Genomic DNA, 60611 nt, shown 5'->3' with positions numbered 1-60611 from the left:
CGCCACTTGTCAGGCAAATGTCTTGAGCTGCTTTGGAGCTGCTGCTGCTGCTGATGCTGCTGATGCTGTCAAGAGTAATCGGATCTGTTCAGGATTAGTGTCGCTCACTACTCAATGTTGTAAGCCGCACGCATTTGGAGACATGCGATATGCAAAGTCGCAGAGTCGAACTTGAAATCGAAATCGAAGTGTATCACTCGATGTCCACACCACCCAAGCAGAGTAATGAAAAGCGAAGAGTAAGAGATGGGAGCAGGAGACAAGGGACAAGAAGAAGAAAGATTACAACCATTCTGACCATACTTTATATTCAAATCAGAGTTCAGTTTCAGGTTCAGCTAAATTAAAACACGTTTCCGCACACAGACGCAGAGCAGTTAATGAACCGCCTTCTGTGGAAATGCAGCTACTAGTAAACCGAAAGCCAAACTCGAGCACAACTAACATAGTAGCTGCTATTCTAATGTCGCAGCTATCATCAATTGCTACTTTGTTTTGCATTTAACTGCAGAGTTTATGAAGCTGCGTAACGAAACTCAAAGTCGACTAATTAAGAAATGATAGCAAAGTTATCTCAATTGCATCAGCAATAATTAGTGCAAACATTTCTCTAGCTGCAGTCAACATCGATTCATCTTTGATTTGGCAATAAAATTTGAATAATTATCATGAATATTTTGAATGAAATAGTACATCGATCTACCAAATGTAGCATTCAGTATAATTTCTGTATATTTTAGTATATCAATTTGGTATATTTCAAGCACAATAACGAAAACTGTAAGTAAATAAATAACAAGTAAGAAAAAAAGAAAGAAATTGATATACCAAACATAGCACTCAGTATATTTTTAGTATTTTTCAGTTGATAAATTTGGTATATTTTAAGATCAATCTGTAAATAAAAATAAACACATAAGAAAGCCAAAGTCGACAGCGCTCTGCATTCATTAAAATATACCAACTTCATAAATATTTGGTATATTTGCAGTATATTTTAGTATATTAATTTTTATATATTTTAAGAAGACTCTGCAAATGGCAAATAAATGAAAACCTAATAAGGAATTTAAAGTCGACAGTTCTCGCATTCGTTTAAAATATACCAAATTCATATATATTCGGTATATTTGAAGTATTTTGCAGTATATTTAAGGAATAATACCACAAATTATATATAATTACATAGCAAGGTTAAAATTAACTAATTGTATATACCGAAAACTACTGAAATATACCAAACTGTATGCTTGGTATATCGATATACTAATATACTTTCGAAATATTATATAACCTAGACTATGAAAATGATTTCAAACGTAGTCACAGACATCTTGTTAATAAATACATAGCAAAGTTAAGGTATACCAATTTCATATACCGAAAACTACTGAAATATACCAAACTGTATGCTTGGTATATCGATATACTAAAATACTTTCGAAATATAACATAGACTATGAAAATGATTTCAAACGTAGTCACAGACATCTTGTTAATAAATACATAGCAAAGTTAAAGTGTACCAATTTCATATACCGAAAACTACTGAAATATACCAAACTGTATGCTTGGTATATCGATATACTAATATACTTTCGAAATATAACATAGACTATGAAAATGATTTCAAGCGCAGTCTCAGACATCGTTTTCAGCATATGATCGCGAATAGAGTCATCATCAGTCCTCAACTTTAGCATCCATAACACTTTTTCAACATTCTTATTACTTTATCGACCTTTTCAAGTCGAGGTAGAAGCAACAGTTAGCAAACAGCAAACAGTGGCAGTCTGTGGGCAAAGCACTTGATCACGATCACTTGAGGTTTTTGCTGCGCTCATTTCGAAGGCTTGAGGATTTGTGTTTCGTTTTTTTTGTTTTTTGTTTCTTATGTGTTTTCGCCGAGTCAGCGAGTCAGCGAGTCAGTGAGGTGCGAGAACGTTTAACGCCCCGGCAATCGAGAGTTTTTCCAGTGCAGTTTTTCGTAGTTTCGATTTCAGTTTGCGCACACTGCGACTTCGCGTTAATTGGGCAATGTTTGTGCATGGCGACCGACGACCGACGACCGACGATCGACGGCTGCAAGATTCGTTAGCACATTTGTGCGGTTGCGTGGCGCGGCGCGGCAAGGATAACAAGGATATCGGCGGCACGCTACAAAGTGGCCGCGCGGCTCATTTGTTGAACAAGCAAGAACTCTTGGAAAAGCAAAATGTGGAAAATGCAATATAATTGCGCTGATTATGGTGGCCATTAACAAGCCAAGTTAGCCCCCGTCGAAGGACCTTCCGAGAAACGCGTCGCGGCCAAAAAAAAAAATAAGAAACCCTTTCTCGCTCGAAAAAGAAATGGAAAATGGAAAACAACGTTTACACCCCGTTTTTCGGTTTTTCGTGTCGGATCGAGAGAAAGTCAAACCGCGAAGAAGCAAACTCACAGCGGGCTACGTTGATCCTTTCGAAAATATTTACTAAATGTTTTGCCTTTTTCAGCTCGCTATCAGCGCCCGAAAATCTCACAACTTAAATGTGGGCGTGTGACTATTTTTATTGTGATTTGATTGAAGAACTCGCGATCACTTTCACCTTGTGATCACCACAAAATAGAGCAATAAATTCTTCGTGTTGACATTGATTTAGCTACGCCTCGAACTCGCTCTCGACACAGAAATTTATGATTTAATTATTGTTTTCATACGCTGTGTCCCGCTGTGTGTTCACGTTTTATCAGACATTTGATCAGACTTTGACAAAACATTCGAGCCGAGCGGATGCATAAATCGATATGAAAATCACCAATTATCTTATGCAATGCGAGTGTGAGAGAGTGAGCAACAGAATGCAAGAGAGAGACACGCATATTTCATAAGCATTGGCAAACTTGTTAAGCGCCTCGAAAGAGATCTTTGACGTTGCCGTGGAGCAGCGAGGAGACACACAGCATTGCATAGCATAGCATGATGATATACAATAATCGAGCACTGCTCGCGATCAGAACACAAGCTAAATATTCCCGTTCTCTGCTGCCAAAAACAGAACGAACAATGAATGTTCTAATGAGTGAATATAGTTGAGGGAGAAAACTATTCAATTTAATAAAGTTACACTGTAGCTAGTTCAAAAGTTGAACTTAAATCAAAATAATTTATCAAGAATTCAATAAAGTCGATTTGTAGTAATAATAATTGTAGAAGAATTTAATAAAGAAAATTTGTTGGAAATTTGTTGTGTTCATAATTTGAAGCACAGAAACGCTAAATTAAGAGAGATATGTTTAAGCATGAGGAAAAAGAATAGAAATACACTTATCCATGATTTATGCATTAAAAATTGTCGTAAAATAATCATGGCACAATAATATAAAACTGTTTAAACTGCTATTCTTCTAAGTATATCAAATAATATGAGATCCCACAAAGTATTTAAATGCAGTATAATAATATTCAACTTACACGCAGCAAAAGCAAAAGTTAGCTCCAAGAAATTATCGCAAATGCTGAAATTAAAAAGAAGAAAAAATTATATCAATATTTATTTTATTTACTTAATTAAATGGTAAACATAATTTTAGGTAAACTACATAAATAAGCTGCTTAATAATATAAATATTATTATCAAAGTGTTCTATACTATATTTCTCTATGCAAACATTTCAATCTATAGTCTAAAAAAGTTTGTTAAGTTAAGATATAGCATTACTAAGCACAAAACTCAGTTGTATTTGGCTGCCTTGATTGAGTTATTTCCTCATTTATTTACGCGTAGTTTTAGTTGCTTCCCCGTCTATAAATTTCTAATTAATTTTTGCGTACAACACTTGTTACTCTTAATTCTGATGCTTCAGTTGTGCAGTGGACTCGCAGCGGAAGCGCAAAGCAAAATGATGACGATGATCAGATGAGCTTCGGCGATGCAAATGCTGCGCAGAGATGACGACGACGACGACGACGACGACGACAAAACAGCCAACAAAAGTCGGAAGATGATGACGATGCTAACGATCCGACGACTCCTACAAGAAGAGCCCGTTAGTGTGCGAATGTCTGTATCTGTTTATGTGTGTGTGTGTGTTTGTCTGGTCAGCGCCCTTTTGTTGCGCTGTGGCAGAAGACAGCAACAAATGCGTTCATTTCCCTCTCAAGTCAAATATACAATGATATAATAAATTGAATGACATTCATAAATAAACAATATAAGAGCAAAAGCAAAGACGACGACGACGACAACGTTGGACTTGGACTTGGACTTGGACTTGAGATTGGGAATCGCAATCGGAATCGGGCGTAGGCTGTAGCCCGACTTTTTCTCAGTCTGTTTTGTGGGGAGAAGAAGCGTAATGAAGACATTAAATGTGCTGAGCGTTGCTGCGTCTGCAACGATTCGCTTTCTCACACACACAGAGAGAGAGAGAGAGAGAGAGAGAGAGAGAGAGAGAGTGAAAGAGAGGAGGGAGTGAGTTGTAAGGGGCATTACATGCAAAAACAACAACTTAACATCATTATTAACAATAACAACAACAAGTGGCAAGTGGCAAGTGCAGAGCAAGAGCGAGAGCGAGAGAGATGCCCAAGATCAGCGACAGCTACCGCGGTAGCCAACTCTATGGAAATCAAAATGGGATGCGATGTGATTCCAATTGGATTTGAGACTCCGCTTTTTTCTTCTTTTTTGCTTTTTCTTTTCTTGATGTCTCATTTAACTAAGCTGCGGGGTAGCAGCAACAGCAGCAACAACAACAACAAATATTTGCCCGAAAATGCAATCATAATAAATGCGATCGCTGCCTGGGTGGTTGGCCCTGACGATCAACGACAACAGCAACAACAGCAGCAACAACAACAACGAAGACGACAACAACGACGACGATCAAGTTGATCATTATTATGAACATCATGATGCTGGATGCAGACAACGATGCGACGATGGACCTGCATAGAGCGATCCATTTGACTACTCGGGCGGCCGCATTAACATACACTTGGGGAAGCAAAACGTTGAAACGTTCGAAATCTCGTATGTGGATCATGCGATTCGGAATTGTGGGTTCTGAATATTATGCGCGCTTTTTGATGAACCTAATTGACAACTTTTGTCAGCACTGTGTGGGGATTATGATTGCTTTTATGCTAAAAAAAAAAAAAAAAAAAAACAAGGAAAGAGCAAAAAAAAACTCGAGACGGGTTCTTCCCGCAACTTTTGTTCCCCCATTCACTTTGCTGCTGCTTTGTTAGTTAAATATATTTCGCATGCTCTCGATTTGGGTGCATTCGTTTATATGATATGTCGAATCAAAGCGCATCATTTTGATTGATTTGCGGCAGACGCTGGAGCGCGGGGCAGTGAAGTGAGGGGGAAGGGGAGGGTAGAGGATGCTAGTAAAAAAAACTGGCGAAAAAACAAAAGAAATCGATGAAAATTGCTAACAAAAACAAATGACTTAGGCAACGAACTTGATTTGCAAAATGACTTAGGCAACAAACTTGATTGGGCAAGTGACTCAAGCAAAAAACTTGGCTTCCAAAGACTTTGGCAACGAACTTGACGAGTGAAAAGACTTGAACAGCGAACTTGTTGTGGTAAATGACTGAGGCGACGAACTTGGCTGCACAAATGACTTAGGCAACGAACTCGACTTAAGCAACATACTAGACTACACAAATGACTTAGGCAACAAACTAGACTACACAAATGACTTAGGCGACGAACTTGGCTTAAGCAATGGACTAGACTAAGCAAATGACTTAGGCAATGAACCAGATTGATTAGATGACTTAGGCAACGAACTAGACTGCGAAGATGACTTAGACAACGAACTTGACTTAAGCAACGAACTAGACTACACCAAATGACTGAGACAACGAACTAGACTACACCAAATGACTTAGACAACGAACTAGACTGATCAGATGACTTAGACAACGAACTAGACTGATCAGATGACTTAGGCAACGAACTAGACTACACAAATGACTTTGGCAAGGAACTCGACTGCACAGATGACTTAGACAACAAACTTGACTTGGGCAGCGCTCCAGACTGCACAAATGACTTAGGCAGCAAACTTGCGTGACCAAAGAAATTGCGATTATTTTAACACTCACACTTCACGCATCTGGAACAACAATGTGGACTCTCAATAGGATGTGGACATGTGACAAAAGTCAAGCCTCTTTGGCTTTGCCGTCGAACTAGATCAGCGGATTTTGGTAAATCTGTAAACCGTGAAATACTGGCGACAAAGTCAAGCCTCTAAAGCAGAACTAGATCATCCGATTTGTTGAGTTTTCAAAGATTTCCACATGTGACAATGGGTGATGTTGGTAAACCTGCGAAACCGCTGAACAAAGAGCCAAGTGTATGACATAAATTGGCTCAATTGCAGTGACTAAACTAGAGCACTGCGATATACATATACGTGTGATCTACATATATCTGGTGTTATCCGAAGATCTTTAAAACCGCTTTGCACGCCCCGTGAAACAAAAGGCAACTTAATTGCCATTGACAAACTAGACTCGGGATGGGAATTTGGCTAAGACCTAAGACGATTTGCTCGCACTGCGCCCACATTATGTACACACACATATGTGACATTGTCTCGAGTGCTGCGATCGCCTTCTCCTTCTCCTTCCCCTTCCCCTCTCTCCTCGTCTCTTTCAACTCGCACAATGGCCGGAACAATGACAATTGCCGCTCGGCACGCACCAACTGAAAGACAACAGCGAACAGCAATGACATTCTCAACTACCGCTGACCACCGCTCGAGGGAGAGAGACAGAGAAAGAGACAGAGAGAGGGAGAAAGAACGAGAGCCTGGACAGCTCCTGGAATTTGCGGCCAACAACAACAGCGGACAAAAAAATAAAATGTAATTATGCGCGCGCCCCTAAAAAGTGGGCGTTGCACAGTAGTCTCTGGCTGCCAACGCCGTCGTCAACGACAGCGACAGGCACACGGACGGACGGACAGACGGACAGACAGAGAGATGAACTTGCCACTGGCGGCAGTGAAAGCCACAGCCACAACTACAGCGCCTGCTCTACGCACCCAGTACAGTGGTGCAGAACTATAGAAAAAGGCTATGCAAATCTGAATAATAAAGTAACAACTGATGAAACACAGCAAATGAAAGGAATGGAAAGGGAAAGGAAAGCAAAATTGAGTGTATTAGGAATTTTCTGCTACAGAAATAAATGCTTGAAGTAATATAACTAAATAAAATAAACATATAAGCAATACCAAAAAAAAATATATATATTAAAAGTCAATATCAAATATATTTAATTATTATACCCGCTACCTATCATAACGTTGTACTTCCAGGATACATACATACATACATATGGTATGTTTTGAATGTATCATTATACCAAATATAGTCCTTGGTATATCTGTAGTATTTTTACGGTATATTAATTCAGGTATATTATGAATGTAGTTCCATATCATTACACAAAATATATCATTTGGTATATGTTAGTATTTTTTTGGTATTTTAATTCGGTATATTTTAAAAAATACCATACTGATTTGCCTTTATTTAAAATGAGTAGCGTTTATTTCAAAGTCGGGCACACTTAACAATGCTGTTGTTAAATGCATATTAAAATCTAACTTGGAAATATAATCAAATATTTTTCTTTTTAAAAATTCAATATGGAATTTTCATAAAAATATAGTATGTAAAGTTTTAAGTATTGACAGAGTTAAACATATATTTAAATAGCAAATACCAAACCGAAGATCTTAAGCAGCCTTTAGTGCTTTAGAAATAAGTTGGTGCCTATTTTAATTTTATTTACCCTTTCAAAATAAATAAATAGCAAATACAAGCTTGTGTAATTCAAGTTTGACAAACAATAATTTCCAATTTTCACCAAGTAATGTTAAAATTAATTTTGCAAGGCTATTTATTCGCATTCAAACCTCAATTTTTAGTGCATTTTAAAATTATATTTCAAATTTATATTTACTAAAATAAAGCCTTGAGTGTCAGTGTGCGCGGCATGGGATGATGAATGTCCACGATCGAGGCAGTGGGACAATGCTTTGGGCTTTTCTCACGCTGTGTGTTGAGGCGTCGTCTCGTATGTTAAACTGTCGCTTGCAGCCAGAAGCGCAATTAAACAAATTGCGAGCCAAACACAAAAACAACAAAGAAAACGAAAAGCGTTTCGAAATAAGAACTTTATTTCATGTCGTTCTCGTTTTCTTCGTTTAATTCTCGTTTGGGCAAAGAATTTTATTTAATTGTTGCACAAACGACTTAATTATTTTGGCAGCCAGCCCAAAAAAAAAAAACAAAAACAAAAAAAAAAACAAAAAGACTGAAGGAATTGAAATGAAAAGAAGAGAGACAGACTGCTGAGGAGGCTCACCATATAATATATGTCTATAGCCAACTGACATGAAAGGATTCTAAAGCTGATTCCCAACATCTCGTACTCGGTATCTGATGACGGCCAAGAGATGATTTCAGGATGTGTTTTGCCTCGGGCTGAACTGACTTTTCGTATTTCTTTGACTTTTTTCGCTGCTGCAAGCTGATGATAAACATCAGCCGAGTTTGAAGAGAGACTTGAGACTCGTGTCGACGGCTCAGGTTACACACACTAGTCACACACACACGCACACACACGCACGAAGATGTGTAAACAAATCCTAACATATGCATAGATATGTAAACTATATCCTGACCAACAACAACAACAGGAACAACTCTTGTCATTGTGTCTATTGATATTTTGGCCTGCATTCCAAGCATTTTCTTTCTTTCTTCTTTTGGCATTTTCCCGGAAAATGCGTATTTGAAATTTCGCCGACGCAAAATGAAAACGAAAATGAGACCACAAAACACAAATCTCACGCCTAACAAGACACATAAGCCGCATTTAGTTGCGGCTAAGCCAACAGCCAACTAGAGTGAGGAAACAGAGCAGAGCAGAGCAGAGAGAGAAAAATAGAGAATCTTCTACTTCTCGATCTCTCTAATCTATGCGGCAATCTTTAAGGGAATTTTGCATAATTTGCGGCTGCATTCGTAATGCAAATCCCATTTGCAAAAATCCACCAAAGACCACCAAAGCAAATGCAAATGCAGGCCCACAATTATGACATAAACAAAACAATCGCGATCAGCAAAGATTTGAAACCATTTACAAGCATCAAAAATAACATTGCAACTTGCTCTGAAAATATGCTGTAAATCAAATAACAAAGTAATTAGCTGAATGCTGAACAAGAACGAAATATTTGCGATTTGAAGAGCTTCAAAAATTAGAAAATATGTAAACGTAAATAATTCACAAATTTCAGCAAACAACTGACTTAGAAATATATTTAAAATCAAATTTATGTAGTATGATAAAAGTATCCCTTTATATCTGATAGCTAACTAATAAAGTTATTCCTTGTTTTTGAAATATTTGTTGCCTACTTTAACAACTGTAACCTTAAAAGTAGAAATGAATATTTAATAATAGAAACTTGCAAATTAGCTAAGACATATTTTATATGCTTTGCGTATATTAATAATAAAATAAAATTATTGTTATTGTATTTAAATTTAAATTTTAAACTCAGTTGCTTAGCAGCATTTTTGTGAGAACGAGAATAATAATAGATAAAAGGTTTAAAGCATTAAGACATACATTAAATCAAAGTTTTTTATAGATATTAAATAAATCTAACGAGTACTTAACTTTTTCATTTACAGTATATTTTAAATTAGAAAGATATCAAATATTTGATGTGCCAATTGAAATTTTGTTAATTTGCCAATTGTCTTAAAATAAAACATATTTATAAACATAATTGTTTAATGCATTTTGGAATTAAGCAAAGAGTAAAAGTAACTTCAATTACTACTGACATTATTCATTTAACGCTGTTGTGGAAAGTAAGTTTACATGTTAAAAATATGTCAGAATTTAGTTCTCTTGATGCTGAAAGTCCAACTAAAAATTGAGAGTAAATATAATAATGAAAATAATTTCAAATAATTTGCTTATTCGAATTTCTGTAAGCAACAGCAAAAATCGGAATAATTTATAGTTCATCATTAATAAATCTTGTAGTTTAGAATTAGTTATCTTAAATCATCAAATTACTTAAATAAATAAAATGTTTTCCAAGTTATTTGATTCAAACAATTTTCTAATCGTTTTCCAAGAATTCATCGTTTTTAATTGCTAGTTAAAGCGAGTTCATAACTCCTCTTCATTCCTACTTTTCGCTACTCTTTTCTCCTCATTCCTCATTCCGCATTCCATGTTTCCCTTTGCAACTTGCAACTTGCAGCTTTCCACTCATTAGTCCAGCCTGATTAGATCTAAGTGATGTCGCAGCAGCCGCCCGAGGTGGCAAAGCGTTTGTAGTTACGAGTACAAACAAGTTGAGCGACGCCCCAGCCGAAGTTGCTCTAGTTGCAAGTAGAAGCCGAAGCCCTTTGGCAACATGTTGCAAGTAAACACAAGTGTGCAACGTACGAGTGTGTGTGTGTGTGTGTGTGGCTTAATCATAGCCATCAGCGTAGACAAGCTGCAACGCAATGTTGCACATGTCGGGGGCGTCGCCTGTCAACTGCTGTTTAATGTCTTTGATTTCGTGCTTGATTCCAATGCAACAACAACAACAACGACGAGGTGTATTCAAAGGTGTGTGTGTGTGTGATGGGGTTAGCAACGTGTCGCGCTTGGGTTTCTCTTATATTTGCTTGGCGCGTCGCATGCCACAACATGCCACATTGAGGACGTGCTGCTGTTGCACAGTTGCACCTTGACTGCAACCCTCTCTCTCTCTCGCTCTCTCGCTCACTCTTCGTAGCCCTTTCGAGGCCAGCTTGCTTTGCCTTGACAGCTGACAACAAAAAATCGTGTAAATTAATATTTTCCTGGCGTCGTCGAGAGTCCTTTTACTCCTTCTCATTCCCATTCCCATTCCCATTTCGATTCTCCCTCTTATCACTTGAGACGCAAAGTGGCATCGGGGCACGCGTTTGCACATTTCTTCCTGTTCAGCCCCCTCCACTCCACTCCATTCCGCTGCCACCGAATCAGTGTCTTCTTCCTCTTCGTCCTCGTCCTCTTAACGGTGTTTGTGTCTCCTTCTGCACATTTTGCAGCTTGCCTATTTTCTTTGCTGTTGTTTGTCTATTTTGCCTTGCTGACGCGTGTCTCAGTATATGTGTGTGTGTCTCTGTGTGTGTGTCTGTCTGTGTGTGTGTGTGTGTCCTTCGCGTCTTGAGTTCCTTCGTCGCTGTCGTCGTCGACGCTCTTCCTCATAAATATTTATTTATTTGTTTGCATATCCTTCGACTTCGACTTCGGCGCACTGTTTGCACAGCTTTCAATTGACATTCGGCTTCACGCATTCCCCCCCTCCATCCATCCATCTAGCAACATTCATAACATTTACATACTGTATCGAAGCAGTCGACAAAATGCCATCGAACAGTCTTCGGCAATTTGTTTATAATTGTCGTAGAAATAATTGAGCATGAATCGAGTGCAACGTTAACTAACAAGTTTGGCATATTTATGTCCATAAACCGACCTTATAAAGTATACTCTTGATTAACTTTAAAAAACGATACGATAAAGTCAAATCCGTCTGTCTCTCTGTCTGTCTGTCTGTCTGTCTGTCTGTCTGTCTGTCTGTCTGTCTGTCTGTCTGTCTGTCTGTCTGTCTGTCTGTCTGTCTGTCTGTCTGTCTGTCTGTCTGTCTGTCTGTCAGTCAGTCTGTCTGTCTGTCTGTCTGTCTGTCTGTCTGTCTGTCTGTCTGTCTGTCTGTCTGTCTGTCTGTCTGTCTGTCTGTCTGTCTGTCTGTCTGTCTGTCTGTCTGTCTGTCTGTCTGTCTGTCTGTCTGTCTGTCTGTCTGTCTGTCTGTCCGTCTGTCTGTCTGTCTGTCTGTCCGTCCGTATGAACACCTAGATCTCAGATAGTATAAGAGATAGAGATATTGAATTGATCAACCTTTTTGGGTATTTATTAAGATACATTATTATTAAATACTTAGTAAATATCTAATTTGCGAATAACAAGTAGAAGGCTACAGTTAATTGTGATCGATTGTGTGATATCCACTTTCCATTTCCTAAACTATACTAAATAACATAACGCAAATATAAAACAAAAATATTGAAGCCTATTTTTGGTATATCGATAAAGTATTTCTTAACTAGCTTTATAATATTTATTTGATCGCAACCAAATTCGACGAGAAATCGCGACTCTGAGATATATGTGATCACACTAACAGATAGACAGATATGGGAAGTGGGATAAGAATATGAATAAAATGTTGAGAAGTTAGTTGCTACTGTTTCTCTGCTCTCAACAGTTTGCGATCCAATTGTGATTGCAAGTGCAGCTACACATTAAATACAACGATCACCATAAACGACACCAACCAAAGAGAGCGACAAGTGCTGTGACCTGAGACCTGTAATTAAGCGTATGGATATCAACGATGACCTTGTTGCTTAATGATGATGATGATGATGATGATGATGACGAAACTGATGCCATCGAAGAGCTTGATTGATATACATATTGTTGAAACATTTTTATACTGCGCATACACGGTACTTATTTAACAAAATTTGCAAAATCTTTACCAAGATATGATTATAATTCATTTCCATTTTATTTCCAATTCATTTCCATTTCATTCCCATTTCATTTCTCTTTCATTTTCATTTCCATTTCATTTCCATTTCGTTTCCATTTCATTCCCATTTCGTTTCCATTTCATTTCCCTTTCATTTCCATTTCATTCCCATTTCATTTCCGTTTCATTTCCATTTTATTTCCCTTTCCATTTCATTTCTATTTCGTTTCCATTTCATTCCCATTTTATTTCCCTTTCATTTCCATTTCCATTTTATTTCTATTTCAATTTTATTTCCATTTCATTGTCATTTTATTTTATTTTATTCCATTTCATTTTCATATCATTCCATTTCGTTCTATTTCATATCATTCCATTTCATTTGTTCTTAATTTCCATTTATATTTTATTCCCATTTCATTTCCATTTCCATTTAATTTCCGTTTCATTTCCCTTTCCATTTCATTTCCTTTCGTTTCCATTTCATTCCCATTTCATTTCCGTTTCATTTCCATTTTATTTCCCTTTAATTTCCATTTCCATTTTATTTCTATTTCTATTTTATTTCCATTTCATTGTCATTTTATTTTATTCCATTTCATTTCTATGTCATTCCATTTCGTTCCATTTCATACCATTCCATTTCATTTCCATTTTATTTGTTCTTAATTTTCATTTATTTTCCATTTCAATTCCATTTTATTTCCATTTTTTTTTGTTTTATTACTTTTCATTCCATTTCATTCGATTTCAATCCATTTAATTTCTTTTGATTCTAGTTCATTCTATTTCAACTCATTTCACTTCACTTCATTTCATTTTTTCTTTTCTTTAAACAGTTGAGCAACATCTGATGCTATTTTCCAACGCCGTCACATTTGCAGGGTATTTGCTAGTCTATCACATCGATTGTGATCTTTGCTGGTTAAGTTGGTTTTTTGTTGTTCGTGTTCTCGTAGTTTAATATTGCAAATTGATAACGTTCATTAAAATCAATAAATTGAGTATTTACATGTATCGCTCTCCCTTTCTCTCTCTCTCTCTGTCTTTGTCTCTATATATGTCTATCTATCTCTATCTGTCGCTGTGTAAGAGAGAGAGCAATTACATGGTAATCAAACAAGGCTGACAACAATTGCCATTGGGAGTCGAGGCTCCTCCTAATTGCCGGCAACAATGTGTCCTTGCGCTTGACAAATTCCAGCCACAGAGAACTCAGAGAACACAGAGAACACAGAGAATGGATACAAGGAGGCATAGCACAATGTGCCTCATAAAATAGCTAAATAGAGCTGCAGAAAGAGAGAAGCGAAGCTCGTTGCAAGAATCCGACAATGTCGGCAAAATGCTTTTGTAGCTTTTGTTGAAGCAGCAGAAGCAGCAGCTTTGGGTGGGACAAGTGTTTAATCGTTGCTAATTATACCGCGCAACTTGCAACTTGCAACTTGCAACTGCGCGTGTCACTGTCAGACCTTGCAACTGTGCAACTTGCAACTTGGCTGCATTGGAATGCCAAGCGTCAATTTAATTATGCGAACAATACAAATTGCGGCGCACAAAAGAAATGATTATGTGTCTGTCTGTCTGCGATGTCTGGGCAATGCAAGAAATTGGAGGCATCAGCAGTGAACTTGCAACAACAACAAAAACAGGAGACCAAGTCAGCAGTACAACTTGTGGCTGCCCCACAAAAATAATTACAAATAAATCAACAGTTGGCGGCGAGACAAATTAACACATAAATTCTAGCGCATTTATGAGAGTGTGCTTCTCTCTCCCTCTCACCCTCTCTTTCCCCACTCTCCCTCTCTCTTTTTCCGTCTCTCTCTCTCTTTCCAGCTTTTACTAGCTGCCACTTCTATGGAGCAGCCAATTAATAATATGCGAGGTGAACTGACACGATGACAACACGAGATACGCGTAATGCATGGCGCATTACATGCCGCTTATGCTTCGCTCTCCTCTCCTCTCTCCATCTCCCTCTCCTCCTCTCTCTCTCTCTCTGTCATTGCTGTGATCTTGATCACGTGTTGCGTTCGCTGCGGCGCTGCAATCATTGATCATCGTCTCAGCACTGGGGGAACCCAAAGCTTTTGACTTTGGCGGCGGCATTGCAACCACTCAGTTGCTCCCCTCCCTCCCCCCCCCCCCGTTCCCCTCTCTACCCACCTTCTAAGTGGTATCTTGAGCACATCGCTGTTGCATTTCCAGTCCTTGTTGTTGCTTCTTCTGTGATTCGAAAATTTCATTTTAATTAAATTGTTGAATGCGCAAGTGCAACGCTAAGTTGCCATTTAGCTGCATCAACTCTCTTCCCTCTCCTTCTCTTCCCCCTCCTCCCTCCACACACTATCTCTCTCTCTCTCAGTCTCTTGATAACATCGCTGCAACGGTTTATAACTTTTGCCGCAAAGCGCAAAACATTTCGCGCCTCAAATTACATTTTAATGAGCTGTGAAAAAATATTTGGAGCAACACTTTACAAGATAAGCCAAAGGCACGTTTGCTTTTGCTCTCAGCTCAGCTCTCGAGATTATCCCCAACAAACAACAACAACAACCACAAAAATAAAGGAGAAGGATCAGCAAACCCAAAAATATCCCAAAATGGAAATCTCGACAAATATTTCGCTGCTAAGTGGGAGCAAATTACGCGAAAGAGCTTTAACGGCTTTCGAACAAATTTTTGGCGTTTTATAAAATGTAAAAAAAGGTTTCTAAAGAACTCAGTTAGGAGCTAAGTTGCTAAAACAGCAAAAATACATTTTTATTTAAAATGTTCAAGCTATTTTTACAAAAGGAGTGAGAACTTTTGATAAAATTGATACCAAATGAATTGTTTCATAAACATTTCGTAATTTAGAAGAGATTTTTTGATTTTTATAAAGAGAAAAAAATAAGGATAAGGATAAGGATAAGACAATAAGTACAACACCACAATTATGAAACATCTCGCAAAATATTTCGAGCTAAGTGGGAGCAAATTACGTGAAAGTGCTTTGACTGCTGTCGAGCAACATTTTTTTTGTTTTATACATAAAAAAAAGGTTCCTAAAGCACTCAACTAGGAGCAGTTGCTAAAGCTAACTTTAATACTGAAAATGACATTTCTATTTAAGTTGAAGATTTTTTTTTTATCAATGGGAGCGAGAACTTTAGAAAATATAATTATTATTATTTTATTGAAATAATGAATACAATTCCTTATTGGAATGAGCTGAACCAGAGGAACTAAGGACTTCAGGCGGAAAATATATTCAGTGAGCAAATAAAGAAGGAAGAGTAAGAAATAATAAATCACAAATATTTACTAAAAGATTATGCGATAGTAACAAAATAGCCTTAAAAATTGTAGTTACAGATATAGAAAACTATTTTCGAATGCTTTCATACTTGAAGATTCATGTGCATAAAATTTTTAGCTCTAATTCTGACAGTATTTGAGCTGCAGCTGCTTGAAGTGACAGACGGACAGACAGATGTATAGTTAAAAACTACTTAAGAGAGTCAACAAATTGTTGTTGAATGGAAAAATATGCAAAGTGGAAAATATTACTATGTTAAATATCTCGGTTTAAGTATGCGCAAATTACTAGAAAGGACATTTCAGCGCTTTTATTTTATACAATAGCAAAAAAGTCTTAGAGTATAAGAGAAAACTATTCTCGGATGCTTTTGTACTTAAATAATCTTGTGCACAAATTATTTGGCGATCACTCTGACAGTCTCTGTGCTGCAGCTGCTTAAAGTGATGGACGGACAGACAGATGTATAGTTGAAAGTGACAAAATAGAAGCAGCTATTGGGCTCTCAAATATCTAAATCATTTTGTTAAAAGAGTCTGGAAAATAAATAAATATTTAATGAGAATTTAAAAAATAATAAAGTAATCTTTATTTTTGGTAAATTTGTTGACTTATGAAAAAGTTGTTTTGCAAACATTTTGAATGGTTGCCAAGTTAAGTTATTGTTCAGTTTGCATGTTTAACACACTTATTTTTATGCATCAGACGTGGATCAATCAATTCGGTTTATAGACACTGTAAAGTGTTTAATGAATGCGATGCGATGCGATTCGATTCGATTCGATTGGTGTTTCCCATGGAACTCTGGCTCTGTTGCACTTGCTGCATGCTGCATGTCATGCAAATCGAAGGATCGTCAAAAGGATGCCCAAAGGATCAAACAATAAGAAGCTTGAGAAGCAAGCAGCCAAGAACAAAAGCGGAACCCAAGACAACTTGAAGCCAAGCACGAAATTTAGCACAAACAATGCCACAAGCAGCAGCAGCAACACTCGAACTTGCCACTTGCCACTTGGCATGATTGACTTATCAAAAGGAGTAGTTGACTGAACAGCGGCAGCCGCAGCAACAGCAACAACTGCAATGAAGTGTTGACAAGTGGCAAGCAAAAGGAATGTGTGTGTGCACGCCGTGAATCAATGAGCCTAAAACTCTCTGCCTCCGCCTGTTGCATGAATGAATGAGCTTGCGCTTGCGCCTGCGCTTCCAGCATGCACCATACAGCATGCAGCATGCATGGGGCGGCATGGTGTTGCATGCAACACGATGCGTTGTTGCTGTTCCTGTGGCTGCCGTGGCAACAGCAACTGAATTATGCGCACGCATTGTGCGCACGTCATGTGGCAACAAAAAAAAAAAAGAAATAAGAAAGCGACAGTCGAGTGTGCTCGACTTTGAGATACCCGCTACACATTATTAATAAAACTATATGCTACAAATATACCAAAAATATTTCGCAAGATGCTAAAATTAAATTTTTTTTTAAAAATAAAACCTAATTCTACAAATATACCAAAAATATACCATGATAATACTAGTATTCACATTATTAATAAAACTATATGCTACAAATATACCAAAAATATATCGCAAGATACTAAAATTAAATTTTTTTTAAAATAAAACCTAATTCTACATATATACCAAAAATATCCCGTGATAATACTAGTATATACCAAGTGTGCTCGACTGTTATATATACGCTAACCATTTTTAATAAAAACCATATACTACAAATACTAAAATATACTGAGTATGTCCGTTATAAATATACTAAAATATACAGACTGTTAAATACTCGCTACCCATGCTCACTAAAAATATATTCTACATTTATACTTAGAATATACCACAAAAATACTAAAAATATACCGCCTGTGAGATATCTACAAGACATTTTGAATAAACGCAACCCAGTTCGGTATAATGCTTTGAATATACCAAATTAATATACCGCAAATATACTAAAAATATACCAAGTGTGCTTGAGCGCTACCCATTTTCAATAAAAATGTATTTCACAATCATACCAAAAATATACCATAAAATACTGAAAATATACCAAAGGCTATATTTGATATATTGATATAGTACCACATACAAAAGGCGTTTTTAGCAATACATAAGTATTTCCTAAATAACATTAACTTAAAAAACTTCTACAAATGGATCTGCGTGCTGGCGACAAAGAAAGATAGCTTTATTTCTTATAGCTTCTGAGATGTAGGTGTTCATACTGACGGACAGACAGGCAGACGGACAGACAGACGCTGATCAAGAATATAGTTTATGTGGATGGAGATGCCTCTTTCTCTCTGCACAAAGTTATAATACCCTTCTATCCTCTGGCTACCGGATGTAAAAAGCGAAACGAATCGAAACGAAACGAAACGTGGCAGCAGCAGCAACCAGTGGCAGGCAGCCACACACTTGTGCATGTCCAGCGTCGACGCGTTTTCTGACGAAATTTACAGCAAGTGCGCGCTGAAATGCTAAAGAGACGTCAACGTTAACGGCGACGTCAACGTCGACTGTTGCCTTCGATGTGTTGCGTGATTTATGATGTGCTTCAAGCACTGCAGGGGTATGGGAAGGGGAAGGGGAAGCATGGGAGGGAGAGGGGAGGCAGGCAGGCAGCCAGGAGGTGGCATGCAACAGGAGCAGGCAACACTTGACACTCGGGCTTTTGCAGTCAGCGTTCGACAAGCCACGTGAAATGGCATTGATCGCTGCCAAAATGCCAAAATTTTGCTGTTGTGACAACTGCACTCTTCTCTCCCCCCACCTCCCCTTGCCGCTTTCCATCTTTGATCCTCTCTCTCTCAACTCCGCGCAGCTTGTTTAATTAAAATGTGAAGCGCAGTCATGTAAAGCAGCGAGTCCACTGAAAACGCAATTACATAACTCAATCAATTTGTAAACTAACCGAACAGAAAAAAAACACAACAACAACAACAACAACAAATTCAAGCTTGAAAGGCAACAACGAACTAATGAACGACGACGCAAATACTCTTTCCATATTCAATGCAAAAATGTACAAATATTGTTTATTTTTATTTACTTGTTATAATTGTTTCAGCTTTCAAGCAATTATAATTATGATAATAAAAAGTCGAAGGCACCAGCAAATTAAACGTAGTATTTAATACTTGATTTAATATAATAAATTAAAATAAATATAAGACAAAAAATAATTAAGAAGAGTTCATTGCAAACAGAGCTAAATAGTTGTGTTGTAATTAGATTATAACAGAGTTTTTATTTATGTATTCAAAGTATTGAAAGCAGTTGCAGAACTTAAAAAAGACTTTTACTTCATAAAGGATTGCATCAAACTATCGATACTTATTGACAGTGTGCCCAGATGAACATTAATAGGTTTGTCAGTTGCATATCTAACATATTGGTTTCATTATCAATAATAGTTAAAAAAAAAGTTTATAAGAACATTCATCTTAAAAATTGTGTTCTTGAAATAAGACAACTTTAACACTAAATTCTGAAAACAAAGAACATTAGTCTAAAAAATTCCAAAATTGTCAAAATAATACCAAAAATTGCTAGAATTAGGATTTTCATGTTCTTGATGCACTTTTGAGATTTGAAATTCTTAGTACTACGGGCTAAATCTTAATTTTCGTACTTTCTTATTTTGATTAAGCTACTCAAAGAATGGGAAATAAAGAAGTTCGCATATTATTATTAACTGCATTTCTATGTTTCACATGCTCCTCAAATGCTTTGCAATTGTGTATGCTTTCCATTTGCTAGAGAGTATAACTCGAAGAGACGGAAAAGACTACCAACTACCCATAAAACTTTTGGCCCAATCACTTAATCTGAACTACAAAAAGCCCAACGAAAAACGAGCAAAAAATGATCGCTTTTAAATGATTTTGGCTGACGTAGCGGCGATAAACGAATTTATTGCAACAACGCACACTATAATTGGACTTGCGACAGAGAAGTAGCGTAGAAAGAGAGAGCGAGAGAGAGAGAGAGAGAGAGAGAGAGATAGAGATGGAGCAGTTTGATCGGCGATCGTCGCAGATCCTTAAACTTTATTATCGCCGCATGCAGCTTGGGTGTGCTCCAGTTCCAGTTTAAGTTTCAGTTTCGGTTTGAGTTTCTGTTTTAGTTTCCATTGTTTTCACAGCAGGATACACGCAAGTGCAAGCAAGAAGGCAAATGAGAGAGAGCGAGAGAGACAGAGATCAACCCATAACAATAAACCGAAACAACGATTGAAATTAAGTTGCTGCAAGTGGCCACCAGAGATGCGCCTCCCCAACACAACAATCAATTCAGCAAGTGATCCTCTTCAATCTGGGAAAATGCTCCCAAAAAAAAAAAAAGAGAGGAAAGAGGAAAGGTGGAAGTGGGGACTACAGTGTAGTTAGTCGTATAACCGTATTCAACAATTTCAATTTGGCTTGACATTGTGTGTGCGTGTAATTTATCACGTTCTTTATTAGCCAACGAACCACACAAATAAATACAAAACACACAAAGGGGACAAAAGCTGATTCGCGAAGCAGCTTTAATCGATTAACGATCGCTCTCAGAGATCTTCTCAAGCGATCCCGTGTGTGCGATGCGATGCGGTGTGCGGTGTGCGGTGTTTCGTAAATTAGTGCATTGTCAAATGGCTGACAGTGCCAGGACAAAGTAGTAACAAACAGACACAGAGAGAGGAGACAAGCTCATCCATATGCATAGCTGATCGTTAAAAATGCCAACAACATAATCAATGATCAAGATCCCCAGCAACAGAGTTGTTTCACTTGCTCGCTGCTTTGCTCTGTTCCATTGATCGCCTATCGCGACAATGCGCCGCTGCCTATTAAAAGTGCCAGCAACTTGGCAGTGAAGCAGTCAAAAAAAAAAATCATGTAAAAAAACTACATTTGAGTGTGATCGACTGTGAGATACCAATAAAACTAAAAAGTGCGATATTATTCTTAAAATATACCATATATATACTGATAAAATACTAAAATATACCAAAAGGTACCAACTCAATATACTATAAATATACTGAATTCTAAATTTCGCATTTCGATATACTATTAAAATAAAAATATACTATAAACTACATCATTAGTCTCCTTCAAAAATACTGAATGCTATATTTGGTATATCCATATACTGTTACATTTAAAGTAACAAATAAATATACTAAATCAATTCTAAAATGGCCTGATTACTATTATATATAAAATACACCTCAGAGTACTCAAATTATATACTAAAAAATACCGAAAATATGCTGAATGCAATATATGATAAATCGATTTGCTAGTACTTTTCAAATATATTAACAAGTAACAAGTTAATATACTGAAAAAAATACAAAAATGTACCAAATGCTATTTTAAATTTATAGATATACTATTACCTTTAAGATATACCATAGAAGACGAAATTCATATACTAAAAATATACTGAATGCTATATATTCTTGTATCCATTTGTCAAATATTCATATTCACATTAATAATATTAATAAATGTGAATACCATTAACTTTCTTGTTTTCATTTTTCAAATTTTACAGGCAATACATTTTAAAATGATCGGCAACAACGAATACAATTAACTGTATTATCATTAATTAATTCTAATATGAAAACGAATTCAATAATGCGTAAATTGCTTCAAGTGCATCAATGTTAAAGCTGTTTTGCAGTCCGCTTCAATCAATCAAAGTTGCGCAATGATTACATTCAATTAGAGTCGCGTCAAGTTGAAAGCGCAACTGAGCTTCAAACTGTTATCAACAAATTTGGCGCAATCAATCGAGAGAGAGAGAGAGAGAGAAGAGCAGAGTGCAATGAGTGTTGTCTCAAACTGTCGATCAGCAATTTGTGCAGACTGATGACAAAGTGCTGATGCTTATAGCAAAAACGACAAAAAAAAAACAGAGTATAAAAGAAAGAAGCTCAAAATAATGAAGCTCATAAACTGACACTCGCGCCTCGAATTGAGACTGAGACTGAGTCGGAGTCAGAGTCGGAGACAGCGATCGATCGGTTAAGCGCCGAAAGCCATGATCAAAGCCACGATGATCAGCGACGACAAGCGGCGCATATAAAATTCATCAAAACATTATTAAAACGTTGTTGGCAAAGGGCACACACAACAAAAAGTTGTAAATTTTTAAATACAAATACAGAGAAGGAGACCAAGAGCAAGGGCAATCAATCGATAATCTGCAATGATCCTCTCTGGCCCTGGGATCGCGAATCTCTGTTTCTGTCTCTGTCCCTGGCATACTTTTACTAACGCTAATTTAAACGATGCGATGCGATGCGATGCGATGGCAAGGCAAGGTAAGCCAGGAGTTTCATTGGAATAAGCCCCAGCCGCATAATTTGCATATCAGCTTAATGTAAGGCCAAGGGATCTGCAAAGTTTTGTAAAGCTCTATACAAGAAAGACAGAGAGAGAGAGAGAGAGATACGTCTTATCGCCACAGCCGATCATGTCCGATGCCCCGATGACAAAACTGTCCGCGTACCCCAAGCAACGTTGCAAAGGCGTGCTCGCTGTTTTGTGGCTGTTGCATTAATGAATGCCACAGGCTGACACTTTAATTTTCAATTACAACAAATTGCCTATAATGTCTATGCTTATCGCCTCAAGTGCGAAAGAGAGCAGGAGAGTAAGAAAGAAAGAGAGAGAGGAGGCAAGCAGTGTGTGTGCTTAATTGCGATCGCAAGGCGATCTAATGACAGTCCACAATCCACAGCAAAGGCGAAGCACAAGTAGTCGACTTATCAAAATCTACGCAATCTTGAATCAATTCATCAAACTCAAAGATTACAATTGATTTTCGCAAGTGCGAGACAGCTTGGCAGAGAGAGAGAGAGAGAGGGAGAAGGCAGCAGTTAGAGCGGGCGATCGAGCAGGCGGATCCATAAATAAATGTAGTGCATTCGGCTGGTGCGTGTGCTGCGTATCCGGTCCGCTAGCAATGCGATGCGATTCAATGCGATGCCCGGCTTCAGATTCACTTCGGCAGGTCCATCAAATGTGTGTGTGTGTGCAAGAAAACCGAGTGCAACAACAATGAGAGTGCACAATCAACTTCAGAATACCCGGTACTCCAAATTATACTTTTCTTAATATACATATGGAATAAAATCTTTATTTGTTTGCACATTATTTTTGTTTGACTGCACTTGTTGTATCACTATACCAAAGATGTATTTCGGTATATTTTCAGTATATTTGGTGTATTTATTATTAATACCTTCGTCTATATATTTTTGTTAGAAGGCACTTGTTATATCAATATACCAAAAATGTATTTTGGTATATTTTTGGTATATTTACTTGGAGTACTTAAAATATATTTGGTATATATTATATATACCTTTCTATATATATTTTCTTCGACAGCACTTTGTATCAATATACCAAAAATGCATTTCGGCATATTTTTGGTATATTTACTTGGTATATTTATAATATACTCGGTATATTTTTATATATATTTGGTAAATTTTTTGTATATATTTGTATATATACCTTTTTGTTCGACAGCACTTATTGTATCAATATACCAAATATGTATTTTGGTATATTTTCGCTATATTTACTTGGTATATTTATTATATATACCTTTCTATATATATTTTCTTCGACAGCACGTTGAATCAATATACCAAAAATGCATGTCGGCATATTTTTGGTATATTTACTTGGTATATTTAAAATATACTCGGTATATTTTTATATATATTTGTATATATACCTTTTTGTTCGACAGCACTTATTGTATCAATATACCAAATGTGTATTTTGGTATATTTTCGCTATATTTACTTGGTATATTTAAAGTATATTTGGTATATTTGTTATATATACGTTTGTATATATTTTTGTTCGACAGCACTAGTTATATAAATTTACCAAATATGCATTTCGGTATATTATCGGTATTTTTTTTGGTATATTAAAAGTAAATTAACGGGCAGCGTGCTTATCAAAATTGAAGCAAAATGAATGAATATAAATTTTTCCATCATACAAATTTATTACTTTAATATTTTTAATTTGTAGACAAATTTGCGATTTTCTATACAATTCAAGGCAACAAAAGATGCCAATTTTATTATGGATTTTTTGAAAAATACCCAAGTGAATATTCTTATAAAATTTGATGAAAATATCTTTGGTAGACGTAGAGATCTAGTAGCTATTTATATCGAACGGAACACATAACAAACAAGAGAAATCTCTATGTGAATTATCACTACACAAAAATACTCTTCTTCGCTATGCACGACCGGGTATGAAAAACAAAGTCAAACGACGAAACGATCTGTGGTAATCTAGCAAAGAGACATGCCCTATAATAATGAAATGGCACACGAGGGCAGTGCCAAAGTCTGATTCCTGATTCCTCCTTCCTCTCCCAATACGGACAACGATGATCGTGTGTCTCTGTCTCTGTCTTCGTCTCAGTTGCATTTGCTGTCTCAGTTGCAGCCTCTTCTTGCTCTCTGTGTGTCTTGCTGTGATCGATGTGGCAATAATTTTTAAATAAATGATCGCTGCCTGTAAATGATCGCTTAGTTCCTGCTGCAGCAACAGCTCCTGCTGACTCTCAAGCTGTGCTCGGCTCCCAGCTACCTATAAGTTGGCTAGACTCCGACTCCGACTCCGAGTTTGCTTTTCATTTTGTAGGTGTTGTCATTAAAGATTGCCGGTTAAGTAATTTGCCATGTACACCAAAAAAAAAAACCATTAAGCACTTGCACAGATTAAAACGCTAAAAACAATAAGAAAAAATAATAAAACCCAAAAGGAAGGAGAACGAACTTCGTAGAGAGGCAGAGAATATAAAGTGTTCGATATAAATATTTAGAGGGATTAAATGTAAATTAAAGCTCAATAAAACTTTACTAGGACAGCCACAAGAAATACAAAAAGATTCAATCAAGACATTAAAATCTTATTAATATATTGAGGTTGGAAAAATATTCAACATAAAATATAAAATATATAATATAATGAAAACTGAGAGATAAATAGACCAAGTCAGTTATGCAAGAACGTAAACGATTTCAAATGTAATGGGTTCATCATGTATTTTAGAATCCGCAATACCTCTCAATAGGAACAATTCAAATATTCATCGACGAAATTAATCGGAGCTTTAATAAATTCAGTCATTAGTCATTAGACATCAAGAAACCATTTAACAATATATCCAGAAGATTTCAACTAATTTTCATTATGTAATTGATTGATAGACATCAAGAAACCAAACTAATTTTTAAGCACTTCTGTTAATCTTTGGCGAGCTTTTTGCTGTATAGAAAAGGAAACTTAAATGAAATCAAAAAACAAGCAGATAATGTTATCAATATCAACTACACATCGACAATAAAGTAAAGAAAAGTTTTCAGCTTCAGCATAGTTGTAGAAAATGCGAAAAATATAAAAAAAAAAAAATAATGAAACGCAATTGAAATCAAAAAGCAAGTGACAAATGTTAAACATTTCAACTACATGTTTAAGGTAAAGTATAGTAAAAGAAAAGTGAAACACCTTCAGCTTCAAACTTAGTTGTAGAAAGTGTGAAAAATGTTTTCACATCGCGTTGTAAAATAATTAACATATGTATCCTCTAACAAGGCTACAAACTACACATCAAAATTATCGTTTTGCGTTCAAGGGAGAAAAATGCGAAAAACAATAAAATAAAACAGCGCGGCATAAAAGTAAATAAACTTGCTTGAGTTGCTTTTTTTTATGTTATTTTTTTCACACCTTCACAGTATTTTTGTTTTCTTTCATTTTTAGCCTGCGGCGCTAGCGAGATGCAAGAGCAAAAGACCAGATCCAATCCAATCCCAACTCAACGCCTTCGCAAAGCCACACAAAAAGTAAAGTGATCGAGGAGGAGGTGGCCAGGGGAAAGGGGAAAGGGGGGAAGGGGGCATGCGTGTAGCCAGTCGACGAGTTAATCCAATTTAAGCATATAAATTATGAGCACGAAACTGAAATAACAAATCGCTTTATTAACCAACGCAAACATTTATCGCAAAAAGTATAAATATTTGTTATTGCATTAGGCATCCAATGGCTGATGGCTTCCCCTCCTCCTCCTTCTCTTCCTCTTCTAATACAACCAACGCACAGGATGTGTGTGTGTTTGTACACCAAATATACAAGTTAGGCGGATGAAGTGCAAGAGCAGCAAGGTCCAAGCTAAAGCCCAAGCAGATGATGACAATCTCTGGAGAGCAGAGACAGCGAGCGTCCACACTTTGTCTCACTCTGTCTGTCTGCGAGGGCGTCAGCAAGGTGCAATAGACGGTGCAGGGGGAGGGGGAGGGGGGGATAGGAAGAGTGGAGGGGAGAACAGCGGCAAGTTGCGTGCTGCTGGTCTAAGCAAAAGCCCCAGTAGACAATTGGCTACGCACAACAAATTGAAACAAGAAATCTATAGTTGAGTGTGCTCGACTTGAAATACATTTGAATAACGCAAAACAAAGCGGTATTAATCTTAGAATATACTACAAAAATATACCATAAAAATAATATAAATACACCATAAGTTTTATATTTGGTATATTGATATATTAGTATATTTAATATATACCATGGAGTGCAAAATAAATAAGTATTTTTTGTCAATACAAAAGTATTTCTTAAAACACCTCGGAATGCTCTTCTATCCTATGGAATAGCGGGTGTACAAAAAAAAAATATGAATTAATAAAAATACAAATCAAAATAATGTTAATGAAATAACAATATTGTGGCAAATTTTTGCATTTGGCAGTTTTAACATAAAATGTACTTAAACATCAAGTGATCATAATTAATTGTTTGAGTTGTGAATGTCTTTATAATTTTTGTACCGCAATTAAGAAAATTAGTAATAAAGTATATTTTCGCTAATTTCAGTTTTCTGCACAATTATATTCAAATCAAGAAAGTCACTTACCAAATTGCATGTGATAATGATAATGAAGAGAACTCCTAGAAAGAGAAAGAACATTGATACATTTATATTTAGTTTACACTTAACAATTTTTAATTTTTGATAAGATTAATGTGAAAATAAAATAAATAAAAATCAAGTAAATAAAGTTGCAATTTATTCATTCTTCTTACTGTAATTATGAATTATTTGATTATTGAGTCTATAGAATTGAATTGTAACCAACTAAACTACACTTCAAGCTTGTCTTAAGTTCTGTATTTTTCGCATTGGGTGCCGAGAACAGTTCAGAAAAAAATGCAGAGCAGAACTAACGCCTTAATTATATATGCAAGAAACGCAATGGCAGATATATCACCAGAGAGAGAGAGAGGATGGATGCTGCAACACGCAACTGGACAACAGTTGAACAGCGTTTCTATACCCGATATCCATTGGATTGAAGGGTATTATAGCAACAGCTGCTGTAGTTGAGTCGCAGTTGAGTTGCATTGGTTGACAATCTCAATTTCAAATATACCATAGAGTACAGAATATACCAGATTGTCGACCTATATACCGATGGCTATCTGTAGTATATCGATTGTCTATTAAACTTAAATGATATTATAGAGTACACAATATATAACTCTGTGTGGTATATTTGAAATTTACTAAGAAATCGATATACTAATGATAGCCTTTCTATGGTATATTTTAAATATAATATTATGTGGATATACCGAATATAGTCTTCGGTATATTTTTAGTATATTTGCAGTTTATTATTATGTTATATTTTAAATGTAATAGTATATGGATATACCATTCGGTATATTTTTAGAACTTTTTCAGTGATATACAATTATATACAATAAACAGTATATCGATATACCAATTACAGTTTTCGGTATAGTATATTTTGAAGGTAATAATATATGTAATAATAATAATATATCGATATACCAAATATATGATTCGGTACCAAACATATCATTCGGTATGTTTTGAGTCTCTTTTAAGTATATTATAAATATGGTATATTTTGAATGTAATAGTATACCAAAAATAGTCTCTGGTATATTTAAGTATTTTCGGTATATTTTAAAGGTAATAATATAAGTAATAATAATAATATATCAATATACCAAATATATCATTCGGTATTTTTTCGGTATATGATATATTTCGAATGTAATAGTATATCAAATATAGTCTCTATATTTTAGTATTTTTGGTATATTTTGAAGGTAAGATATACCAAAAGAATTATTTGGTATGTTTTAAGAATTATCTTCGGGTATTCCACAGTCGAGCACACTCAAGTATAATTTTCTCGCTTGTTTGAAGCAGGGGGAAATATATCGTCTTGAAGACTTCATTGCAGTGCAGAGAGTCAGCTAATCAGAAACAATTTAAAGAGACACAGACACCTTCGCTGCAATAAACATTTGAGTTGTACGTTCGCAGAGGTGTTGAAAGTTTTATAATGCGAATAACACGAGTTGTGCAGCAAACCAAACCAAACCAAAAAAAAAAAAGCGACTGAGTGTTGCCAAGTTGCCGTTGGGCATTGAAAACGCATTCGGATCGCATTCGATCCACCCGCAAAACGAGACTGCAACAAGACTGAATAATGCTTTGCATATAATTCATGAAATTTTATTAGTAAAAATGGGCAAGAAATGCATTTTGGCCTTCGACTGTCGACAAGTCGTTTCTGTTTTTTGTTCTCTCTCTCTCTCTCGTTCAGCTTGATTGATGACCAAGGAATAAAATGGAAAGCAAAAAAAAAAAAAGAAGTAGGATGTCAACTTCACTTTTGGGTAGCGTAACGTTTTAATTTCTCGGCAATCAAACATCATAGCAGCAGCATCAAGAGCCAGAGGGACACCCAAAAGTTGCCACTCAAAACAGAGACCTTTGCTGGATCGGCTGTATCAAGTTTAGTTTTTTGTTCCATTCGATTGCCAGCAGACACTGAAAGTAAATCACCAGCAGTTTGACATTTTTGTCGTTGTTTTTATTTTTTCGTGGTTGTTGTCGGCATTTTGATGGTTGCTGCTTTAAAATTTATAATGTGTGGTCGCCGAATAATTTGAAGGCACCTAAATTGGTGCATGTCTAGATTTTAATGGCTTAATTGGCCACATCAGCAGCCAACGGCAGTCGAATGCCATCGAACGTAATTGGAGCAGTTGATGCATCCATAAAAGCATCCATTTAAGCATGCCTCAAGCCTCAGGGCATGACTAATGCTAAAGATCAACTAGCATAAGTTTTACAACACAGAATAAAACTACTAAAACAGTAAAGATTTCTGCATGAAATAATAATAGCGAAATATTCACAAGAGTCGCGAATTTTAGTACAGATAATAATAACTACTTATAGTATTTATTATTCCTGAGAATTTGATCGCGATCGTATAAACATTATATAAATTATTTCAAAATCTCTTTTACTTGTTTCTTACTGTAAACTACAAATAGAGTTTATCAAAGTTTAAGAGTTCTTTTTTGTAGCTTTTTTGTTCATATTTTGGATTTATAATTGTAGTTGGAAAGCAGCTTTCAATTAACATAATTCAAACATTAACATCTTGCAAAACGGAGAATAGTTGTGTTTTATAATAGATCGCAGTGGCTTAGTTCAGAGTGCAGAGTTTCTCTTGATAGAAAAGTGCAAAGTTATGTGACATTCTCAAAGGGAGCTGATTATTAGATCACACACACACACACATAAGTGCACTTCAACAACTTACAAATCTTTTTTGAATCCCTTCTGCATGACCACGCCCACACTGAAATCTCGGTCCGCCGCCTAGTCAAGTATCCACTAAAAATTTCGTTCACATACAGTCAAATTTTTGGCATGACATTTTTGCAGTCGATCAGTTGAAATGCCTTCCAAATAGGCAACTGTTGAGTAATAGTTGAGTAGCAGCAGAACTGTTGAGTAGCAATTGACTAGTAATGCTCACACATGCACACTTGCACATGTACATGTAAGTTGGGCAAATTCTGTGAAGCTCCTCTGCTTGACCACGCCCACTTAGCAGCTTCGCCTTCTCTAATTTTTCGGTCCGCCGCCTAGTCAAACACATTCACATGCATTTGGCACTGATAAACTAAAATTTTTGGCATGCCAATTTTACATACATCAAGATGGTTTAACAAGCGAATAGATAGCTACAACACGTTGAGGTTCTGAACAACTGTTGAGCAGAGCTGTTGAGTGAAAGACTTTATCCCAACACTCAGTCGTTATACATATACAATAACTTCTACTATGTCTTAAAGTGCTGATCAACTGTTGAGCAACAGTTGATGTACATCTAAGCTGATCTAAGCTGTGTAAGGTCCTCTGCTTGACCACGCCCACTGAACTCCTTAGCTGCTTTGAAAATCTTGGTCCGCCACCTAGTCAAGCTCCCATGCATAATTTGGCAGACATAGATTAAAATTTTTGGCATGACATTTTTGCAGTCGACCAGTTGAAATGCCTTCAAAATAGGCAACTGTTGAATAATAGTTGAGTAGCAGCTAAACTGTTGAGTAGCAATTGATTAGAAATGCATACAAACACACTAACACATGCATATCTAAGCTGGGTAAACTCTGTGAAGCTCTTATTCCTGACCACGCCCTCTTATCAGCTTCGCCCACACTGATATCTCGGTCTGCCGTCTAATCAAGCATCCACGCATAATTTGGTTCACTTACATACAAATTTTTGGCATGACATTTTTTCAGGCACAATACTTTGATTTCCCCAAAGCAATGCCTTGAAATACTGTACAACTGTTGAGCAACAGTTGAGTATAAATAGTACTTCTAAGCTGGGCAATAGCTTACTATAGCTCCTCTGCTTGACCACGCCCACTGAATGTCTTCGTTGCTGCTAATATCTCGGTCCGCCGCCTAGTCAAGCACACACACAACGTTTGGCACACATACACTAAAATTTTTGGCAAGCACTTTTTCACATGAATCGATTAACAAGTGATTACCTACAGCTTACTTTGTCAATTGCTTTCAGCTCTGTAATTCATTTAAATTATTAGACATAGACATCGAAACTCATTGAGTTAAGTATCAACGTAAAGCAATAAGAGAGCTTGAAATTCTTGCATTATTAATATTATTTAATTTCATATGCAAATTCTGTTCTTTTGAAAATGTTTACATTTTTAAAATACATTTAAACGTATCTCATCAAAAAGAACAATTTAGGGTCCACTTCTAGTTCTTTTTCATGTTTTTGTTGTTTATTAAAAATCTTTATGAAGCATGTTTATATTTTGAGACTAATAAACTAATAGTTCCCTATAAAATATTCTTTTATATTTTAATTACATTTTTTTGCAAACCTTTGAATACAAATTCTAGAGTATCTAAGGTATTTATAAAATTATGTTCGCTTTTGCCTTGAGTTTTAAAGCTGCAATATAAATATTTGAAAATAAATAAAGATTTATGTTAGACTATACAATTTACTTGGCAAATGTGAAACTAAAAATAAACATAAAAAATGTATATCAAAAAACATACATTAATCTATTTTGTTTGTCTTTTTTGAACAATCTTAATATTAGAATCATTGACCTTGATTGATATTTGGCATTCTTGGTTGAATTTTCAGATTTTCCATTGATTTAAGATTTTGCATTGTTGCTTTAATATAGAGATTTTTCCATTCTTTAAGCAAGATCGTAATCTTGAATTTCGAAATTTAATGTATAATTTTGATCATGATTTAAGAAATAACTTTTTTGGTTCAATCTTGATTCAACATGTTATTCTTGATCATGTTTATACCCGCTACCCATAGGGTAGAAGGGTATTATAACTTTGTGCCGACAGGAAATGTATGTAACAGGTAGAAGGAGGCATCTCCGACCCTATAAAGTATATATATTCTTGATCAGCGTCAACAGCCGAGACGATATAGCCATGTCCGTCTGTCCGTCTGTCCGTCCGTCCGTATGAAACACTGGATCTCAGAGACTATAAGAGATAGAGCAATAATTTTTTTCGACAGCATTTGTTATGTCTGCACGCAGATCAAGTTTGTTTCAAATTTTTGCCACGCCCACTTCCGCTCCCGCAAATCAAAAAAAACGAATAACAAGCCTAATTTTCAAGATAGAGTTACAAATTTTAGTATATACAATAATAACTATAGTAGTTATGATTCCTGAAAATTTGGTTGCGATCAGAAATTGTGGAAGTTATTAAAGAAATACTTTTGTATGGGCAAAAACGCCTACTTACTAGGGCTCTTAGTTGCTTTGGGTGACAATCTGGCACATTGCGACGTTTATGGTATATTTTGAATGGTGTACTATATCGATATACCAAATATACCATTTGGTATATTTTTAGTATTTTTTAGTATTTTCGGTATATTTTGAAAATGATACCGCAATATTTTGCCTTTATTAAAAGTGGGTAGCGGGTATCTCACAGTCGAGCACACTCGACTCTAACTTTCTTACTTGTTTTTTCTTTCATTGATTTCATTCATTGATCATAGAGTGCCCCGAAAAGAGCATTTCAATTAGTTAAGCTTTTACTTTAGAAACGTTCGAGCTAACAAGGAGCAGCTGCAATGCTCAGAAGTGTGAGTACTTGACTCTCTGATGGATGATGGACTTGACTCGATGATCCATTAACTTGGCGCCGGCCACAAAACGAGCGACGAAGGTTTATTTCTGTTGTCCCTGAGTGTGAGTTTCGGTAGGCGTGAAATTCATAGAAATTAGTCGTAACTTTTAGGCCAAGCCTCGACTGCAGACAAACAACCAAAAAAAAAAAAAGGAGACGAAGTCGAGGACTTGTGGTCAAGAGTAAGAGCAAGGCACGACCTTTTGGTTTATTTCTTTTTTGCCACGTCTGAGGTGCAAATTGGTTCGCACCTTTTTTTTTGTGTTTTTGGCAATATTTGAAATCGATCTTTTGCGACGCGCTGCAAATGAGACTTCGACTTCGACTTTGGTTCGGGGCATAGTTAAGCGTGTGATTAATGAGTTTTTAAAAGGCTCTCTCACTTGGCACATTTTTAGCAGAACTTTAATTGGAACATGCTGCTGCGTAAATCAGCTTAAAATTGCCACTAATAGGCGCTCAAACTCGCTTCGACTCGACTTGATTCTTGTCTCGTGTGCGAGAGAATTCACACCTATCTTTTGGGTCGTGGGTGTGTCTCGTCGGTGTTCGTGCTGGCAAAAAGGTGTCGAAATTAGCTGCGAAATTAGATGCACAGTCAGAAGTGAACTGATTGATGATTTGTTGCCAAATATTTGGCTAGACAGGAAGTGATCTAGATTTTAAAGTGTGTGTCGAGTCAAAAGTAAGGAGCTAAAAATCCAAAATGATCGTTGCTTCGTTCGCTTCATTAAAAATCAATAAAGCCAAGAGAGCTGCTGCCGTCTGCTGTTGTTTGCTGCTGGGAAACAACATCAGACACAGAGCAAAAGAAACAAGTTTGCAAAAAAAAAAAGAGACAAAAATAAAAATAAAAGGCGGAACGTCGCCAACGTTGAACCCATTAAAAGGCGCAAAATGTTGAACGATCGTCGATCGTCGATCGTTCGGATCGGCAGCAGAGAACACGAAAATATTTCTAGGTCCTTGGTGAAGACATTGTTACAAAAATTTTATGCGTTTTTAAAATTAAACGTTATATGCGCTAATCCCGAACTAAACTGCGATTTACGATCGCCAATGCGAATGCGGCTAAAAATTGATTAAAATTTAATGAGCCAGTCGCAACTGTGTAAGCCATAAATATCATTCGTCGAGTTGCTGCCGCCAAATGGCTTCATTTGCATCAGATTGGATCAGATCAAGTTCAGTTCGAAGACGACGACGACGACGACGACGATGATGATTATGAGACAACAACAACAAGTAGAAGGTGACTTTATGCACGCTTCAAAACACTTTTCATTTCAATACGCTTTTCTCTCTCTCCTTGTCTCTCTCTCCTTCCCTGTCTCTCTCTCTCACTTCTCTCTTGAAAATTGACGCACGCCAGAGTTTGCTATCCCTAGAGGAGTTTGCTGTTGACCCCAAAGATGAATGCACACAAGGAACTAAACTGAACAGAACACAGAAGAGCAGAAGAGCAGATGTTTTCATGTTGACCGCATCTAATGGTGCGTGCTACTGCCGTTTGTTCTTGCCCCTTGTTGCTTGCTCCTTGCCACTTGGCTGCGTTTCCTTCTCATCATCATGATCAGACACAGACACAGCCACAGCCACAGACTCAGTCGAAGTTTGAAACTCAGACGCGGGCTCAACCGCAGAAATGTAGCCAAATAAACACTCACACAGGCAAACACACACTCTACCACATACACACACACACACACACACACTAATATACACACACACACATTACGCTGCGGGTAATGATAGTTATCAGCGGTGTGTCCGTCTCTGTCTCTCAGTCTGTCTCGCGCTGTGGCCCGCGACTACTCATAAAGCAAACCCCCAAAAACCATCGACAACACCAACAACAACAAAACAAATACTCAAGAGATTCTATTTTATGCAACAGGCACCGCTACTTTAATGCTCTAACATTATTAGAAGCGCAATGTGTATTCAAATTGTTTTATAAATAACTGATTTATTCATTTTTATACCGAATCCTTACTACGGGTCTTAGTTACTTTGGCTGGCAATCTGGTATATTTAGTCCTTAGTATATTTTAGTATTTTTGGTGGTGTATTAATTTGGTATTATTGATATAATACCAAATATAAGCTATTGATATATTCTTATACCTTATGACATATTTGGTATGTTTTATAGTATAGTAGTATATTAAAATACCTAATATAATCTTCGGTATATTTTGATGCATTTGTGGTATATTAACTTGGTATAATGTATATTTATAATGTAATACTACCAAATGTAGCCTTCGGTATTTTGTAGTATATTTGTGGTATATTAATTTGGTATATTTTATATTTTGGATGTACTAGTATGTCAATATACGGTATATTTTAGAATGTTTGTGGTATATTAATTCGGTATATTTAATATTTAGAATATTATACTATATCAATATACTAAATGTAGCCTTCGGTATTTTTTAGTACATTTGTGGTATATTAATTTGGTATATTTTATATTTTGGATGCATTAGTATGTCAATATACGGTATATTTTAGTAGTTGACTTGTAAATTAATTCGGTATATTTTTTGTACCAAACATACTATTTGGTCTATTTTAGTATGTTTGTGGTATATTAATTCGGTATATTTAATATTTAGAATATTATACTACATCAATATACTAAATGTAGCCTTTGGTATATTTTAGTATTTTTGTGGTACATTAATTTGGTATATTTTATATTTTGGATGTATTAGTATGTCAATATACGGTATATTTTAGTATTTGACTTGTAAATTAATTCGGTATATTTTTTGTACCAAACATACCATTTGGTATATTTTAGTATGTTTGTGGTATATTAATTCGGTATATTTAATATTTCGAATATTATACTATATCAATATACTAAATGTAGCCTTTGGTATATTTTAGTATTTTTTGTGGTACATTAATTTGGTATATTTTAGATTTATATTACTTCTATTAAGCTCTGTTATAAACCTACTATAATATACTACAACAAATTAGGATATATATCAGCAATAAAGTTGGTATTATCACTGATGAAATTGTAATAAAATAAGTTGAAAATATTTCAATGTTTCTTCCCATCACTTTTCCTTTTCAGTATATAAGTATTACATTCTGAATTTACTAATACATTATAAAATATACCAAATTAATATACAAGTCAGTAATATAATAACAATAATATACTAAGCCAAAAGAAATCTCAAATATTAACAAAACAATTGGTATTATAATAGATGCAATTGTAATCACATATTTTTTAAATATTTCTATTAGATGTTTTTTCATTATTTAGTATATAAGCATACTATATAATATACTAAAACAAAATAAAAATAATAGAATCAATAAACTTGGTATTATGACTGATGAAATTTTAAGAAAATAATTTCTAATTTTTTTTTCTATTATTTTTTCCTTTTCAGTATATAAACATACTATAAAAGCTACTAACAACGAAGAACTCTGTCTTAATGCCATGTCATAGCTAACTTAGCTACCCTCACACAGTGTAGACAGCGAAAAGAAAGAAAGAAGCAAAGGGCAGCAAAAACAAAAAGAAGAAAATAAAAAACAGAAAACAGAAAAAAAGCCAAATCAGAAAGCTGAACGACGATCACAAAGTCGCAGTTTGATTTGTCTTTGGCAACGTCTCTCTCGCGGTGAACTTTAGCTTTGTGCAAAGTTCAATGAGCTGTTCGCGTGGCTTCTGACTGCGATTCAGAGAAAGAGAAAGAGACAGAGACAGAGACTGCGACTTAGGCTTCGGGCTGTTGGCTCCCCTATTTCGATGAGGTTCTTTTTTGGATACAACAGCAAAATGCAACCCCTAGCAAATGTTTTCCTTCTTCCTCTTCTTATTTTATAGTGTTGTCTTTTCATTTTCAGCTGCAGCCCAAGACAAAGTCAAAGAGCGAGTAAGCAAGATAGAGAGAGAGAGAGAGAGAAAGATAGATGGCTGTCTAAGCCCGTGCCCGGGACAAGATCCTGGCGGTAAATACACCTGCCACGCGTCAGGTCGAAAAACAGCGCAGAGCTCAGAGCTCAGAGTCCTGTGCCTGCATTTAATTAAAATATTAACTACGAAAATGACTGGGGAAACACACACACGACAGAAAGAGAGAGAGAGATAGGGAGAGAAGTGCAGCAGCGTTGCCAGGGACAGCACAAGACGAGGGGGGAGGGAGGTCAGTCAGGTCCTGACGGAAACTTGTTTCAATTAACATGCAACAACATTCATTTTTGCATTTCCAGTTTCGAGGAAAAACGCTCAGGATATTCAGTCAGTCCTGTCTCCCTCTTCTTCTCTCTCTCCCTCTCTCTACGTATTGTCATCTCGCTTGCACGCAATTAACGCGGCCCGGAACTATGCTTCATATCAAAATAATTATGCATTTAAATCTTTCAAGCGTTGCAAAGGATATTTTATCGCGGGCGGAGTTGTAGTTGTTTTTTATTCTCTTTTTATTATTTTGTTTGTGGTTGCCAAGGAAGCAAATAGAGTAAGGAATATGGAGAGAGATAGAGAGAGACAGAGAGAGAGGGAGAGAGAACACTAAAGTCTGTCGAAGTTGATCTGCAGCTTGTCATAGATCTCATTGATTAACTTGATCTTGCAAACGCAGATTACAAATCAGCTTACAAGGAGAAGCAGTTAGAGAGAGAGAGAGAGATAGGTAGAAGCAGATAGAGCAGCTACAACTTCAACTTAAGCTGACCTGATTGTAATCAGCGTCTAGTGTTAATACTTTCCTTGCCTCAACTCATATGTAAAGTTTTGACTTCCGCGCACACCGATTTAAGCCAGAGACGCGGCATAGATCAGTTGAACCAGGAATTATCTTTGATCTGGAACTCTTTGATCGCAGCGATCGTTTGATCGTTTTCAACGAACATTCAACTAGCAGACTGCTTTACAAATATATGTTGATTTTTCATTTCAATTTTTATTAAATTTATTACTTTAAAGGAATACTTTAAGTGATATTATTCCACATGTGTTTTAAAGTAAACTCTGATCGCAGCGATTAGTTGCACATCGAACATTCAAACTCACAGTTTGTGTTTCAGATATATATTTGACTTTTCGAAGATTTAAGTTGAGTGAATGTAAATAATCTTTGATCTTTCATTTCAATCTTTATTAGAATAACTTTAACCTTAAAAAGAAAAGTTATAGAAAGAATTTTAGCTATTTTTGGAAATATTATTCCACATGTACATTTTAAAGTAATTATCTCACATCTGAGACTCTTTGATCGCAGCGATCGTTTGGACATTCAACAGTCAACTTATAGATTACAGTTCAATTATATTTGACTCTTTGAAATTAAATTAAGCATAGCTTTAACTTTGAAAACTAAGCGTGATAAAAAGAATTTTGTTTACTAAAAAAAAATGTAATTATATCACATCTGAGTCTTTTTGATCGCAGCGATCGTTTAAACATTCAACGTTATACTAACATTTGTATATTTTATATATACTATTATATACAGTGTACAATATATGTTATTTTCCATACTTTACAAAAATTCAATTATTGATCTTGGCAACTAGAGTTTCACTTGTTGATCTGTAAAGTTGTTTCTTTTATTTTAACATTATTTCCATTGTTTTATATCATGTAAATTCCAAAAATTATATAAACATTTTCTGCAAAACTCAAGTTTTAATATAAACTAATGAAAATCATAGTTAATCTACATATTTAGTTTTTAGTAATACGAATCCACATGTGTGATTTAATCCCAAGAATGAATTCTAAACATTCCAGTTGAGTATAATAGATACTATTTGATGTATAAACTGCAATTTTTTGGTCAGCGATTGGTTTCCTTTTCAGTGCTGTTACTCATCCATTACAAAACTCAGTCCCGACGATCATTACGCAAATGCACTTCAAAATCAAAGCAAAATCGATGGATATAGTAGATATGTACTCGTATATGCATATGTATAGGGGAGGATCGGTTAAGTACAATGGCAAACAACAAACTGCAAAAACACACAAAGACCACAAAAGACATTCGGCTATTTTGAACATTTCAGCAGCGCAGCGAAGAGAAAGAGAGAAAGAGTTGCATTAATCAAATGAATTTGAATAGCAGATGTCAAAGAAGCGAAAAATCTGCAATAAGAATCTGTACACAATGAAAGTGTTAATGATGCGCCGAAAAACTGCACAAAATATTCCATTACAAAGCAGAAAAATCTAGTGGAAAAAAAGCGGGGGAATTGTCAACCAAAAATGAAACCAAACCAAACCAAACCAAACCAAAAGAAAAAAGAAAGGATTGTCGATCAAACGATCGGTCATGCCGGTCTGAGTAAAAAGGGAAACATTATTGTCAAGAGTTTGGAAAATGGAAATAGAAAATGGAAAATTGACACGGCTACCGAATCCGCTGCTGCTGCTGCTGTCGATGATCGGCAAAAATGTGTGGACAAAGGGAACGAGTTGAGGTAGCAAAAACCGATCGAGAGCTCTCCTCTTACACACCTGGCGATCAATCTGCGGTCGCTGAAAGAGAGAAAGAGAGAACGAGAGCGAGAGCGAGATAAAGTTTTGCCAAGTTCTTGTTTTTGTGAAACGGAAGTGAAAAACTTGTGATCTTGTTGATCGTTTAATTAGAGGCATTTGTGAAATTGTTTGAACACCTATCGAGGCCTGACTCTGCATAGCTAATAAGGTTTTTGCCATCCTTTGAATGCTCCTTCTCAAAACATATCGCATGCCAAAGCGTTGCGTTTTAGTGGGCGACTTGGCGACTCCAACTTGGACTTGGACTTAAAGTCGAAGTCGGGAGCTTTGTGCGTGAGTTGCACATGAAATTTAGCGAGTAGCGCGTCGCTTTGCTAAGTTAATTAACACGGAAATCAAATTGTTGGCATGCCAAAATGCAGGCAACGCTTCTCTCTTTTAGACTTTGACTGATCTCCGCACAAAAAAGAAACAAACTCAAAATTGAGTTGAGTTTGAAATTTTCGAGTGTAACTCAAAGGCTGAGTTGAGTGCAAGAGAGCAGGTAACAAGCGATCTCTCTCGCTCTCTCTGTGTTTGAACTCAACTCAATCTTACTACCTGTAGCCTGAGTGCAACTCAGTTGAGTCACTTTGCCAGGTGTTCGCACAGGTAGCGAGAGAGAGAGAGAGAGTGTAAAGTAAAGAGAGCAACAACTCCCTTACTCTCTCTCTCTCTCTCTCGCTCTCGTTCTCTCTCGGCTTTCGTCGTCGTTCGTTGCGTTGCGTTCGTTTCGCAAAGGTACAAAACATGAAGGTTTAGGACGAAGGGACTCATTCTTGTGCAAGGTGTCAAACGATCAACTTGAGCGAACTTTCAACGAAAGCAACAAATTACTTCTTTTTTTTTGAATTCGTAAAGTGCGTGAGTGTTAAAAAAACTGAAAAGAAAACAATTGCTAAAAATATGTCTAGTGTGGTGTTCAATGTTCAAAATACAACTCAACAGTCGCAGAACAGCATCGAGCAACTATTTCCCACCACAATCGGTGGCGCCACCAAAATGTATCAACGCTATCAACACATAATGCCCGCCCCCGAGCAACATCAGCAACAGCAACAGCAATCGAATATTAAATCGAGCAATGGTCTGACAATCAAAACACGCAAATACACGCCTCGTGGCATGGCGCTAGCAACAGCAGCAACCACTGCAACAGCAGCAGCAACCACAGCAACAACTATGCCTTATAATGTGGATCAATCACAGTCGGTGCAACGACGCAATGCTCGGGAACGCAATCGTGTCAAGCAGGTGAACAACAGCTTTGCTCGACTGCGTCAACACATTCCCCAATCGATCATCGCTGATCTGACCAAAGGCGGTGGGCGTGGACCGCATAAGAAAATCTCCAAGGTGGACACATTGCGCATTGCTGTCGAGTATATTCGACGACTTCAGGATCTGGTCGATGATCTCAATGGAGGAGCAACAACAGCAGCGACAGCAACCACAGCTGGCAACCATTTGAATTTGTGCCTCGATGAGACGAGCTGCAGCAGCGGCAGCAGCACACATTCCAGCAGTAACAACAGTTCACATCACATGTACAGCTACAACAACCATAGCAACCATAGCAGCAGTCACAGCAGCAGCAGCAGCAATCACAGCAACAATCTGTTGCAGCAACAGCAGCAATTGCAACGCCAACAGTTTCCCAACAATCCATTGACACCCATCACGCTGAATGGCAATCACTTGCTGCAACCATTTGCTGCCACCCAACAACTGCAACAGCAACTGTTGCAGCAACACCAGCAGCAACAGCAACAGCAACATCAACTGCAGCAACTTCAACAGCAGCAACCACAACTGGCAACCACAACCACAACGACGGGCGCTTGTCATTCACCAACATCATCGTTCAACTCGAGCATGTCCTTTGACTCGGGCACTTACGAAGCGGCACCACAGCAACTCTCACCGCCAGCACCAGCCTCTTCCTCTTCCTCATCCTCATCGAGCAGCAACAGCAACAGTTCAAGCTCCGCTGCTTTGGATGCTCAACTGCAACTCAAGTTTGAGCCTTACGAACATTTTCAATTGGATGAAGAGGATTGCACGCCCGACGATGAGGAAATCCTCGACTACATTTCCTTGTGGCAAGAGCAGTAAAAACAACACACACACACACACACATCAACACATTCACACCAACACACACACACACTACGACTGCCAGTTTGCTTTCTAGTCAATGATTTTGAGTTTTGAACCAAGTGCCTCAAATGTTGTATATAAACTCAGCTCATTTTTTTTCTATGCTAGAATTTTACTATAATTTTTTTTTCTTTTTTTTTTAATCACATTTTTTTTTTTGCTAGATTTAAGTCTTTTTTTTGTAAGCCACTTGATACCAGTAAAAAAAAAAACAATTTTAAGCATAGCATTAATCTAGATTTTAAGCGCAATTTTTTTCAATGTTAATTAGTTGTTGTAAACGATATAAAAATAAAATATAAGAATCGATGTATAACTAAAAAAAAATTATGACTTTTTATGGCGAATGGAGGGAATTTAATTTGAACTTTTCATGCGGGTTTGAACTTGATGAGATTGCAGTCGATAAATGTTGAGATTGAGATGCGGGTTCTTCTTCTTCTTCGCTCCTGCTTCATCATCATCATCATCATAAAGGCTTAATACTAATCTCTGTCTCTCTCTTGTATGGATTATCTGCCATTTAGAAGGTGGACTTAAACCCTTTTTTTGGAACGAACACGCGCCTCATCATTATCGCTCATCATCATCATCAACTTCATAGTGATCGTGATCGTAGCTTCTTACCTATGCAGGTAGTTTTTAGGGGGCGAGGGGATTAAAAGGGTTTCTCGGTAGAGGGAAAAACTAAACTAAAAGCGCGAGGCACGTGGTGGAAAAAGAGGGAAGAAAAACGGGGCAAATAAATGTAAATTAGTTGTTGAAAAAGCGCAGGTAGAAGATAGGTTCCATCAAAGCTGATAAAAGTAATTTCCCCTCGCTTTGGACGCGTGCTAAGTGCACTGCAATTGTAGAAGAGAGTGAGAGAGAACGACAGGCAGAAAAAGAGAGAGAGAGAGACAGAAAGAGAGAGAGAGCGCGGGAGTTAGCGGGAAACCTTATCGCTAAGCAACAACAATTCAAATACACTTTTTGAGATATGCTAATTCAACTGAATTCTAACATTTCGCAAAACGGAAATAGGCGTCTACAACAACAACAACAACAATAACAAAATCAACAACGTTTAATCAAGGAAATTCGATCAGTCGAAGTCTACCGCATTTTGAAAAATAATAAAAATAAAAACCTTTTCATAAATACAGTATTATAATCAACTTAGTTATATATAAAAATTAAGTGTTAGATTAAATGATTTTCGATTTGTTTCAACAAATACATAAATATTTCTATTGTTATTAATGTTGGTCGATTATTAAACCCGATAGTTTCCTGAAAATTTGGTTGCGAAATATTGCAAAATTTATTTATGAAATACTTTTGTATGAGAAAACACAAAAGAAAAAACAAAATCGAATCTAGAAATCTTCTAAAATTGTACTCAAGTCAAAGGAATTTAATGATGGTGAATGAAATTTATACAGAATTATTTGACCCGAAACTTTAAGAAATTGTTGAGGTTGAATAAAAAATATGATCACACTAATACTTTAAGACATTTGGGATAATAAAAAAAATATTTAAAATATCGAAATTGCAAATCAAATTTATTTTACTATATTTTATCTGAGAATCTTAGAACTAATTTAGTACTAAATGCAATTTAACTTATTAATTAACTGATTCTAAGGAATTGAACCGTTTAATAAAAAAAAATATATTTAAGATATTGAATGCTTCCAATACTTAACAAATTATTTAATTTCATAACAAGCATTCAATGTTTCTGTAGATATTCCGAATTTATTTGATAAAAAGTTTGTCAAATATGAATCAAGAGCAAAACAACTTCTAAACTTATTAAAGGCAAATTTTATAAATTTAGAAACATTTAATTTATTAAAAATGATTTCAATGGTTTGCTCTCAATATTAAAATAACAATTCGAAAAAAGCTATTATTAAGTATATTTTTAAATTATGAATATTTTGCTTCTAAATATGTTAAGTTTTGTAAATTTACAAATATTTCATTTATTGAAAATTATTTAAATGGTTTCCTCTTAATATTCAAATGTGTTAATATTCAAATTTGTTAAATATATTTGCAAATTATGAATACTTTGTTAGGATTGAAACTACTTCTAAATATGTTAAACACAAATGTTGTAAATTTAGAAATATTACATTTATTGGAAATTATTAAAATGGTTTTCTTTCTCTATTCAATTTTGAAAAAGAGTTTGTTTGAGGCATTCTTGCAAGTTATGAATATTTTGCCAAGATTAAAACTACTTCTAAATATGATAAGTTTTGTAAATTCGGAAATATTTAAACTCACTTTTCAAAATTTATGTTGCAAGCTATCAATGCTAAATATACTTGCAAATTATGAAAATGTTGTTAAAATTGTAATCTTCTTATGTTGTTTAATACTCAGAGTCAGTTTGAATAAACTGTCGCTTGTATTTTCCGGTTCTTTGGTTTTCAGCCGTAGTAACCAAAAAAATAACAAACAGAATCCTTTTCATTCAACTCTCCCACGCATCGAGCGACACTCAGAGTTGAGAGCTGAGAGCTCAGAGTTTATAATAAATCATTTAGCATTACAAATAAAATAAAAGGATAAAGACGCTAGACTATATTTTGACACATTAAAGAGCATGTGAACAAAAGGTGTTTTTTTTCGAGTTGAGAATGCATTGTCCGATCTTCGAGATTTAGGTCGCTTGGTCTCGGGGTCGTGTGCTCCAAAAAAGGAAAAGTGTAAGAACTCCCTCACGCTTTCTCTTCTATTCTATTCAATTCCCAATGTCAACGCTGACACTTGACAACTCAATGCAATTGTTTAGAGGAGGGGAGCAACAAACTACTGCAAATAGTAGGCAAGGATTAAAAAAAAAGAAAGAATGGGAAAATGACAGCGCCGGAAGAACTTTCACCTCGAGAAACGAGAAAATGAGCATTTGATAAACAGTGAAAGAAAGGAGTGCGTATTGTTCAGCTTAAGGATTTAACAGCTGCTTTTTGGTTCTTGTCTTTAGTTTTTTTTAATAGATTCCTCTTCAGGATTGTTCTTTTTTACTTCACTTTTTGGCGTGGGTACAACTTTGTGTGGCGCAGAGACTAAAAACGCGCCGCCATCGCATCAATCAGTCGAAACAAATTTGTACAAATTATAGGGCTGCCTTTTAGTGGACTCTCTCTCTCTCTCTAAGGATACGCAGATTGATGGAAGCAAGAGAAACACAGACTTTATTTTAGAGGGCGCGGGCGAATCTCATAATTCAGCTCTTTAAGAAGTTGTTACTTGAAACATTTATTTTTACACCTAAGGCAACCTCCCAAAAAAGAACTCGCAATCAAAATGTTGTTGTTGCGTTTGGTTTATTTGAATTTCAATAAGGCACAAGAGACTCGAGCCTGACTTTAACTGGCCCCAGGTCGAGTTCATTATCCTGTTATGTGCATAAGGCGGCATTTTTTGCTTTCATCTCGCACGCAACATTTGAACGGGGCGTTATTAATTAGCGTTATGAATTATTGATGCGCTGACCAAACGTTCTCTCTCTCTTCGTCTTCGTCACTCTTCTTCTGTCCTTCTCTATCGCTGATTGCTGTGCAATTTTGATAGTCGCCAACTATTTGCACAAGTGCACAAAGCAAGAAGACAACTCGAGAGAAGCAGCTCTGATATCTTCATTGTGCAGAGGATGCATAAATCGCCAACATGTTGCACGTACATCATCTGCTGGCGCTGCAGCCACAAGATATGTGTTCCCAATTAGCGAAAGACCCCAAATGCGACACACAGTCACAGCGAACGAACGACGCCAAGTCTCAAGACGCCAAGTCGCTTCAAGATTCAAGATTCAAGCCGCAGTCAGGCAAAAGGCAAAAGTTATTCGAGTTGTCATATTAGATTGTGATAAATGTAGTTACATACGCAATGTGATAACTTTTCGACGCTCAGCTCTGCGCCGGCGCTTAGCTCTGGCTCTTTCTCTCTCCCTCTCCCTCTCTGCTGTCTCTCCCTCGCTCTCTGGCAGTTATTTCTCCTCCCTCTCTCTCTCTCTCTGCTCACCATTCAAAACGCTTTTATGACATTCGGGAAATTCCGAGAGCTGCATTTTTAGCTTTTATTACCCCTGCGCCTTGACCCTGACTTTACAATTGATGTCACGGAAAATCCCAAGTCCTCAAATCCTCAAAAAACATGCACATAGACATCGAAATTTCCGCTTGATCCTGCGCTTGACCCTGACTGAAAAACTGTAAAATCTGTGACCTGTTTAGGGCGCTTAATATTACACCTGCCCGCGGGGTGGCTGTCTTTCCATATTTCTTTCCTTCCCTTTCCTTTCTGTTCTCTATTTTCTGTTCCTGTGCCTGCGCCTAGACCTTAACCTCGACCTGTCTCTAGTCCCTTGTTCTAGAAGGGGTTTTTGGTTGCATTCTACCTGCGCTTGTAAAATTTAGGTGGCAAAAATTACACCTTCTTAACGATGACGAAATCATCGTTGGTGCTAATGCTAAGCTATTCTTATTTTGCCAACACTAATCTGGAGGCAAATTCGTGGGTGAAGGGCAGAGTCTTAATATCTGTGGAATTAGATATTCAGCTCATTTAACACGCACTTTAATCAGCGGAATCTTAGAGCAATATTCGTTATTAAAACGAAAAATTAAAGTGTTTTTCAAATTAATGCACAGAGAGAACAAATCTAGATTGATTTAATATTTTTTCGATCTTAAAGAAGACAATCTTGAAACAGGATTTTAAAGTCTTCACTCTTCAATCAAGACTAAGATTAAAAACATCTTATTTTAAAATTAAAATCTTTATTCTAGACTTTTATTCTGTATTAAAGAAAACATTGCAAACCTTGTTTTAAAATTTGTTTGATCTTAGAAAAACAAAACATTTTTGTTCCTGTGTCTTGAAATGTTGGAATTCCCTTTAAAATTAGAAGTAGAAGAAGAGAGTAAGATTAAAGCCTTGCATTTTATGATTGGGCAATATAGAATTTTTGTAGATTTTCAATCATCATTAAAGAATAAACCTACTTGGTTTAATTTTGACATACTAACAATCTTAATTGAAAATTTTTTTTTTTCTTGACTTTATCATTTTTTTTTCTGTGTGTAAATAGCAAAAGAATCCAGCATATAAAAAATGACAGAAATAGTTTCGGATTTTATTACGGGACTAATTTTTTTTTATCATTTTAGTATTTAGTATTTTTTAGTATGTCATATTTGATTTAATAAATATTATTATATATTGTATTTCATATGTTTCCTTACATCAATAGACTTCCCGATATGCAACTCGGAAAGATTATTTCAGTTCCAGTTTCCAAACATAGTTTAAGAAATATACCACACACCAAGTGCTATGAATTGCTGTTAAACAAACACTGACATTATTAGGACTCAAGACGCGCCTCAATTATTAGAGATCAACGACGAAAACAAACTTCTCTTGCTACTTTGACCACCAACAGAGTGTTGCCTCAATTAAAAACTTATATTTTGCTTACTATTTATTTGTTTTTGCACATCTCTCGAGTACAGAGATCGAGGCAAGAGGCAAGAGATCTTATCTAATGCTCTGTGTGGGCTGTCAACACAAACAATTGCACTTGCTACTGGGCGTGGCAGAGTGCAACACACGTTGCAATAACAGCAGCGTGTCAAGTGGCCAGCAGACTTCCCACTTTTTCCTCGCTCATTTACCTCATTTTTTTCTTTATTATTTTTACACCAGGGTATTACAGCTTTGTACCTGCAGGAAATGTGTGTGTAGACAGACAGAAGAAGGCATCTGAAGCCATGAAGTAAATACTAATGTAAGTATATTCTAGATCAACGTCAAAAATGTAAATGTTATTTAAAAAATACTTTTGTTTGGTAAGAAACGGATTAGTTGCTTTGGTTGACAAGTTGGTATATTTCTATGGTATATTTTGAATATAATATAAGTATATACATAAATATACCAAATATGACTTTCGGTATATTCTAGTTGCCTTGGATGATTATTTGCTATATTTCATAACATTTCTTATATATAGTATATTAATACAGGCCATACAAATTGTCTTTAGTATATTTCAGTTGTCTTTTGATAAGTTGGTATATTTCTATGGTATATTTTGAATACAAGAGAATATACTTTGGTATATTCTAGTTGCTTTGATTGAGTATTTGTTATATTTCACATATATAATAAATTAATAAAGGCCATAAAAAGTGTCATTAGTATATTTCAGTTATCTTTTGATAAGTTGGTATATTTATGGTATATTCATGGCATATTTTAAATACAGTATACCATGTGCATACACAAAATATGGCATCTGGTATATTTTAGATACCCTGATGGGCAATTTAGTATATTTCATACTCTATGAAATATTTATGTAATGTAATATGTATAATAATGTATATTTTATATGTATATAATATATAATAATAGTATATAAATATACCAAATACGACCTTCGGTATATTTTAGTTGCTTAGATTTTTAATGTGCTACATTTCCCACTCTGGTATATTTCGGATTTAGCAGTATATTAATATACAAAATACGACCTACGGTATATTTTAGTTGCATTTTTAGTAATTCGGTATATTTGTGGTATATCTATGGTATACTTTAAATATAGTATACTATAAGCATATACCAAATATGACATTCGGTATATTTTAGATTCGTTGACTGACAATTTGCTATCTTTCCTTCGCAATGGTATATTTGGAATGTAACAGTATATTAATAAAGACCATAAAAATGGTCTTCGGTATATTTTAGTTGTCTTTTTGGTAATTCGGTATATTTATGGTATATACCAAATGTGACATTCGGTATGTTTTAGTTGCCTAGTTTGGTAATTTGGAATATTTATGGTATACTTTAAATGTAGTATACTACTTGCATATACTAAATATGTCATTCGGTATATTTTAATACATTTTATTGACAATTTCGTATATTGCTTACTCTATGGTTTAGATATATTTGTAATGTAATATGTATACGTAATAGTATATCAATATACCAAATATGAAATACGGTATATTTTGTTGTTTGGGCTGGCATATTTCGTACTCTTAGACACCTATTTATACTATTTACTACGTACTAATTATACACCTTTAAAAGTAGTAACAATATACTATCATCTAATTACTTGACACTTGAAATTACTACGATTCTACTACGAAGCGAAAAAGGCAACGATCGTCGCTGCGATGATGTTTGACATTGGCTCACACGTGCCCCAGTGTCCAGTTGCGAGTTGCGAGTTGCGAGTTGCAGATGCCGCATTCTCTTGCCGTTTCTCTTGTTGCAATCTCACTGAGCTGGGGCACGTAGCAAAGCGCTCCTAAGGCTGACGTCTATCTCTCTTCCTCTGTCTCCCTCTCTCTCTCTCTCTCTATCTCTCTCTGTCTCACTTGCTCGCACTTGCTGTGCGGCAATATCTCACATTGAAATTCCGAAACACGTACACGAAACGTCTGAGATGTTCTTTGATGGATTATATGGATTTTGCTCATAAATGTGAAGTAAGGCGAAAAATTAATATCGCATCGCGGCAAATAGTTTTGAAGTTGTCTCCCCGTAACCGTCCCCTCCCCAGCTCCCCCCTCTCAGCTCATCTTCCTCTCCTTGTCTGTCCTTCTTCTGTCTTCTGCCCTTGTGTCATCAATCTGCGGTGGCGGTGACGCTGTTGCAAGTTTGTCAAACACTCTCTCAACACACTCTCAGTGTTGTCTGTCGCTTGTTGTGCTGTGTGGGTGCAGCAGCGGAGGGGGAGGGGGGCGGAGAACGGGGCAGCATGGGGCAGCAGCAACTGTTGCATTTGCATAAAAATCACCAAGACGCATCTGCAACGCATCTCGACATCGTTGTTGTTGTTTGCTGTTTTTTTGTTTGTTATACCCTGTAGCTTTTGCGAATGTGGATCGAAGGAGTTTCAATTGTCAAGTGCTAAATCTTTCTGCTTACAGTTCAACTATTATTTTGAGCAACTGAGTTAAAATAACTTACATCAACTGATCTTCTTAGCTAAATTAAGCACTTTTTTGTATATTGCTTTTATTTGCTATGATTGTTATTAACTTGTCAATAATAAAATCAGTTTTCTTTATCTTATTATTATCTTTGCTAAGGTAAAAACATAATATTTTTCACACAAATCGCTTAAACATGATGAATGCATTTCGACATAATTGCTTTGGTTAACAATACTGTATGGTAATGTATATAGTATATTATAATATAATATTGTCTTGGTATATTTTTGAAATAATACCACACTGACCATAAAATAATACATCAATATACCAAAATACGACCGTTTGCACATTTTAGTATTTTTTCAGCATATTGATGTGGTATATTTTGAGAATAATACCGCATAATAAAAGATTTATCAAATTAAATTAATTTTATAGTTTTGTAATGTGATAGAATATCAATATACCGAATACAAATTTTATAGTTTTGTAATGTAATAGAATATCAATATACCGAATACAACTTTCGGTATATTTTTGTATTTTTTAATGTATGGATTTGAAATACTTTGGGAATAATGGATTCATCAAATTAAGTCGATTTTATAGTCTTTTAATGATTCCAAAATAACATTACAAAACTGCTTTTATTGTCAATCAAATAATTTTCTCTGCTATTTATTTCGAAGTTAGTTTCAACCTTTTAAATAACTCAATAATGTAAAAAATTTAAGTAAGAATAATATATTTCTTGTATTTTTTATTATCATATGTTATCATTTTTCGATAAATCATCTTTTTAGCTTTGCAACCAAGTTACATGATTATGATGAGACATTTGAAAATGTGAAACAACCATTTTGACTGATATGAAAAGATATTGCAATGATAGTAAGTAAATCAGCAAACTTGAATTTTCAATATACAATTCAAAAGATAGTTTGAAACTCTTTAGATACTTCATAAGATTTAAGATCATATTCTTGTATGAAATTTTGTATATTTTATTTGTATGGAAAGGAATAAAGTTAACTTAGCATACTAAAAGAAACTATAACTTTATATTATATGTTCAACTAACTAATAACGAATTCAATATTCCAGTCTGCAAACCAATTTATAGAAAAGTAGAAATGAAACAAGTTAGCAAGCAATATATTAATGCGATAATTAAGATTCAGATTAGAGCATTTAATAGTTATTTTCTTTACAGGGTATCTTTGTGCTTGATTTGTTTAGCCATGCGTTTAATGCGAATATTTGCAGTTGTTATTGCCGACTGAGCTCCACTTGCTTGGGCTTGCCCCAAAGGGGCCAAAATGGGCGGACAGAGCTGAACTGATCGATCGATTGTTGTTGTTATTGTTGTCCGGCGGGGCACGCTGCAAGTTGCAAGTTGCACGTTGCCGCAACCTCGCTCTCAGTAAAGTTTTTTTTTTCGGGCCTTCTGCTGCCTCCGATCATAAATCATGTGGTGTAATTACCCGTTGGCGCAGGATGCAACGCATAAGCCACGCGCACTGCGCGTTTTTGCACCCCAAAAAAAAAAACAAAAACAAAAAAAACAACAAAAAAATATATGAGAGTTCAAGAGTTTATCGCCTGCGATATTGGCGCTTGTAATCCTTTTGTGCCTCTCTTTGTTCAGCCAACAAGGAAAACAAAAAGGATTGCGCCATGCGTCGATGATGACCAAACAGTTTTCAGTTTTTTTTTTTTTTTGGTTTCCTTTTTGAAGTGCCCTCTCCTATGTCTATATTTGATTTGATAACCATGCAACAATATACGTAAATGTATCCTTTGATCAGCCACCAGCCAAAAGCAACACTTGTTGAGTGCCTGCAAATATATTTTGGAAACGCAGAAAGATCCACAAAAAACGATATGTCAATTGCTCATTCCAGGAATAACCTCTATTCTATTCACCTCTCAGTCTGTGTCTCTCTGTTTCTATTTCCTAACCCTAACTCCAACTGCAAATGCAACTCTTACGCACTTAAGATCCTCTGCCACAACATTCCATATTCCATCATCTCAAAGCAATCAGCGACTGTGTGTAACCGCAAAAACCTCAGCGATAAACTGTCAAATGAAATCAACTCTCGCTGCTCTACACAACAAACTGGGTAACTAACATCCATTGTGCATTCTAAACTATACTACAAGTATATATAAATACTATATAGAACAAATTTATTTCTCTATTATAAGACAGAGATTAAAGACAAATTTCATAAACATAAAATGTAGTATGGAATACATAAATCTATACTAAGTGTCTTAGTTCCTTTGGTGTCTGAGTTGACAATCTGACATATTTTATTACTCTATATTACTCTCATTTTGAATGTAGTAGAATCAATCAAATAAAATTATTGGTATATTTTGTAGCGACTGTACCTTTGTTTGTGGTTTTTAATATATTATTAATAGAAGCTGTTGTAAGTAATTCCGTTGTAATTAAATGGATAAAGACACAAAAAGTGGCATATATTCATAATTTTCATAAGCACAAGTTTGACATACTTTATAGCAATAACAACCAAACTTAGTAAGAATACAAAAATATAATATTCGAAACTGATAAACATACATACTTTAAAAATTATCAACAGAATCATCTAATAAACGCAAAATATTCGAAATGCGTTTACAAAAAGTATATATTTTTTATTTATAATTTAAAAATGAATTTTTCCTTAATTAAATAAAAAGTTTCCTTATATTTGATAGCAAGAAAAGAAACTTTATTGAAATATCGAAAATATTCCAAAATTCGATTATGAAAATTTGTACATTTTTTTATAATGTAAAATTGTATTTTCTTGTTTATTCAAAAATTTCTTTTATACACTTCCCATGTAAAAAAGAATAAAGTCACAATAAAGTGTATACAAAGTGTGCTGGCAGAAGAAGCGTTGTTACTACTTGCATTTTCATTCCAGTTTTTTATTTATATTTATATTTTTGTTGTTGCTTCTTGAAGTCTTGAAGACTTCTCTTTGCTCGCTCGCAGCCTCTTTTAATGCCTCTGACTTGCCCACTTCCCGTACGGGTTTTGGGCCAAGCAAGCAAGCACATAAAGATGGTACAAACAAAAGACAAGTAAGAAAGCTGCTGTCGAGTGTGTTTGACTGTGAGATACCCGGTAAGCATTTTAAATAAAGCAAAAGTGGGGTAGTAATCTTAAAACATACTGAATTAATATACCGCAAAAATACTAAAATATATCGACGGCTATATAAACTATATTGATATATTACTATTCATTATTCTCGAAATATACCGAAATAAATTACCAAAAATACTAAAAATATACCATATGCTGTATATGGTATATTGATACATTCTACATTCTAAATGTACCATAGAGTGCAAAATATACCAGATTGTCAACATTCAAAATATACCATGAAATACAAAATATACCAGATTTTCAACCAAAACAAAAAATGAATGAATATTCGGTATATCGATATACTATTACTTTTCAAGTATACTGAACATATACTATTACATTTAAAATGTACTATACAGTACATAATATAATAGACTTGGCTATATCGTCTCAGCTGTTGACGTAGATCAAAAATATATATACTTTATAAGGTTGGAAATACGTCCTTCTTCCTGTTACAAACATTTCCACAAACTTATAATACCCTTCTACCCTCTGGTTAGCGTGCATACAAAAAAATACACAGTATCCCCGATGCTGTCAGGTTTTGTCAATTATCAGGTGCAGTGCTTCACTCCCCTTCTCCTTCTCCTCTTCCTCTCTCCAACCTTGCCACAACAACTTGGCTTTCAGTCAGTTCAAGCTTTTGCAGCTTGAAGCGTGTTTTAAGCGTGCGAAATTTTCATTCACAAATGCATCTTATGTTGTGGGGAGGCAGCAGCCAGTGAGTGGGGCAAAGAGTTGCTTACATAATGTCGCTCCTCTTCTGCTGCTGCTTCGACTGCTGAGTGCATTCAAATGAGTTTTGAATGCGTTTCCTATACAAAGTCTGCCGTCTGCTGTTCAGAGGAGAAGGAGGCGCCTTGCAGCGCAACTGATGGCTGTGACAATTGTGATGCTTTTTGTGGACTGTAGTCAAATTAATTTCACATTTCCTTAGATTCACCTTTATACATTTTGTTGTTTGTGTGTAAATATTTAGACGAGCCATGAAAATCTGGCCAGTTGGTCAGTGGCAAAATTTCGTTCTGGTTGGCAAGGTCAAGTTGAGTTGACATCTGTAGAAGCAGCTGCAGCAGTCAGCAAAACATTCGTTGCACAGTAGCCCGTGGCTAATCAAAGGTCAAACGCAAAGGTTTCACTTTACACAGATGCACATATTGAATTTCTTCTCTTCTCTCTCTCTCTCTCTTCTGTATTATTTACATTTAATTTTGCAATTTTTTTATCTCCTCTTCTCTGGTAATTGAATTCATCAGGCCACCCAAAAATCACGAAAATTGCTGGCATAATTTTGATTTGAATTTAATGACTTTATTTAACAGAGAGATTCCATCCAGCCATCCAATCTTCATCCTTCAGTTTGCAACTTGATCCCAAAGTCATGTCTTGTCTGGTCTGAGGCAGCTGTCGCAACTGTTCGGTGCGTGTTGCGTCTTTTGGCTCACAATTGATAAGTTTTCGTTTCGCAAAATTGCATTTTAATCAAGTCTTATTAAAATTAGTTTAGCGCTCTCTGCTCTGTGCTGCTGTGAGGTCCACTCAGAGCTGATCTCGAACAGCTTAATAACATTTTAACTAGCCAGTTCCGTTTCGAGTTCGTTTTGCAATCTTCCCCCGTTGAAATAAAGTTATCAACACTTTGCTCAGAATTCAACCACACGCCACAGTCACAAGTAATTGCCACCGTCTTTTCCCCCCCTTTTGGATGCCCTTTTTTCGGTTCGTCACGCGTCGTGTCGAGTCAATCAACGATCTCGCTTGTTGCCATTCAAAAAATAGCAGACTTGCACGCAAATAGCAGCAGCCAAGACACAAGACTCAAGACACAAGACACGCTTCCCCCGTTCCAGTTCAGTGAAAGTTAACACGCGTCAAAAGCAGCCACAGAGCGAGATAGAGAGACTGAAAAAGAAAGAGAGAGATACGGACTCGAGCAATATTGTCTTAGGGTTGCAAATAAAAAACTTGCTTTCAGCCTAAATGCTTTCAAAGAGGGGCTCATCCACATTGCCTTTGGGTAATTCACAGCTTCGCTCTGTCGCTCAACTTTCTTCACTTCCGGCAACTTCCCTTAACTTTTTTTTGTTGGCCTAAATGCATTTTCACTATCATTGGGATGAATTGCGATTGTTTACAAAAATTTAGTATATAGTATTTTAATATACTACATTTTTAGTATGTGATATTTTAATATACTGAATATTTTAGTATATAATATTCTATTATATTGACTATTTTTAATATATAATCTTATAATATACTAAAATGTACTGTGTAAATATACTGATATACTAAATCCTAAATATTTAGTATAATAATATATTTAGTATAATAAAATAATACATACTAAATATTTAGTGTTTATTACATAGTAAAGTATATTAGTATATATACCAAATATTAAGTATATTAATATACTATATACATATATGTTTACTATCATTAAGTTGAATTTCGATTGTTAACAAATATTTAGAATATAGTATTTTAATATACTAAAATTTTAGTATGTGGTATTTTAATATACTGAATATTTTAGTATATGATTTTTTATTATATTGAATATTTTTAATATACTATAATGTACTGGGTAAATATACTGATATACTAAATCCTAAATATTTAGTATAATAAAATAATTTATACTAAATATTTAGTGTTTATTACATAGTATAGTATATTAGTATACCAAATATTTAGTATATTAATGTACTATATATATGTTATTATACTTATTCATAGTTGTAAAATTTAATTATATATTTCTTTTTTATGTTTTTCTTTTAACAATTGTTTACATTACATTCATTCTTTTCTTATATAAATAAATTTATATTTTTGGACCGCTTCACTACACTACAATCTTTTAAGTAGATTCCTAGCTTTTTGCCTGCTTAGTGCAAAGTGTCAAGTGGCTGTGAGGATATCGACTCATTAGATCGCTTAAATGGCAATTAAAGGCAACGACACGTTCCAGCACTTTAAAGACTTTTTCATCGAGTTGAAAATGAGTCTAGTTCAAATGCGATGGGGAAGAAGTGGATAGTTACATCGTATAATAAAGATCAGAGCTGTTGATAAACGGTGTAAATTTCCACAAACTGCGATGACCAAACATAAAAAAAAAACCCCGTCGAGTCGAGAATGAAATATGAAATTATTAAAACGACGCTGCAGGATAACGTGAGCTCAGTTTTCAGGTCCTTTTTTTCTTAGCTCGAGATAAGGAAGGAATGAAGGAATAATAATAACAATCATAACGAGCAAATACAATGAAGCTAAAAAGTATTTTTAACTATCTCTATTTCTCTCGTTCTCGCTCATTTTGTGTTGGGAAATTAATGCGCTATTAACGACCGCAAGGATCGCGGCAACCCTCCGAACAAAAACACACACACACACAAACGTAGAGAAAATGCATTGTCATAGGGACTAGAAGAAAAGTATCTAGTAGGAGATTCTTGATGCGTTAAATAAGTCATAAATTTCATTTCGACTTTATCCTTGACTCTCCATCGATTTTTCATATTTAATACCCATCTCCATTGTTCGCGTGGGCGCTGTCTTTAATCCTTTCTCGTGTCCTGCGCGCATCGAATCATGCGGGACACATACTCCAAAAAAAATAAAAATACTTTTTCTCCCCGCATGCATTTCACTTTCAAGTTGCAGTCTTCGGTGGAATTAAGTCACATAAATCGTGTTGACTTAAGACTTGATTTTTGATTTCAATTCAATTCAATTCAATTTTTTTTGATACTTATCGTTTTGGAGTAGTTGATGCTCTTCTTATCACCGATTGCAGCATATTAGATCTGTTCTGATGTGTGGTCTAATCACACTCTACGTTCGCTCCCCTTGTCTCTATTTTATTAGCAGCTTATGGCTTATGACTTTACTTACTCAATTAGAGAGCCAAGAGACAAGTTGTTCGCCCCTCCAAAGTGCAGCTGTGAGTTGCCTTCTAAAAAAGTAAATTTAATATTACCAAAAGAACTACAGCTTAAGTCAGTTACTTAGGCACAACTCGAGCATCTTTAGCAGTGGCTGAAGAGAGGATTCATTTCTTTTATTAAACATCTTAATATGTTTCTAAAGAGATAATTTATTTCTTTTATTAGTTTAATTTTCATTTTCTAACTGATTTATGTATTTTGAATTTTTGGTTTACAAGCCAAAGACTAAGAAATGATTTAGAATTAAAATTTTTTACTAATAATTGAAATTGCATTTTTAAAATTCAAATCTTTTCAAATTTCAGTTAATTTACTATTATTATATTGCCTAATGAGGTGTCTATTTATTTATGCACTTGATGCATCTCTATTGTATTAACAAGTGAGACAGCTACAGTCGAGTGTACTCGACTGTGAAATATCCACTATTCGTTTTGAACAAAAGAAAAACAGTATGGCATTAAGTTTAAAGCAAACAAAATTTATATACCGCAAAATTTATAATATCCTTAATGATATATTTGATATATTGTTATAGTAAATACCACATTAAAAATATACCAAAGAATGAAAAAAACCATAGACTATATTTGGTATATTCATATAGCATATACTGCATTCAAAATATATACCAACGAATGAAAAATATACCAAAATTCGAGACCATAGTGACATGTCAGTATAATATTTGGTATATTTTGCACTCTATGGTATATTTTAAATGTAGTAAAAAATATACTACAGTTTATATTTGGTATATTGATATAGTACTAAATTCAAAATATACCATAGAGTGCAAAATATACCAAATATTATACTGACATGACATTATGGTCTCGACTCTTGACGATCTAGATCAAGAATATATATATCCCTATTAAGTATGCCTTCTTCTGCCTGTTACAAACATTTCACTCAGTTATAATACCAATTATTTACAGCAATACATTCATTCTTTTTGCAAATCTAAAAGATTTTCTTTGAATTCATAAAACGTCAATTTCCAAACAGCAAATCGTTTGTTGAATGAATTAATTCGCTAGATAAATTCCCGATGAATTATTTATTTACTATTTCCCATTTTTTCTTTTCTTCATAATATGTAATGTAATGTAAACTTACAATTAATCAAATAACACTTTACTTATGTCGACTTTTTGCTGCTCATTGATGAGAAATCTACTCTCACAGCTCGTTGCAACTTTAATATCGTGACTGCAAGAGAGGACGAGGGGAAGAGGGAGAGATCTCTCTCTCTCTCTCTCTCATTGCAGTCAAGGGTTAATGGTAATATGGTTCAACACCAATTTAGACACTTTATGCATCTTGTTAGCAGCGGCCCCAAAAAGAAGAAGAGAAAACAGCAGAGATTGCAACTTGGGTAAAGAAGTAATGTGATACGCCAAGCGCCTAAAGGCAACAGAAACACACAGAAAAAGGGGACTGCCAAGGGAGAGGAAGAGGGAGGGGGAGGGGATCAAGGCACGAGGTTGAGCATTAAACAAAAGACGTCGGGAGTACGTATTGATTTCAATATTAATCGCTGTATATCACCAAAGAAATATATACAAGGAGATCGAGCGAAGAAGAATTTTGTGAGCAGTCTTTTCGCCTTCAGTTTTTTTTTGTGTAATGCTCCTTTGGCTCGCTTTGTCTTATAATTGGATTTAGATTAATTGCATCTGCTTCACATCGAACACCACAAAAAAAACAAGAACCAAAAAAATACGCGCATGAAAAATTACATCAAAAAGGCAAAAAGCAGAAGAAGAAATGAAATACAAGAAAGATGAGCTGAAACTGTTTTCTACAGAAATTGAAATTGTAACAGACGAAATTTCTGCGAAATTGACGACGGCGCGTGTTCGCTACTGACTGCATGATCCTTGATCCTTGATCCTTGATCCTTACTACTTGCTCCTTGATCCCGCTGTGCACGCTTCCATCAGAACCGCAAATTCATTAGCTTTGTTTGTTTTCCCCTGACTGATTTGTTTTGCATAAGATCAACGGGAGAAAGAGAAACATTTAATCATTAATTAGCAGCTAGATCAATTTCGATCTCAATCTCAATTGAAGATCGCTGCGATCGCTGAGACTGTCGCTCTCTAGAGAGAAACATACACTCCGGGGGCAAAGTTTGTACCAGTTTTTCTTTTTCTGCTGCTGCGACGGCAGTCATGTTACTTTTAATGATAATTGCTGCCTCACAACTCATTTCTCAACTGTGATAAATTTTACTTCGCGCGCCAAGATCACCAAGATCTTGCCAGCCATCTCACGATCGCCATCGCCATCGCCATCATCACGATCTCCATCTCCATCTCGATCTCCATCTGCATCTCTGCATCGCGCGTTGACATCAATGTCGACTTCGCAGCCATTTGTATGCGCCCAAAACTGTCATCACGTTGCGCTTTTGGACCACACTTTTTTTTGTGGGGCCCCAACACACTATGCGATTTAATCAGCTCATAAAACGTACACAAATTTTGGCAAAAAATTACTAAAGCAAATGTGATGAAGAACTCAATTGAAGCCAAAAACATGTGAGAAAATTAGCGTCGAGTCTGCTCGACTGCTTGCCATCCATTTTAACAAAACAAAACAGTGCGGTATTATACCGAAAATATACCAAAATAATCTAAGAAACGTTATATTTAGTTTATCGATATACTATAACATTAAAAATATATCATAATGTATTTGTTAGCACAAAAATATACCAAAATAATATACCAAAGGTTATATTTAGTATATCGATATTTTATTAGTATATTATAATATTATATTATATTTGTGTTAAGTAAAACTAAATTTGATTGATTCATAGAAAGAAAGAGAAAAGATTTCAAAGATTCGAATTTTTAAATTAGGAAAAATCGAATTCTCTCTTTAAAAATTTTGCCATTTGGGTATATAAATTATCTGTAATATTGGACGAATTTGATGGAAAAATAGTTGGGTATAATTCCTTTTTAGCTAAAGAAAAATTATAATTTTGCGGTTCAGCGTTTGTTTTTTTCAACAATTTACTACAGGATTTCCTTAATAGATTTTAATGTTTTTAAGTATAGTATATAAAAAGTGTTGCTACTATTTGATTATTTGGAATATTTCTTGAATTGTCAAATTGTAGCAATATTTTTTTTATCATAGTCCAATCAAATTGTGGCAACACTTTTCCACAAATAAATACCAAAATTATTAGTGTGAAAGTTCAAATAAAATATTGTACTTACATAATCAAAAGTCGTGAATTTCGTTAAAAATGAATGAAAGCAAAACGTTTATCTGAAAATATAGGAGAAAAAGTAGCTAAATAAGATGACAACAAATAAATTGAAACCATTTTACGAAATGTCTTAAATATATTTTATTTTTATATTGAAATCTAGTATTGAATATGAAATTTAATTTACAGAAACAAAAGTGCTAGCTGCTTTTTATTTTAAGAATTTGAATCCAGTCATAAAATTCTATGGCATTTCATTAAGTTCAGAGTTAGTTTTAGTTGCCTAGCTGCTATTTAAGCGCCTTTGTGAGCAGTAATGATGAAGCTCTCGCTTCACTTGGCTTGACTTCTCTCAGCAACCATGACCTGTCCAATAAAATATCGTCACGTTTGTGGGCTCCCCAAAAAAAAATGAAGGAGAAAAAGTCGCTTTATGGTCGCAACGAAGCGCAGGTGAAGGGCCAAGAGAAGCTACCTACAATTTGTCTTTATGGCTACAAAAAAAAAGAGGAAAAAAAAACAGAGATGCAAAGCAAAGGGATCCAAAGGCGCGATGTCAAGGCGCAGTTTCTTCCCTTTCTATGGGCAACGAGGAACGCACTCTGTCTGTGGTCATAAACCATTTAAACATTTTCAACTTGTTAGCAATTAATTAAATAGATCGGCCCGTGGCAACAAGTTCAGTCTTTGGGTCTCGCTGTCATTATTCTTATGGCCACTTGGTCCGAAGCAGCCACACAACAAAATGTCCCCATATCGATATATAAAGATTCCTCCCTTCCGTCTCTCTCTTTCCCTCTCTCTCGCTCTGTGTGTATGGAGTGCGTTAATTACCAAGAACAGCATTCAATTTTTATGGAGGACACACGCCCCATTGAGGCATTTGCATGCAACAACTACAAACGATCTGGCAACGCTAAATGCGCTTCAAACGTGACCGCTGAAAGCTGTTAAAAGGAAGAGGAGAGGTGGCAAAGGGGAAAAGGGGAAAGGGGGAATCGGGACGAAGTGCGTCGTCTGCCAGTTTGAAATTTATTTCGCTGTTTTTGCAATTTAAGGTA

General features: G+C 35.6%; 1 protein-coding gene and 1 long non-coding RNA gene across 2 annotated transcripts; one reads left to right on the top strand and one right to left on the bottom strand.

Annotated features, from left to right (window-relative positions):
- Positions 1-3454: 3454 nt before the first annotated feature.
- LOC127565177 (uncharacterized) lies at positions 3455-59609 on the bottom strand. The gene is made up of 3 exons (XR_007954564.1): positions 59558-59609; positions 26884-26918; positions 3455-3498 (listed from the first exon to the last, which is right to left on the bottom strand). It is a non-coding gene; the product is annotated as an uncharacterized LOC127565177 (long non-coding RNA).
- LOC117573945 (achaete-scute complex protein T4) lies at positions 39854-41319 on the top strand. The gene is made up of 2 exons (XM_052002525.1): positions 39854-41189; positions 41222-41319. Exon 1 carries the CDS (start codon positions 39958-39960, stop codon positions 41164-41166), a length of 1209 nt encoding a protein of 402 aa, XP_051858485.1. The 5' UTR covers positions 39854-39957; the 3' UTR covers positions 41167-41189; positions 41222-41319.
- Positions 59610-60611: the final 1002 nt, after the last annotated feature.

The sequence above is a fragment of the Drosophila albomicans genome, chromosome X (genome assembly GCF_009650485.2).
Source record: "Drosophila albomicans strain 15112-1751.03 chromosome X, ASM965048v2, whole genome shotgun sequence".
Taxonomy (NCBI): Eukaryota; Metazoa; Arthropoda; class Insecta; order Diptera; family Drosophilidae; genus Drosophila; species Drosophila albomicans.
This window is presented reverse-complemented; position numbering and strand designations above follow the sequence as displayed.

Bases quoted from the DNA above. Each gene is read 5' to 3' on its own strand.
- LOC117573945 (XM_052002525.1), top strand. From the start codon at position 39,958: ATGTCTAGTGTGGTGTTCAATGTTCAAAATACAACTCAACAGTCGCAG.